The sequence below is a fragment of the Panicum hallii genome, chromosome 2 (genome assembly GCF_002211085.1).
Source record: "Panicum hallii strain FIL2 chromosome 2, PHallii_v3.1, whole genome shotgun sequence".
NCBI classification, from domain to species: domain Eukaryota; kingdom Viridiplantae; phylum Streptophyta; class Magnoliopsida; order Poales; family Poaceae; genus Panicum; species Panicum hallii.
In genome coordinates, this window is record NC_038043.1 from 35,304,467 (window position 1) to 35,376,555 (window position 72,089).

The window sequence follows — 72,089 nt, forward strand, 5'->3', positions numbered from 1 at the left end:
AATTTTCTTCTATACTTGGTACGGTCCAATGTACCTAAAATCTTCGAGTCCCTCGAATAGGTGAAACCTTGAGATAGATGAAGTCTCCTGGATTGAAGCTTACTTCTCGTCTCTTCTTGTCTGAGTAACTCTTCTGTCAAGATTGGGCGGCCTTCAGTTTTTCTCTAATTTCAGCCACTCTTTCTTCCGCTTACTTTATGAGTGCGGGTCCAACTAGGGCATGCTCTCCAACTTCTGACCACATCAGGGGGGTTCTGCACTTTCTCCCATAGAGAGCTTCAAATGGTGACATGCCCAGGCTTGCTTGATAACCGTTGTTGTACGAAAACTCAGCATAGGGTAAACTTTATTCCCAATCCTTGCCATAAGTAAGGACACATTGTCGGTGTTTAACCGGCTGCCCACCGAGGGATAGACCCAAGGTGGTAAGTTTTGGGTGAGGGAACGCCGAGATCAGGAACTCGAAGGTGCAAGGAACACAAGACTTAGACAGGTTCGGGCCGCACGGAGCGTAACACCCTACGTCCTGTATGATGGTTTGTATTCCTTTTGGTATAGAATGATCTAATGATCTCCTGTTTTGAAGGGGTCCCTGACCTCCCTTATATACCCGAGAGGTCAGAGTTACAAAGATGCTAACCAACCCCCACCGAGGGATCACACCAGAACTGATCTCGAGTAGATCCTCTCCGTGTTGGTTAGCCCTATCTCCTATTTAAACGGGATAAACAAGAGATAAACAAAATGAATAAGAGATAAGACGGACTTAATCTCTTAAACCTTCGTAGACTACGCTACATGCCCAAACCGGTAGCCCCGGGTCTGACAAGCCCCCGAGCTCTTCGTAGCTGAGTACTGCAGGCTTATCGAGTACTTTCGAAGCAGTCTTCGACTTCTTCTGAAGCTTCGTCTTAAAACCCTGCTTCGAGTACTTCCTTGGCCGCATCGAAGCTATGAGGTGCTCATGCCCCGAATTTTAGTTCTGTTATGGCGTGCGATTGAAAAATCGCACTCCATATGGAGTAGCCCCCGAGCCTCGGGTTGAATCGGAGAATCAGGCTGAGGGTCCCATTAATTTGTAATCCTCCTTATCCTTCAAAGAAACTTGAAAAATAAGTAGTCGATGCCGCGTACCCCGCAGCCCCCGAGCCTTGAATCCAAATCCCACGAAATTGGAGATAAGGGTCCAAAGAATCGTGGCATACAGGCTAAACAATGACACTGTAAGGAGAGACCAAAATGATGGTACAAATGATGCAATTAGACCAAAGATTCGAAAAACCCCTTCTTTCGGGCTAATTAGCCCTGAAAAAATGATTAATCAAATATTCAATCTAATCAGACCACCAAGTGACCCCTCACCTTGGAATATTCCACAAAACGACTCTTGGTCTTCTGAACAGTAACTTTTCCCCGTCCCGCAGGTTACTTAACCCCGCGGCCATAGGAGGGAAAATTGTGCTTTCAGTCCGCATTCCGCCAAAAACCACCAAAACCCCAATCTGAGCCGAACGCCGCCGCCACTGCCCAAGGAGATCCTCCTACTCCAACTTCCCCGCCCCTCTCCCTGCAGCCCCCGAACATCTCATGGCGTAACGCATTGGAGATGGCGCCTAAGAAGTCGGAGATCGAGGGGAAGAAGAAAGCGGCAGAACCATCGACCGAGGAATGGTCACACAGTAAGTGCTCCCTTAACAATCTGAACAAACTGGTTTCCGAGGGGTTGCTCCAAGAGAAAAACCTTGTTAACTGGCGCCCCTCTTTCCGTGAACCTTTCCCCATGGAGAATGTCGACGAAATCGTCACATTCTTCCATTTTGCCGAACGGGGATTGGCCCTCCCCACTTGTTCTTTCTTTTGCGGCCTTCTTTACTACTACAGGCTTGAGCTCCATCACCTCAACCCGAATTCCATCTGCCACATCTCCATTTTCATCCACTTTTGCGAAGCATTTCTCGGAATTGAGCCCCACTGGGATCTATTCCGCTTCCTCTTCCGCGTGAAACCCCAGCCAACCACGAAAAAACTCGCCGTGGTAGGGGGCGCCGGCATCCAACTGTGACAGCAGGCCGGCGAGAGATACCTTGCATATAAATTCCCCTCCAACCTTCCTGGATGGAAAAACCTCTGGTTTTACATCGAAAACCATGCTCCCCCCCTGCCGACGAAGTCGAGCAAACCGCCCGTGGTGAGGGGGGAGTGGAACCTTGAACCCTCCGGCATGGAAATGATTCAAGTCAAGGAGCTGCTAGAGGCCATCGATGCACTGAAGAAGGAAGGGGTGACCGGCGCCTCCGTCATGTTCTCCTTTTACAAGCGCCGCGTCCAACCCATCCAGCAGCGCTGCAATCTGGGCTTCGAGTACACCAGCCCCGCTGACTCTTCTCGTATGTGCACAGAAGAGGTACCCGACGAAGTCGCGCTCCAGCGAGTTCAGCGGGTGCTGGTGGACGTGAACGCCGTGCCATACGTGCCCACTCTGTTCTCCGTGCAAAATCCGCCCCCGCCGGTGAGTGTTCGACTTCTTTTACTGGAGAAATCTGTTACTGCGCCGATGGTGTACTGAAAAACTTTTCTACAGGGGCACTCGGAGTTGTACTGCAGCTACCCGCCACAACCGGACCTCCCCCGAGCGTATCACCTCCTCCCCTCTGCGGCCGCAGCCACCAAGAAGGCTCGCCTTGCTGCGGCTCAAAGCCGCAACGAGTCCGCCGAGAGCGCGGGCCCGCGGGCAGGGGAAGACGCCGGAGAAGGACCGCGCCCGGCTGCCGCCGTTGCCACCAAGGCAACTCGCCCTGCTACGGTTCGAGGCATCGGCGAGTCCTCCGAGTGCGTGGACTCGCCGGTGAGTGAAGGAACCGAGGGGGGAGCGCGCCGGGAGAGCTCCTCCGACCAGAGCTTGGAGTTGGCCGGCGTTCTGCCACCGGTGCCGAAAGGTCAGCGGCAGATGCGCAAACGCAAGGCCGAAGAAGTCGAGTCCTCCAGGTACGGAGTTGTTGTTTGGGCCGGTTACCAAATTCCAATGATGCCGAACACTAAGAGCACCCCCTTGCAGTCTTCCTGCTCCACCACCCGGATCTGAACCCAAAAGGGTGGGGACAGGCCCCTCCGACGTCGCGGCGGTGACAATTGCCGTGGCGGGAACCCCTCCATCGGCCGGCCAAGCCTCGCCATCAGCGACGAGCGTTCCTCGGCGGGCCTGGCGGGTGAAGAAGGCTGCCAAGAAGAAGTCGACACTGTAAGTTTTGCTTCGATCGCTTGAAAAGCTTGACCGCGCCTGCGTGGATAACCATGTTGTCAATGTCGCCAGGGCTGCGAGTGCGGTGCAACTCCAGCTGGAACCGGGTAGGGCTGCGGCGCCTGCCTCGGCTGCAGCAGCCCCCGAGCCCTCGGCGCCTGGGGAGCCTGTACCCGTGGAGGTGGGCCCTGAGGCAGATGCGGGGCTCCCCGACTTGCCGCCTCCCGAGTCCCAACAAGAAGGAGCCGGACCCGGTGGCGATGAACAAGTCGTGGCCCCGGCAGCGGGTGCGGGGCTCCCCGACTTGCCGCCACCCGGGTCCGGGCAAGAGGAAGCCGGGCCCAGTGGCGGGGAACAAGTCGTGGCCCCTGGTGCCGCTCCTACCAGTGGTACAGGTACGCGCTTACCCGCCCGCGGCTTGATGCCAGGGTCCGAGGACAATATGGTGACTACTTCGTATGCTTGCAGGTGTCCAGCCGCCGCCGTCCGGGGATGCCGCCGGGCCCTCGGAGAGTCCCCGTGAGGTGCTGAGGACCGGGCCAGGGTACCAGAACATCATCACCACCGACCTGGTGGATGATCTTCTGCTAACGGCCGAGAACCTGGAGACCTTCAAGAGCACCTTCAAGGAGTTATACAACTTCTCCATGGTAGTACTCGCGTAAAGTTCCGGGTGTGTGCGTTGGTGAGTTGTTTAGTACTCATTTTCCTCCTTTGGCGCAGCATGTGATTACCAAATCCTAGAAGAAGTCGGAGAAACTCCGCGCGGTTGTGAGTGACGCGCGGGAGTTGGGTGCCCTGCACAAGCGCATTTCCGAGGAGAAGACGAAGAACTGCTATCTGCAGCGCGAGCTTGATATGCTGAAGCAGGAAAGGACTCGAGAGACCTGGCTGCTCAAGAATGACCTGAAGAACCTTGAAGAGGCCAACTCCGAGCTCCAACGACAGGTCAAGGAGCGACAAGCGGAGTACCAGGAGCAGCTCAAGGCCGGAAAGAAGGCGCACCAAGGTAGGCCCCCGTTTCCCTCGAGTACTTTTGCTTAGTGATTTCACTTGCTTGCTGAAACATCTTCACCACAGAGCTTAGGAAAGTAATAAAACACAAAGAGGAGCTGCTTACTGACGTGAAGAATGTGCTGTATCGTCGTACAGATGAAGTCGAAAGGTTGCGGAAGGTGATCGACGACACTGAACGTCAGTTCGTCGACTGCCTTCAGCAAGTCAAAGCGCTGGGCGAGAAGGACGAGCAGCGGCGCAAGGAGCTGGAGGACCTTCAGGGAGCCGCCCAGGAACTGGTCGACATAGTGGACCCACCAGAAGAAGGCGAGGCAGGCCCGCGACCCCTGCTGGGACGGCTCCGTGAAGCCCCGAAGAAAATGCTCAAGTTTTTATCCGAAGCTCCAGTCGCTTGCGTGAGCAACGCCCTTGCATATGTAAAGTCCTTCGTGCCCAATGCGCAGTTAGACATTTTTGCGCAGGGGATGGCGGCAGACTGCTCGGACGAGCGTTTTGAAGAGTACCTGCGTGAAGCCCAACCTGTAGCAGAACAAATTGTACACAGTGTACTGCAGGATTAGGGTATGAGGAACAAGTACTCGTTCTCTTGTATACATGTTTATGTCGTTGTCTCTACTTGTGTGAGTGTGTGCCTATGCTGAGCGAATGTCCAGGCTTACAAGGCGCAAGTAGCAGACGCTACCCCGGGGTGCAACGACCCTGAAGGTAGCCGTAGTTCCGTGTAGGAACTCGTCTAACAAGTGGCCCACAACCTGAAATTGTAGGCCTAGACTCGTTAGGGAGGAACGCGAGCATCGTCGCGGTTTTGCCGTGCGTAGGGCAAAAAATTAGGACTAGCTCGAGTGCGGCGACTCTGAGTGTAGTCGAAAATCGCTCCTGCTTATGAGCGTGCTCCGTAAGCTGTGTGAGACCCGGGCGGACGGATCGGGCTTATTAGGAGCAGGTGCAGTCGTTGCCGCGTTTTGGCCATTCTTTTGGCAAAAACATGACTGTTCTGAGTGCCGCCACTCAGGATGTAGTCGAGGTAGCTCTTCATGCGAGCCTGTCCAACGTGCTGTTTTTGAGCCAGTCGAGCGGATCAACTGAGTTGGACAAGGTGCGACTTCGGTCACGTGCGACCACCCAAGGTCGTGGCGGAACTCGATATATCGAGGAGTTGTAGCCGGAGCAGATGGTTCGACAAAAAGTAAAGTCGATAAGTTGTGAATGTAGTCGCAACTTTATTCACGACGAGCGGCCAGTTTACACGAGTGTTGGTTCGTGGCCGTGGCCGTCGTGCGCCGGAGAATGAATGTTCAATCCGAATATTGTGGCTCATAGCCTTCAATATGCATCGAAAAAAGGAGATCGTCCAAGCCCCTGAGGAATTCGGATATCACCAGGTATTTGCTTATGGGTAGAACTTGCGCAGGTGTTGGACGTTCCAGGAGTTTGGGATGTCCTGGCCCTCGGGGCATTGTAGTCGATACGATCCTGGCCGTGTGACCTGCTTGACGACGAACGGGCCCTCCCACCTTGGATTGAGTTTGTGTAGGCCAGATTCGTCCTGGATACGACGTAAAACCAGGTCGCCAACGCTGAATGACCGCTCCTTGACGTTGTGATCATGGTATCGGCGGATCCCCTGTAGGTACCTGGCTGACTGGACAAGGGCGGTGCAACGAGCTTCTTCCACAGAATCGAGCTCTAACTGCCTCGCCTCGTCCGCCTCGCCTTCATTGTACATTTCAACCCTTGGGGACTTCCACATGATATCGGCTGGTAAAATGGCTTCAGATCCATATACGAGGAAAAAAGGTGTTTGGCCTGTGGCTTTGGACGGCTGAGTCCGAAGCCCCCAGACTACATGCGGCAGCTCGCGTACCCATTTGCCTCCCTTCTTGCTGTTTTCATCGTATAGTCGCTTCTTGAGACCGTCGATTATCAAGCCGTTCGCCCGTTCGACTTGTCCATTGGCCCGCGGGTGTGCAACTGAGACATATTTGACTTCGATGCAAGTGTTCTCGCAGAATTCCCAGAAATGGTTGGCCGTGAAGTTTGACCCCAAGTCCGTGATGATAGTGTTGGGGAAGCCGAATCGGTGCAGAATATCTGAGATAAAGTCAACGACTCGGTCTGGCGTGAGCTTGGCGATTGGCTTGTACTCGATCCACTTTGTAAACTTGTCGATAGCCACCAGAACATGGGTCTGTTTGCCGAAGAATTGGCAGTTTTGACACCTGCGCACGAGATCCTCCGCGTCGGTTACTGCAGTGGGCCACCAGAAGCCGGCCCTATATGCTTTCCCAACCAGCGTTCTTGACGCCGCATGGTTGCCGCAAACGCCTTCGTGGATCTCTCGTAGTATGTCGTACCCATCTTCCTTCGTGACGCACTTCATAAGAACTCCTGACCGAGCGCCACGCCTGTAGAGCTTGCCGTTGACCAGGACGAAGCCCTTGCTTCTTCTTAAGACGCGCGCCGCTTCCGCACTCTTAGCGTCAATTCCCGCTGGTAGCCGCTGGTCTTGAATGAAGTCGATGAAAGCCGCTCGCCAGTCCTCCCCCAGCGTCAGAACCTCTCGATCGGGTTGTTGGGAACCCGAGTCGATGGTTACTTGCGGAGAAGGCTTGATAGATGGCTGATCAAGCTCCTGGACGAAGACTCCCGGCGGGACTTAAGCGCGCGTTGACCCTAACTTGGACAGGATGTCCGCGCCAACGTTGTGCTCCCGTAGCACATGGTGAACCTCCAAGCCAGAAAACTTGCCTTCCAGCTTGCGCACTTCCTGAACGTATGCATCCATTGTTTCCTTGTTGCAGTCCCACTCCTTATTGACCTGCTGAACGACAAGAAGAGAATCGCCATACACAAGTAATCGCTTGATCCCTAGTGATATCGCCAAACGAAGCCCGTGAAGCAAGGCTTCATACTCGGCTTCGTTATTAGATACCTTCCATAAGATCTGAAGGACGTACTTCAATTGTTCGCCTCGTGGGGAGATGAGCAAGACACCAGCGCCTCCGCCGTCGAGCTTGAGGGACCCATCAAAATACATGGTCCAGTGCTCTGGCTTGTCCACTGGGGTTGGGACTTGATTCTCCCTCCATTCAGCCATGAAGTCGACTAGAGCTTGTGACTTGATGGCAGTGCGTGGCTTGAAGTCAATTGACAAAGCCCCCAGGTCCACTGCCCACTTAGATATGCGTCCCGTGGCATCTTGATTATGGAGAATATCCGCCAGCGGGAAGTCCGTAATCACAGTGATCTTGTACTCGTCGAAGTAATGGCGCAACTTTCTTGATGTGATCAAAATTGCATATAAGAGCTTTTGAACAGCTGGGTACCGTACTTTTGACTCGGAGAGGACTTCGCTGACGAAATAGACGGGCCTCTGCACTCCGAACGCATGGCCTTCTTCGCCTCGCTCGACTACAATAGCGCTGCTGACAACATGGGTTGTTGCCGCAATGTAGAGTAGTAGATCCTCTTCCGGTAGCGGAGCGGTAAGGATTGGAGGCGACTGGAGGTGAGTTTTCAAGTCTTGTAGAGCTCGCTCGGCCTCCTCCGTCCATTGAAACTTGTCTTGGCGTTTTAGGAGCTTGAAGAAAGGTAGTCCTCTCTCCCCGAGTCGGGAGATGAACCTGTTCAGGGCCGCCATACAACCTGTCAGCTTCTGCACATCCTTGATTGTGGCCGGAGCCTCCATATCAGTGATGGCCGTGATCTTGACAGGGTTGGCCTCGATGCCCCGGTTGCTGACGATGAACCCAAGCAATTTCTCAGAAGGTACTCCAAAGACGCACTTGGTGGGATTGAGTTTCCACCGATATCTGCGTAGACTACTAAATGTTTCTTCCAAATCTTCGATCAGGCTATCGGAGTCCCTGGTCTTGATGACCATGTCGTCCACATAAGCCTCAACATTCCGGTGCAGCTGATCCGCGAAACACATCTGGATCGCGCGTTGGTATGTTGCTCCTGCATTCTTCAACCCAAAAGACATTGTTTTGTACGCATAAGTCCCGTATGGGGTGATAAATGCAGTCTTGATTTGGTCGTCCTCCTTAAGCGCAATCTGATGATACCCTGAGTAGCAATCAAGAAAACAAAGAAGGACACACCCAGCCGTCGAATCGACGACTTGGTCAATGCGCGGCAGCCCAAAATGATCTTTTGGGCAATGCTTGTTGAGATCGGTGTAGTCGACACACATTCTCCATTCATTGTTCTTTTTCTTTACAAGCACGGGATTCGCTACCCACTCTGGATGAATTACTTCTTTAATGAATCCAGCCGCGAGGAGTTTAGCGATCTCTCGTTTAATGGCCTCACGCTTGTCTTGAGCAAACCTCCGGAGGCGTTGCTTTTTGGGCATGGCCTTCGGGTCTACATTCAGAGCATGCTCGATCAACTCCCTGGGCACCCCTGGCATGTTCGCAGGTTTCCATGCGAATATGTCTCGGTTAGCCCGAAGAAAGCTGACGAGCGCGAGTTCCTATTTGTCGCCTAAGCCCGCGCCAATGACGGCGGTCTTAGATGGATTTCCCTCCTGGAGCTGGATCGTCTTGAGGGCCGCGCCATCAGTCGACTGGATGCTCGACTTGCTGGCCTTCTTGGAGGGAATTTCCAGCCCAGACTGGGAAAGCTGCTACGCGGCCGCGAGTACTTCTCCCGAAGCATCTGGCACACGAGTAGTCGAAGCATATTGGATCGCCTCCTGGTTGCAGTCGTATGACTTCTTCAAGTCGCCACGGAGGGTGAGCACTCCACCGAGTCCTGGCATCTTAAGAAGCAGATAAACATAGTGCGGCACTGCCATGAACTTAGCTAGTGCCGGACGACCCAATATTGCATGGTAAGAGGAATCAAAAGTAGCCACCTCAAACTTGATAAACTCGGTACGATAGTTCTCCCGCGTACCAAAGGTGACTGGGAGGACCACCGTGCCAAGCGGATGCGCCGCATTACCTGGGACGATCCCGTAAAAGGGAGACTTGCTGGGCATCAGCATATCCTTGAAATCCAGGCCCATCTTCTTCAAAGTACTGACGAAGATGAGATTGAGCCCGCTTCCGCCATCGATGAGGACCTTGGTAAGCTTGACCTCTGCCACCACAGGATCCAGGACCAATGGGAACTTACCGGGCTCTGAGAAGCTCGTCCACTGATCGTCGCGAGAGAACGAGATGGGGACCTCCGACCAACGGAGCGGCCGTGGTACTGCCGGCTCGACGGACAAGATCTCCCGAAGAAGCAGCTTCTGGTCCCTCCTGGAACCGAAATCCTCATCACCGCCGAAGATAACGTTGACGACCTTCGAGGCATCCTGAAACTTCGGGTTACGCCCCTGGTCATCGTGATCGTCATCCTCGGGTTCTTTGTCAGCAGGCTTCTTATTCTTCTTTCCACCACCGGTGTTGCTGAACGTCCTCCGGAGGTGGTAGCAGTCAATGGCGGCATGGCTAGCGCCTGGATGCCATGGGCACTTCTTCTGCAGGAGTTTCTCAAATTCCTCCTGCGTCGTCGACTTCTTGCCCCGCGAAGGACGATCGATAGCCGCGATGACATCATCTGGCTTTCGTTTCCGGGGTGGCCCGGAAAAGTCCCGCTGGCCTTTGTCGCTGCGGTTGTCGTTTGGGTGCCGCAGATTGCTATCATGACGCCGCAGGAACCGCTCCCGCATCTTCTCCTCCTGCTCGGACCAATCGTGCATCATATCACGAAGGCCCGCAACGGTCTTCGGCCTGTTCCGCCCGAAATCTCTGTATATGCTCGGGTCGGTGATGCCGTTGTAAAAGCAGTCGATGATGTCCTCCTCCGAGATGTTCGCGATGGTGGCACGGACGTCGAAGAAGCGACGCGTGTAGGACCGTAGAAGCTCGTTACGTTCCTGCTTGCACTGGGCAAGATCGTGTCGAGTACCTGCACGGGTAATTGCTCCCTGGAAATTATCGATGAAGACCTTCTTAAGTCGTTCCCAGGAGTCGATTGTGTTGCTGCCAAGGCTCTCCAGCCAAGTGAGCGGCGCAGGGTCCAAAGCCATCGGGAAGTAGACGACTTTGGTGATATTTGAGCCCCCCGCGACGTCAATGGCCGTGGAGTAGCAACGAAGCCACTGCTGGGGAGCCTGCTTGCCGTCGTACTTGGTGATGCCGATCGGTTTGAAGCCCTCCGGGTACTTGTAGCTGCTGAAACGAGCAGAAAAAGCAGGAAATCGATCACTGCAGTCAGTACCTTCATTCTCGACTTCTTCACGGGTCTTGCGCCTGGAAGAAATCACGGTGCGCGCATCGCGGCCTTCATTGATGTGTTGGCGCAGATCCTCCGGAAGGAATCGATGATGGGCTTGTCGTGGCTGACCCCCTTGCGGTGGCTGCTGCCTCCCGCCAGGGGTCTAGCTCCCGCAAGCGTTGTCGTTGCTGGGTTGACGTCGAGGACGGCCGCCAGCCGTTCGGCTGTGGGCCTGACTTCGACTCTCTCCCACACGCTCCTCCCTGATGGTAGGCGCCGGGTTGTGTTGATCCAACTGGATCCAAGCCCTCTGCGCGTACAAGAGTGCTTGACGTACCTCCGGGTCATGGCTGCGCTCGAGGATGGCCGTAACCCTAGCGATGTTGGCCACCGGAGTCCGAAACCCCCGTTCGCTGATGGCGGCGAACTCAGGATCAAGCTTGCGATGCATAGATCGCCTACGCTCGTTGGCCCTCCTCCGCCGGATTGTGCGGGCCCTGTTTCTGGCCCTCCGCGCTTCTCGATCGGCGTCGTTCTCGTCACCAACATTGGCCGTGATCTCATCCTCGGAGATCGCTTCAAAATTGTCGATGAGAAAATCCCTACCGTCCTCGCCTTCTTCGGCCATCAGCACCTGGCGGGAGGAAAGCTCGTGAGAACCTTCATCGACTAGTTCAGTCGTCCCCTCCGTCGCGGTGGCCAACGGCCTGCCTTCCTGAAAAGGCAAGGGCTCGAGGTGAGCCACGAGTTGATCCTCTGCTTTCAGTGGTTTGGGGAGCGTTACGCCCCTCCAGTGCACCACGTGCCCCCCCGGAAAGGAGGTGACCACCAGATCACCGGAACCGGAACAACCCGAAGCCCCCCGACACGCGGTGGCTTCGAGTTTTCCGATCTGGAGTAACAAGTTCAGGTCCTTCTCAAACATGGAAAGGGACCCAAAGGCGTCGGCCTCCTGAAGACCAGTGGCCGATTCGCACGAACCGAGCTGAGATCGGCTAAGCGAATCCCTAGGTTGGAACAAGTCCAAACCATGGAGAGTTGCCACAACACCAGAAGAAGTCGAGGCTGAAGCGAACTCCACCTTGTCCTGTGCTGCGGGAGCGTGGAGCGGCAAGTTGTCGAGGTCGTCGACAAACTTGTCGAGGTCGCTGCGGAAATCCGTAGCGGAGGTCCTTGGCTTCATGTCGACAAGGAATCGCCGGAAGCTGCCCGCACCATCTGCGATGCAGACCCATGAACCAAAAACAAACGTCGTTCCCTGAGAGGGAACCGACCTGACGAATCTGAACGAAGCCATCGAGCTCGCCGGTGGATCTTCGACGCGTTCCCCTACCTGGCGCGCCAGCTGTCGGTGTTTAACCGGCTGCCCACCGAGGGATAGACCCAAGGTGGTAAGTTTTGGGTGAGGGAACGCCGAGATCAGGAACTCGAAGGTGCAAGGAACACAAGACTTAGACAGGTTCGGGCCGCACGGAGCGTAACACCCTACGTCCTGTATGATGGTTTGTATTCCTTTTGGTGTAGAATGACCTAATGATCTCCTGTTTTGAAGGGGTCCCTGACCTCCCTTATATACCCGAGAGGTCAGAGTTACAAAGATGCTAACCAACCCCCACCGAGGGATCACACCAGAACTGATCTCGAGTAGATCCTCTCCGTGTTGGTTAGCCCTATCTCCTATTTAAACGGGATAAACAAGAGATAAACAAAATGAATAAGAGATAAGACGGACTTAATCTCTTAAACCTCCGTAGACTACGCTACATGCCCAGCCCGGTAGCCCCGGGTCTGACACACATGCTCTTAGCATATCTTCCATAATCTGGTTCACCCTTTCTGTTTGACCATTGGTCTGCGGGTGATAAGCCGAACTGAAATCCAACTTGTTGCCCATGGCCTTATGCAAACTTTTCTAAAACCTAGAGGTGAATTGGGTTCCTCTATCCGAAACAATTCTGCTAGGCACACCATGCAGCTTCACTATGTTGTCCACATAGAGCCGGGCTAGCTTTTCTCCACCATAATTGGTCCCTACGGGTAGGAAGTGAGCGATTTTTGTGAGCCGGTCCACTATCACCCATATGGAGTCATGTTGTCACACCCGATTTATAAGAACATAAATCGAGCAATCATATATGCGCCAGGATCAAGTCACGCATATATACAACAGAATCATCAAGATATCACAACACGTATCCCGAAATAAATGCGTATAAATTATAAATGAATATCTTTATTACAACTGAATAAAGAATCAGTTCAAGGAATGCGGAAGCGTAAAATAAATACATGAAGAGCAGGGCGCCACAGGGACGTCAACTGGAAGACAACGCCTATAAATCGTCGAGTCCGCTGATGTAGTTCTCCACGTCGCCTGATACTGAGCAGCAGTCGAAGATATCCCAAAGAGAACAGAAGAGTAGAGGAGGCAAGTGTGAGTACACGACTTGTACTCAACAAGTATAACACGAATTATGAGGCTCTAAGTTTAGCTGACTCAACTGCAGTAGCTTTTAGTCTTGGCAAAGTTTTATTAAAGCTAATTACTACAAGTGGATGAATTACCATAGACCCAAGTTACATAATAAATTAATCAAAGTTAATTAAGAACTACTGAGAACCAAACCAAACCACCCCAAGATAGATTCCCACTAATCAGACGGAGGATCTGGGCCGCTCATGACCGTGAGCACGGCTAGTATACCAGTTTTACACTCTCGAGAGGTTGCACAACTTTACCCACAAGTCGTGAGCCATGCTAGTTGTTCATCACACTTCCTTAGGTGAGATGGCTAGCAAGCACACTACGAGACCGTTACAAAGGATCACGATAGTAAGGTGTAACCGCTAAGGTTTCTGGATCAACAACGATGGGGCCCACCTCCGAGGGTACAAGACACACAGCACAGACCAAGCTGGAGGAGCAGGGACCATTGAAGCTTACCACCCCTCTTGCCCACGCAGGTAAGTTACTCCCGAACCAAAATGACCTAATTAGTAAGTCAAGACCGTCCCATTCCAGTCTTGTGGTTGCGCGGTTGTCCCAGGTTGTCGCTCTATGAACCAGTCCTTATGGAGAGTGGCCAACCAAGCACTAAGCACCGTGCTGGCCCCCTAAACCAAGTTTCTAACAAAACATCTTTTACGGAGACGTGAGCCACTCAAGCACACAGCACAGAGGGCCACTCTCAGGATTAAATTGCATAGATCCATTAATCAAATTTAATTAAAAAGGACCAACATAGGTGAGAGCGCAGCACCTAGCAAAACTAACTACAATGCAACCCAAGGATATATATGCAGGGATAAAGGTGGCTAGGAAATCCTTATAGGCATACAGAATTAAAATGCAATATGAAATTGTATTTAAAAGTGATAGGATATTCATGTTATACTTGCCTTCCTCAAAGTTCTCCTACTGCTGCTCAAACTGCTCTGCAGAAAGGGGCTCCTGGTACTCGTCCAAAGGCTCAGCGTCTACTCACGATCGCAACGACAAACATGGTCCAGCACATACACATACATGCAAACAAGGACAAAAGATAAGAAAAAGTACAACATTACATGAAAACAGCACATAAAACTATGATAGAACTGTTCTACGCACTACAACGATCGCGTGAGCGCAAAAACCACCTAAAATGGAGCTAAGACGCGGAATCTAGAGCTAAAACAAGGTCCAGGGGCTTTTCTGCGAGAAAACAGAACTTCCAGGATGTTTCTGGGCAGAAACTAGGGACCTAGACGTAATTAAACTATAGACATAGGGTCTAACATGTAGAACTGCGCTCTAGGGATAGCGGACCCTATTTCTGGAAAGCTCAGGGGCTTCGATGCAAAAACAGGTGCTTAATTGGAATTATCTTTGAACGGAGGTGGACTGCGGGTTGATTCCAAGGAAGCTCAGGGGCTCTTTAACAAAACTGCCACGGCTGAAGGGGTATCTTCTAATCTGGGCCGTCGGATCTGGATCGAACGGTTCGGACCCGATCTAGTTCGGACAATCCGGTCTGCACTGCAGGGGTCCGGACTGGTCCAATCTGGTTGGGCTCGCGGGGACGGCGGGTCTGCACGGCGGCGCACGCCGGCATTAGCGTTCCGACTTCGGGTGCGGCCTACTGTCACACCCGGTTTAGGAAAGGTAACCGAATGCATCCCATATGTGCGCCAGGATCAAGTTCCGCACATATAGTAGACATCACAAGCGAATATCCGAAGCAATACATTAACGATAAAGAGTGTAGTAGTACTTTATTACATGACCGACAGTCTTAACCTTAAACGAATAAACAAACGTCGATAAATAGCAGCGGACTTCAACTTCACAGGCAGTTGACTGGGAGACATACGCCTAGAAATCTCCAACATCTTCAGGAAACTCCGGATAATTATCTTGTTCTGAGCAGCATTAGTTTTAATAAAGCAAGCGTGAGTACACTTATGGTTGGTACTCAGCAAGTGGAGTAAATTATATGACATGCAAGGCCAAATCAAGGATAAGCTGACATGGTTTGACTGCGATAAGCATTTTAGTTGGTCAAGTTTTATTTAGCAAGCATTAACAAGGTTTAAGTTTATACCAACCCTTATATAAAAGACTGATTAAAATAAACAACAACATCAAATAAAGAACGACAGCTTAAATCATCTTCAAGTTCAACTATCATGTGAGGGTCCAAGCCGCTCTTAACCGTGAGCATGGCTGATATATCAGTTTTCACTCTGCAGAGGTTGTACACTTTACCCACAACTCGTGTTTCCCTTGATGCCCGGGTTTGCAAGGCCCTTAAACACTTCCGAGATGAGTGGCAGGGATTCACTACGAGGCCTTTACAAAGATTCCCTAACTTATGACGATCCGCTAAGGTTTCAAGTCAGAGCGGTCATAACTCTCCCTAGTGAGGAAATACCTTAGCCAAGGTTCACATAGCTATGTGCCTCAAGAGGACCGAGCTATACCCGGTCAATGCAACCCCTCTTGCCCTTTCGGTAAGATCATCACAAGCTAAGGTTTCTAATTAATTAGCCAAGACCAGAGCCATATAGTAATTGTGGTTGTACTATTTTCCTGTGTGGTTCTCCATGTACCAATTCATTCAATAATCTTATTTATCGCCAAAACCATATTCCGAGGACATGATGGATACAGGAGGTAGCAAGATTTCCAACCATCCAAAATCTACTAAAGAGCAACTAGCGTAGCTATAACATAAAATAAAACAACCCAGGTTTAAACAAGGAAGTTAAATAGAAGCTAGTCCTATCCTTACTTGGGTTCCATCATATTCTAGTCACGTGCATGCATAAAAAGTAAAGGTGTAATTGTGATATTAATAGGACCGAAACATGATCAAGGACCACTTGCCTTCATTAGCAAACTGCTGCTGCTCAGAAAATTCTTCAAAGTCTTGACCCTGCGGATCCTCGAACTGCGCACCGTCTATCGCGACACACGAGCACATACAAACAAACAAACACAATAAAATAAGAACAGTACACCAATCAATAAAAATAGAACAAAATAATATTTTATAAATATTGCATAAGTCGTAAGGATCGCGTGAGCGCAAGAATCGATGAAAACGGAGTTAAAACGGAGAAGTTAGGGCTAAAACAGGGTTTTAGGGGCTTATCTGCAAAAGATTTGGATCTAAAAGGACCTAAAACGAAGAAACCAGGGGCTAGATCGCAATTAAACCCTAGACAGAGGGGTTAGAACGCAAAACCGAGAGATAAAGGATGGCGGGTTCTATTTTGGAAAACTACAGGGGTCTAAACAGAAAAGAAAGGACGTAAACATGAATACTTTTGAACTGAGATGGAGTGCGGGTTAAATCCGGGGAAACTTAAGGGCTATAGCGCAAAAACGGCACGATTAACCGGTACTGGGTCTGATTGACCCGCGGGCTAAACGGATCTGAGCCGTTGGATCTAGATCCAACGGCCAGAGGGAGGCGAGCGGGCGAGGTGGGGACGGCGGCGCTTCGCCGGAGACGCGCGATCGTGTGCTCCCAGCCTCGGTTTCGTGCGCGGGTTGGACGGGGAGCTGGCTCGTGACGCGGGGGTTCCAATTGGGGCACTTGGAAGGGGCGAGGACAGCCGTGGACGGCGGCCAGCGGCGAGGGGCGGCGCGGCCCGTCGGGAACCGTCGCCCGGGCACGGGAGAGCGGGAGGGAGAGGGAAAAATGGCCGGGAAGCTTCCTCACCACCACGTGGTGCTCCGGGGACGGTCGATTGACGGCGAGCGGCAGCGGGGCGGCGGTGCGGCGGCGGCCCGAGGTGCGAGGGCAGAGGCGGCGGCGGCGGGCGCGGCTGCTAGGGTTAGGCCGCGAGGGGGCGGCTGCGGCTAGGGTTTAGGGCGCGGGGGTCGAGCGGTGCTTAAATAGGGGCGGCTGCGCTCCTGGGCGTGCGGGCCCGAGGCGAAGACGGCGAAGGCGGCGCGGGGGTCGAGCCGGACTCGAGCTCGAGTACGGTGCGGTGGGGGAGAAGGGCCTGACAGGTGGGCCCCGCCTGTCAGCGCGATAGGGAGAGGAGGGGGAAAGCGGGGCACAGGCGGCGCTCCGATGGGCCGGGGGAGAGGCCGATGGGCCGTGTGTGCGCGGGGGAGAAAGGAGAGAGGAAAAGAAAGGGGGAGGCCGTGGGCCGGGGGCGAGCGGGCCTCGCACGGAAGGAAGAAAGAAGGGAGGAGGGGAAGAGCTGCTGGCTGGGCTGCAAACAGAGTAAGAGGAGAGGGGAGAGGGGCCGGCTGGGCTGGGCCCAAAGGAGACAAAAGAGAGGGAGGGAAAACGAAAGAAGAAGAGCAATTACTCTTGAATTTGAACATGAAAATTGAATCCAAACTTAAATCCAAATAAACTACAACCAAAGAAACAATGCAAAGAGCATGAATGCACATATCATATATTTTCCCTTATATTTATTTTTATAATTTTAAGAAAATTGTTTATCAAAATCTTGTAACCCTTTAACCTACCATGTTATTCAATTTATTTTTGTACTTGCAAAATTTAGGGTGTTACAAACCTAACCCCCTTAAAAGGAATCTCGTCCTCGAGATTCGGCTGGGCTAGCAAAGAGCTGGGGAAAATCTGCCTGTAACTCATCCTCTCGTTCCCAGGTAGCCTCATCCTCTGAATGGTGACTCCACTGAACCCTGCACATCCGAATTCTCTTACTCCGGGTAATTCTCTCTGCTGTGTCCAGTATTTTGATCGGGTGCTCCTCATAAGTCAAGTCCTCCTGCATATCCAGTTCCTCCAGTGGTAACTGCTCCTCGGGTACCCTCAAGCATTTCTTCAACTGAGAGATATGAAATACATTGTGTACGTCTGACAACCGTGCGGGTAACTCTAGTTGGTAGGCCACCTCGCCTTTCCGTTCTAGAATCTTGAACGGACCAATGTAACGAGGCGACAATTTCCCTTTGACCTTGAATCTCCGCAAACCTCTGATAGGTGACACTTTCAGATATACAAAATCCCCTTCTTCAAAGGTCAACTCCCGTCGTCGAGTATCTGCATAGCTTTTCTGCCTTGACTGAGCCACCTTCAGGTTCTCACGAACAACCTGTACCTGCCTTTCAGCCTCTTTAATGATCTCAGGCCCAAACAACTGACTTTCACCTGTCTCACTCCAATACAGCGGAGTCCTGCACTTCCTGCCATACAGCGCCTCGAACGGTGCCATCTTTAGACTGGCCTGAAAACTGTTGTTATAAGAGAATTCTGCAAACGGCAAACTCTTATCCCAACTGTCTCCATGTTTCAATGCACAAGCTCTGAGCATATCCACTAACACCTGGTTCGTCCGTTCTGTCTGCCCATCAGTCTGCGGATGGTAAGCGGAGCTGAAATTTAACTTCGTATCCATTGACTCATGCAACTTTTGCCAGAATCGAGACGTGAACTGAGTTCCTCTGTCTGATACTATTTTCTTAGGTACCCCTTGCAATCACACAATTCGTGAGATGTACAACTCTGCCAATCGTGCACCTGTATATGTAGTCTTCACCGGTATAAAGTGAGCCACCTTGGTCAGTCGGTCCACTATAACCCATATAGAATCGTAACCATCTCGTGTACGTGGCAACCCCACAATGAAATCCATACTGATTTCTTCCCATTTCCACTCCGGCACCTTCAATGGCTGTAACAATCCGGCTTGTCTCTGATGTTCTGCCTTAACTCTCTGACACACATCACACAATGCCACATGAGCTGCAACGTCACGTTTCATGCCATACCACCAATACCTTTCCTTCAAATCCTGATACATCTTAGTATTGCCAGGATGTATAGAATAAGCCGAGTCATGGGCTTCCTGCAAAATTTTCTCTCGGAGATGATCCACATCGGGCACACATATCCTCTTTCTGAACCATACTGTTCCGTGTTCATCTTCGGTAAAGTCTGGTGCCTTGCCTGCTTCTATCATATCCCTTATCTCCTGAATCTTAGGATCCCCAAGCTGACCCTTCCGTATGTCTTGGTCGAGGGTCGGCTCCACTTCTATAGTGATTCCTTCCGTATGAGCGATGAACCCCAGATTGAGATGTTCAAACTCTTTGCACAATTCCTAAGGCATTTGACTAACCATGACCGCATTCACATAACTCTTACGACTCAAGGCATCAGCAACCACATTTGCCTTCCCCGGGTGATAGTGTATCTCCAGGTCATAATCCTTGATGAGTTCTAACCATCTTCACTGTCTCAAGTTGAGGTCATTCTGAGTGAAAATATACTTCAGACTCTTATGATCAGTGTATATTTGGCATGTGTGACCCAGCAAATAATGCCTCCATATCTTCAGAGCATGCACCACTGCTGCTAGCTCCGAGTCGTGTGTAGGATAGTTCTGCTTATGCTTCCTTAACTGACGGTACGCATATGCAATCACATGTCCCTCTTGCATCAACACACAGCCTAGACCTTGCTTAGAAGCATCACAATAGATATCGAAACTCTTGTGAATATCGGGCATAGCCAACACCGGTGCGGTCGTCAGCCTTTTTCTCAATTCATCAAAACTGTCTTGGCATGCCTCTGACCATTCAAACTTCTTGTCTTTCTCTAGTAACGAAGTAAGATGTTTCACTATCTTAGAAAAGCCTTCTATAAACCTTCGATAATATCCCGCGAGTCCCAAGAAACTTCGGACCTCCGACACGGTCGTAGGCGGCTTCCATTTCAACACGTCTCTGACTTTCCCTGGGTCGACTGCAATACCCCCTTGGTGATAACATGGCCAAGGAACGAGACCTCCTCCAACCCAAATTCACACTTGCTGAGCTTCGCATACAACTGATTGTCCCTGAGTTTCTGCAGAACAAGTCTCAAATGCTCCTCATGTGCCTCCTCATTCTTGGAGTACACCAGAATATCATCAATGAATACCACCACAAACTTATCGAGATACTCCATGAACACTTTATTCATCAGGTACATAAAGTAAGCTGGAGCATTAGTCAACCCGAACGACATCACCATATATTCATATAACCCATATCTGGTAGTGAATGCTGTCTTGGCAATATCTGAAGGTCGTATCCTCAGCTGATGATAACCTGACCTCAAATCAATCTTCGAGAATACCTTAGCTCCCTTCAACTGATCAAACAAGTCTTCTATACGCGGAAATGGATACTTATTCTTGATAGTTACCTCATTCAAGGCCCTGTAGTCAACACACATCCGTTGTGTACCATCTTTCTTTTCAACGAATATTACGGGTGCTCCCCAAGGTGAAGAGCTAGGACGAATGTACCCCTTACCTAGCAGTTCTTTCAGTTGTTTCTTAAGTTCCTCTAACTCACCAACTGATATTCTATATGGCCTCTTGGCAATAGGTGCAGTACCAGGTAAAAGATCTATGATAAATTCAATGTCACGTTCAGGTGGCATACCTGGCAAATCATCAGGGAAGACATCCGGGTACTCGCTGACAACTCTGATATCCTCCATCGAACTTGCCTTCAACTAATTTACTGCACAATCTGCTGCCGACGGGAGTGCTGCAACAAACTCGAATCTTTCACCTTCTGGACTAGTGAGAAGTACTGATCTTTTGGCACACTGAATTACTGCATCAACTTTGCTCAGCCATCCCATTCCGAGTATAACATCAATTCCCTTGGAATCCAGCACCACAAAGTTTGCACGGAACTCCCTGCCCACAATCTTGAAACTGACTCCAAAACACTGATACATGGCCCTCATATTTCCCCCAGGTGAACTAACTAGCATGTGGTTTGACATAGAATGCACGGGAATGCCATGTTTTGCAACTAACTGAGCGGAAATAAAAGAATGCGATGTGCCGAAATCAAACAAAACCGATGCAGGGGCAGAGTTGACTAGGAACATACCGAACACAACGTCCTGAGCTTCCTGAGCGGTCTCTGCAGCGACATGATTCACACACCCGCGGACGTAGTTTTGCTGACCCTTGTTGCTCTGGGGTGTCTGCATGTTGTTTCCGGGCTGTTGCTGCTGCTGCGGTGTCTGCCTCTGTCCGCTGTTGTTAAACTGGCCTGGAGTGTGCTGAGTATTTTTCTTAGGACACGCATTGGCATAATGTCCCGCTTCACCACATCTGAAGCAAGTATTACCACTGGCAGGGGCGGTGGCATTGTTTCTCATTGGTGTGCCCGTAGGAGTGCCTTGACGATTCTGCAGAAAGTTTGAACGCTGCACTGACTGACCTGCATGTTGAGCTTGCTGTTGCTGTTGACCCTGTTGGTTGAAGCGCGGGTACTGATTCTGCCCGAAGCTGACATTCTGTCCTCCTGAGCGGAAAGATGTTCCTTGCGTTGGTGACTCGTACTTCCTCTTCTGCTCACCCATCTCCTTGCGAGCATGCTCCACCATGATGGCTTTGTCCACCATCTTCTGGAAACTGTCAAAAGTGTGCACCATTAGTTGATATTTGATAGGACCAATCAGGCCCTCCCTGAAGTGATCCTGCTTCTCCTCATCATACTGCAACATCTACAGGGGCGTAACGAGACAGTTGGATGAACTTGTCACGATACTCGCTCACGGACATTGCCCCTTGTTTCAATGCAAGGAACTCCTGCTTCTTGAGTTTCATCAGGCCCTTGGGTATGTGCTGCTCCCTGAACTTGCTTCTGAACTCCTGCCAAGTGATGGTGTCAGGGTTGTCATGAGCTGCTGTATAAGCATCCCACCAATCCGCGGCGGTCCCTTCCAGTCTTCCTGAGGCATACAAGACCTTCTCCCAGTCGGTGCACTGGGCGAGGTTGAGCATCTTCTCCACAGTTTTGATCCAGTCATCAGTTTGAAGTGGATCCGGTGAGTGAGAGAATGTGGGAGGCTTGTGACTCATGAACTCCCTGTGTCTGTCCCTTGTGGGTGGTGGTGGAGGTGGTGGAGCTTGGTTCATCTGAGCCTGCATGTTGGCGATAGTGTTCGCCATGTTGGTCAGCAGCTGAGTCTGGGCGGCGAGAAACTGCTCCATCCCTGCGGTTGGCGTCGGGTGTGGTTGGCTTGGTTGCGGATCGGGGTTGGTGTTGTGGCGCGCCCTTCGTCGCGGCGTCGCAGGCTGATCAACTCCTGACCCGGACCTGGTGTTCACCATCTGATTGGGTTAGAAAGAGGAGACTCATGAATTCCATCATGGAAAAAGGACAGGAACAAGGGCAAGGTAAAGATAGTAAAGAAATAGACATTCCCAAAATTTTACTAAACTATATATTTATATTAATATCTTGATATGATTGTGGTCATCACTCCACAACCTATCGCAATCATTACAAAGATCCAAATCACACCATTATCACAAAACCAAGCACACCTTCACATTAATCTAATTTAGCACACTATTAAGATCGTTCGTACTAGCGATTACAAAAGACTCTTAGAAACTCCTACCTAGTAAACGATACCCTAGATCCATCCTCTAACGATAGCTAGTGCGGTAGCCGGGCTCTCCGTAGTGAACACGCTTGCGAGGGGGTGACTCAGGCAGGTACTCCCTCGGCTCGTCACTGTCATACTCCGGGGGTAACACGGGATCTCCTCTCAGTCGAGCCTCTAGAATTGCCTTCTCCCTGATAGTCTTCAGCAGCTTTTCCTTGACCTCCAGGATCTCTATCCCGGCTGCGTCTAGATCTGTGCTGAGAGCGGCGACCAGCTCCTGCGTAGTGTCCATGAGCAGGCTCCCTTCCCCAGAGGGTGGGGCAGGAATCTGCACACAAGTAGCTCCCCTCTTGCGTCGTGGGAATGCTGAAACTCCATGCCCTGAAGGTCATTCTTGTAAGTGTGACAGAGATAGTAGAGTGCCCTCCTGGCGGCTTCACTAGTCCCTGCCTCCAAGGTCCTCCTGGGCACCTCGTCAAAGTGCTTGGAGTACTCTACCCAGCAGCCAGGTCTCTCATCTGGGACACAGATCAACACTGACACCAACCACTCTTCCTCCTGCCGGGCATTCCTGAACAAGTGAGCCTCATAATGCGGCTTCCGTGGAAAACCAATCCTCTGCATAGCCCTCCAGAGAAGCGTGGGGAGTGGTCCCTCCGCGGAGTCCAAGTGAATTATCTGCTTCTCATAGCGGGGCTCAGGTGGTGGCGGGTTTGTGGCGAGAGCTGGCTCTGGATTATCATCTGGATCGTCGTCGTCATCTCCTGGTGCATTGGAGTCATCATCACCACCCTCATCCTTGTCTCCACCTGCGGCACCTGAATCACCACCATTTCCTCCTGCAGGGCCCTCATTGCTGCCACTTGATACCTCTGGATGGTCGTCTGGCAACTCCATGGGCTCCTCCTCAGTGTCGGTGTCCACCCATCCCCCGTTGGTATGATCGTGGTAGTCGTGGTTGTCCTCTGGGTCAGACACCTCCTGTGAGTGATGAATCGGATGCGGTGGTCCACGGGTGCTCTTACGGGCAGTCTACCTAGTCCTGACCATCTGCAACAGAAGTGAGGGCAGCGCAAGATAGAGGACATTTAGAAGAATGCTATGAGTGACCTTAAAGCAGGATTGCATTTTTGTGAACATCAACACACTTGAGAGACAAGCATGAGTTCAAGGAGAAAGAGACAAAATTAGTGATATAATCAAGAAATAAGCAGTTTTCAAAAGCGAGCAGGCAGAAGCTTGGCTACTAAGCAAGATAAGACTTAAAATTTGACCATTACTCGCTAGCCTAATGTCCTATAGTCAACACTACTCTGATACCACTTCTGTCACACCCGGTTTAGGAAAGGTAACCGAATGCATCCCATATGTGCGCCAGGATCAAGTTCCGCACATATAGTAGACGTCACAAGCGAATATCCGAAGCAATGCATTAACGATAAAGAGTGTAGTAGTACTTTATTACATGACTGACAGTCTTAAGCTTAAACGAATAAACAAACATCGATAAATAGCAGCGGACTTCAACTTCACAGGCAGTTGACTGGAAGACATACGCCTAGAAATCTCCAACATCTTCAGGAAACTCCGGATAATTATCTTGTTCTGAGCAGCATTAGTTTTAATAAAGCATGCGTGAGTACACTTATGGTTGGTACTCAGCAAGTGGAGTAACTTATATGACATGCAAGGCCAAATCAAGGACAAGCTGACATGGTTTGACTGCGATAAGCATTTTAGTTGGTCAAGTTTTATTTAGCAAGCATTAACTAGGTTTAAGTTTATACCAACCCTTATATAAAAGACTGATTAAAATAAACAACAACATCAAATAAAGAACGACAGCTTAAATCATCTTCAAGTTCAATTATCATGTGAGGGTCCAAGCCGCTCTTAACAGTGAGCACGGCTGATATATCAGTTTTCACTCTGCAGAGGTTGTACACTTTACCCACAACTCGTGTTTCCCTTGATGCCCGGGTTTGCAAGGCCCTTAAACACTTCCGAGGTGAGTGGCAGGGATTCACTACGAGGCCTTTACAAAGATTCCCTAACTTATAACGATCCGCTAAGGTTTCAAGTCAGAGCGGTCATAACTCTCCCTAGTGAGGAAATACCTTAGCCAAGGTTCACATAGCTATGTGCCGCAAGAGGACCGAGCTATACCCCGTCAATGCAACCCCTCTTGCCCTTTCGGTAAGATCATCACAAGCTAAGGTTTCTAATTAATTAGCCAAGACCAGAGCCATATAGTAATTGTGGTTGTACTGTTTTTCTGGGTGGTTCTCCATGTTCCAATTCATTCAATAATCTTATTTATTGCCAAAACCATATTCCGAGGACATGATGGATACAGGAGGTAGCAAGATTTCCAACCATCCAAAATCTACTAAAGAGCAACTAGCGTAGCTATAACATAAAATAAAACAACCCAGGTTTAAACAAGGAAGTTAAATAGAAGCTAGTCCTATCCTTACTTGGATTCCATCATATTCTAGTCACATGCATGCATAAAAAGTAAAGGTGTAATTGTGATATTAATAGGACGGAAACATGATCAAGGACCACTTGCCTTCGTTAGCAAACTGCTGCTGCTCAGAAAATTCTTCAAAGTCTTGACCCTGCGGATCCTCGAACTGCGCACCGTCTATCGCGACACACGAGCACATACAAACAAACAAACACAATAAAATAAGAACAGTACACCAATCAATAAAAATAGAACAAAATAATATTTTAGAAACATTGCATAAGTCGTAAGGATCGCGTGAGTGCAAGAATCGATGAAAACGGAGTTTAAACGGAGAAGTTAGGGCTAAAATAGGGTTTCAGGGGCTTATCTGCGAAAGATTTGGATCTAAAAGGACCTAAAACGAAGAAACCAGGGGCTAGATCGCAATTAAACCCTAGACAGAGGGGTTAGAACGCAAAACCGAGAGATAAAGGACGGCGGGTTCTATTTTGGAAAACTACAGGGGTCTAAACAGAAAAGAAAGGACCTAAACGCGAATACTTTTGAACTGAGATGGAGTGCGGGTTAAATCCGGGGAAACTTAAGGGCTATAGCGCAAAAACGGCACGGTTGACCGGTACTGGATCTGATTGACCCGCGGGCTAAACGGATCTGAGCCGTTGGATCTAGATCCAACGGCCAGAGGGAGGCGAGCGGGCTCGGGCGGCGGCGGGAGGTGCCGACGGCGAGGTGGGGACGGCGGCGCTTCGCTGGAGATGCACGATCGTGTGCTCCTGGCCTCGGTTTCGTGCGCGGGTTGGACGGGGAGCTGGCTCGCGACGCGGGGGTTCCAATTGGGGCACTTGGAAGGGGCGAGGACAGCCGTGGACAGCGGCCGGCGGCGAGGGGCGGCGTGGCCCGTCGGGAACCGTCGCGCGGGCACGGGAGAGCGGGAGGGAGAGGGAAAAACGGCCGGGAAGCTTCCTCACCACCACGTGGTGCTCTGGGGACGGTCGATTGACGGCGAGCGGCAGTGGCGGCGGCGGCGGGCGCGGCTGCTAGGGTTAGGGCGCGAGGGGGCGGCTGCGGCTAGGGCTTAGGGCGCGGGGGTCGAGCGGCGCTTAAATAGGGGCGGCTGCGCTCCTGGGCGTGCGGGCCCAAGACGAAGACGGCGAAGGCGGCGCGGGGGTCAAGCCGGACTTGAGCTCGAGTCCGGTGCGGTGGGGGAGAAGGGCCTGACAGGCGGGCCCCGCCTGTCAGCGTGATAGGGAGAGGAGGGGGAAAGCGGGGCACAGGCGGCGCTCCGATGGGCCGGCGGAGATGCCGATGGGCCGTGTGTGCCCGGGGGAGAAAGGAGAGAGGAAAAGAAAGGGAAAGGCCGTGGGCCGGGGGCGAGCGGGCCTCGCACGGAAGGAAGAAAGAAGGGAGGAGGGGAAGAGCTGCTGGCTGGGCTGCAAACAGAGTAAGAGGAGAGGGGAGAGGGGCTGGCTGGGCTGGGCCCAAAGGAGAGAAAAGAGAGGGAGGGAAAAAGAAAGAAGAAGAGCAATTACTACAACCAAAGAAACAATGCAAAGAGCATGAATGCACATATCATATATTTTCCCTTATATTTATGTTTATACTTTTAAGAAAATTGTTTATCAAAATCTTGTAACCCTTTAACTTACCATGTTATTCAATTTATTTTTGTACTTGCAAAATTTAGGGTGTTACACCTACGGTCCATGATATCTGGCGTAAGATGACCAGGAGGATGATGTGGTGCTCACCGAGGGCTTGAACTGGCCGGAGAAACAGCGAAGGGTGGTCGGCGGCGAGGGCCGAGCTGCAGGGACGGGCGGCGCTCGCGGAGGAAGATGATGCAGGGGCCTCCGTGCTTCTGGTCACCGTGGATCGACTCTTGGAGATCCTACGAAGGTCCTACGGGGGTTAGGGAGGTCCGGGGATCACCGGCGGCGAGGAATCGCAAGGCGGTGCAAGATACCGGCGGCGGTCCTCGGGCTCGATTCCGGCGCGGGCAGGGCTCGGGGTGGAGGGTGGAAGCCTCGGGAAGCTTCCTGGCGGGACGGCAAAGCTGCTGCGAGCCTTGGCCAGAGCTGGGATGCACTGGAGCGGCCGGCCCACGATGGAGCAGAGGTGCTGCACGGTGGAGCAAGATGCCGGTGGTGCTAGGGATTCGAGGCGGCTGCAGTGCGGCGGTAGGGCACAAGGAGGGTTTAAGGGATGGGTTACAGGGGCCAATTAAGGAAGAGGCCGGTGGTTTGGACGTGCGTGCCCCGGTGGGGATTGCGGTTGGGATCCGCGTGGGAGAAGCGGATCGCGCAACGGATTTGCGAACTCCCGGGCTTTGGGGCTCGGCTTCTAGAAGGTGAGGGCGCCAGCGAGCCTGGTCAGCGGGCCTCGAGCGTGCGCACTGGAGGCGGAGCGGGGCCACGGGCAGCGAGGGAGTGGCCGGGACGGCGGAGCGGAATAGAGGGAGCCGGCGCGGGGAAGAAGAAGGAAATAGAAGGAGATGGTCACCGACAGGTGGGGTCGAGCTGGGGGAATGGCTGAGAAAGAAAGAATGACTGAGAATAGAAGGAATGACTGAGAATAGAAGGAATGACTGTGAATAGAAGGAATGACTGAGAATAGAAGGAATGACTGAGAATAGAAGAAATGACTGACCTACTTTCCTGATTCCTTCCCTTTCTTTTCAAAGCAACTCGATTCTATTGGAATTCAACTCAAATTTGAATTCAAATCCTATGCACTCAACCAAATAAAACTTATGCACCAGCATGAATGCACAAACATGTTGAACTTAAAATAAATTTTAATTCTTTGTGAATTAAATTATAAATAAATGCAAGCTAGGCAAAATAAATCCTTAGAAAATTTTTGGAGCCCAATTAAATTCATTATAAATCTTGAAATTTTACCTTAGGGTGTTACAAACCTACCCCCCTTACAGGAATCTCGTCCCGAGATTCAGATAGGCTAGCTAGCAAAGAGATTGGGGTATGTCTTCCTCAACTCATCCTCTCGCTCCCAGGTAGCCTCCTCCTTGGTGTGATGACTCCACTGAACACGGCACATCTTGATCTTCTTGTTCCCAGTAACTCTCTCAGACGTCTCCAGAATCTTCACTGGATGCTCGGTGTAGGTCAGATCCTCTTGTACTTCCAACCCTTCCAATGGTGCTTGCTCTTCCGGCACTCTCAGGCACTTCTTCAGCTGGGATACATGAAACACATCGTGCACTTCTGAGAGGTTGGGAGGCAACTCCAAGCGGTATGCCACCTCACCTTTCCGTTCCAACAGCTTGAACGGACCAATGTATCGAGGGGCTAGCTTCCCTCTCACATTAAACCTGCGAATTCCCCTCATCGGCGAGACCTTCAGATACGCATGATCACCCACTGCAAAGGTCAGATCTCGGCGACGAACATCCGCATAGCTCTTCTGACGAGTCTGTGCGACCCTCAGATTCTCTCGCACCTGCTGTACCAGCTGTTCTGCTTCCTCTACAATATCCGGACCAAATACCTGCCTCTCGCCAATCTGATCCCAATACAGCGGAGTCCTGCACTTCCGACCATACAGGGCCTCAAAAGGAGATTTCTTCAGACTGGCCTGATAGCTGTTGTTGTAGGAAAACTCTGCATACAGCAGACATTTATCCCAGCTGGTACCGTACTGAATAGCGCAGGCTCGAAGCATATCCTCCAACACTTGGTTGGTTCTCTCTGTCTGCCCATCTGTCTGAGGATGATAAGCGGTACTGAAGCGTAGCTTCGTATCCAGCGAATCATGCAACTGCTCCCAGAACCGTGAAGTGAACTGAGATCCTCGATCAGATATGATCTTCTTCGGAACACCATGTAGACAGACAATCCTGGAGATGTACAACTCTACGAGTCTAGCGCCGGAGTAAGTAGTGTTCACCGGAATGAAGTGAGCAACCTTCGTCAACCGATCCACTACTACCCATATGGAGTTGTACCCTTTCTGAGTACGAGGCAATCCCACAATGAAATCCATAGTGATTTCTTCCCATTTCCACTCTGGAATCTTCAACTGTTGCAACAGACCTGCTGGTCTCTGATGCTCTGCCTTGACACGCTGACAAGTGTCACAGAAAGCCACGTACTCCGCAACGGAACGCTTCATTCCATACCACCAGAATCGTTCCTTGAGATCATAATACATCTTTGTGCTGCCTGGATGAATGGAATATGCTGTATCATGAGCCTCACTCAAGATCAGCTTCCTGAGATCCTTCACATCCGGCACACATATTCGACCCTTGTACCACAAGGTACCCTGATCATCCTCTCTGAAATGAGGTGCTTTGCCAATCTTGAGCAATTCGCGGATTTCCTGCAGCTTCTTATCATCTTTCTGATGCTGCCGGATCTCTGCCTCTAGAGTGGGTTCTGCCTCAAATGAGGCACTCGAGGTGTGATTCAAGAAACCCAGACTCAACTGCTCAAACTCCTCACATAACTCCTGAGGCATCTGAAAAGCCACGGCCATGTTAACATAGCTGTTCCTGCTCAGAGCATCTGCTACAACATTGGCCTTGCCCGGATGATAGTGAATCTCCAGGTCATAATCCTTGACTAACTCTAGCCATCTTCTCTGCCGCATGTTCAACTCACTCTGCGTGAAAATATACTTGAGGCTCTTATGATCGGTGTAAATATCACACCTTTGCCCAAACAAGTAATGCCTCCATATCTTCAGAGCATGCACAACCGCGGCTAACTCCAGATCATGAGTGGGATAATTCAGCTCGTGCCGGCGCAACTGCCGCGAAGCATAAGCGATCACTCTGCCTTCCTGCATCAGAATGCAACCAAGACCATCCCTCGAAGCATCACAATACACTGTGAACCTCTTGCTCTGGTCTGGCAGAGTAAGGACTGGCGCTGTAGTCAACCTCTTCTTCAGCTCCTCGAAGGCCTTACGCTCATCAGTCCAAGAGAAATCCACACCCTTCTCCAGCAAGGAAGTCAAAGGCTTCGCAATCTTGGAGAAATTCTCAATGAACCTCCGATAATATCCTGCTAAGCCCAGAAAAGAGCGGACTTCCTTCACTGTCTGTGGTACCACCCAGTCAAGCACATCCTTCACCTTTCCGGGGTCCACAGCAATACCTCCCTTGGAGATGACTTGACCGAGGAATGGAACCTCGTCAATCTAGAAGTCGCACTTGCTGAGCTTGGCATACAGCTTGTGCTCTCTGAGTCTCTCCAACACAAGCCTCAGATGCTTCTCATGCTCTGCTTCTGACTTGGAATATATCAGGATATCATCAATGAATATCACCACAAAGGTGTCCAGATAATCCATGAAAACCTTGTTCATCAGATGCATGAAGAAAGCCGGAGCATTGTTCAAGCCAAAGGACATGACCGTATACTCGTATAGCCCATACTTGCAGGTGAATGCCATCTTCTGGATATCCTCAGGACGAATCTTCAGCTGGTGATTACCCGAACGCAGATCAATCTTCGAGAATACACAAGCACCCTGAAGCTGATCAAAGAGATCCTCAATACGAGGCAATGGGTGCTTGTTCTTGATGGTGACTGCATTCAGATCCCGATAATCGACACACATTCTCTTCGCACCATCCTTCATCTCTACGAGCAAAACAGGAAAAGCCCAAGGAGAGAAACTAGGATGGATATAGCCCTTGGCTAGCAACTCGTCGACAGTCTTCTTAACTTCCTCATGCTCAACGGATGCCATATGATAGGGCCGCTTAGCAATAGGAGCTGTGCCAGGCAAGAGATCAATAGAAAACTCAATGTCGCGATCAGGCGGCATACCTGGCAAATCATCCGGAAAGACATCCAGGAATTCAGACACCACGCGAATACCATCCGTGGGTCTAGCCTCCATCTGACAAAGAATTCCAGAAGGCTCCGAAGCACTGACTATGACCTCCTGTCCATCCGGCGCTGACAAGTGGACAGTCCTCTGAGCACAGTCAATCTTGACACCCCATCTAACAAGCGTCTCCATTCCCAAGATCACAACGATACCCTTGGTGTCTAGCACCATCAGATTAGCACTGAACTCTACCCCCCTTATGACAACACTGACTCTGGGACAGAAGATATGAGACCTCAACTGCCCTCCCGGTGAAGATACTAGCATGCCCCTTTTTAATGTGCTAGTATGAATGCCATGATGCTCAACAAAAGACCGAGTAATGAAAGAATGTGTAGCACCAGTATCGAAAAGCACTGTAGCAGGGTGAGTATTGACCATGAACGTACCAATAACCACATTGGGAGCATCGGCCGCTGACTCGGCCGTCACGTGGTTCACCCTGCCCTGGGATGGCGCCTTGGGCTGAGCTGGGCGTCCCTGCTGTCCCGACTGCGCCTTACGGGGACAGACGTTGGCGTAGTGTCCCGGCTCGCCACAGTGGAAGCACACCCGTGGGAGTGCTGGAGCCTGCTGCCCGGCAGAAAGAGCAGGCACTCCCTGCCGCGGAGCTGGTGGAGCTGGTGGAGCAGAGCGTGCCGGAGGTGCTGGAAGCCTCTGGCCCTGTCCCGCCTGCTGCTACGGCTGAGGACGAGGCGGGTACTGCTGCTGTCGCTACTGGTACTGCTTGATCTGCCTCTGGTGCTGCTGCTGCTCCTGCTGCGGGTACTGATACCGAGGCCGGGTGTTGTTACTCGACGCAGCAGGAGCCATCTTCCTCTTCTTGTCCTCAATCTCCCGGCGTTTGCGCTCGGTGTTGAGGGCAGCGTCAACCAGCTGGTTGAAGTTGTCGAAGCGGTGGTTCATGAGCGCGTACTCCAGGTGGTCATCGAGTCCCTCCCTGAAGCGTTCCTGCTTATCACCATCATGGGCGACCTCAGTGGGGGCGTAGCGAGCAAGCTGGAGGAAACGATCACGGTACTCTATCACCGTCATAGATCCCTGAAATGATAATCACCGGGAAAAGAGGATGGAATTTTGTTCAGCCTTCCAATTTCACGAAGATAAGCAAGGGTGGGCTTGAGCTCAAAAAGAATTTGCGGAAAGATTTTACTCAGATTTACCTGCTTAAGCGCAAGGAACTCCTTGTGCTTCATTTTCATCACTCCAGCAGGGATGTGGTGGTTCCTGAAACGCTCCCGGAACTGGACCCAGGTGAAAGCGTCATGGTTCAGAGGTGGATAGGACTCCCACCAGTCAAGAGCCGAGCCTCGCAGCTGCCCTGCCGTGAATATGACTCGCTCCCTGTCGTCGCACTGAGCGACATCCAACTGACGCTCCACTGAATGAAGCCAGTCGTCAGCCTGGAGTGGGTCAGTTGTATGAGAGAACATCGGCGGGTGTCCCCTCAGAAAATCCGCACGCCTGTCGCGAGGCTGCGGCGGTGGAGGAGGTGGTGGCTGAGCGTGAATCTGCTGCAGAGCCTGAACAGTGTTGTTCAGAGTGGCCACCATCTGCATCTGGAGCTGGAAGAACTGCTCTGGAGTCAGAGGTGGAGGCATCGGCAGCGGCTGGTGTGGCAGAACCAACCTGAATTATACCGGCTCAAGTACGCGAGTCCACTCCAGAGGGCTCCAACGTGCTTCAAACGGTATAATCCCTTGGCCTGTCGGGTAACGTCCCGATAAACCACCGATACACAGGATCCAATAAGGTTACCTCACACGAAGGTGAGTCCAGAGATACAGTCACCATCATATTTTACATCACAGGAAATTACATTACAAGAGTTTCTAAAAGTAGTACGAAGTTTCAAATTTGGAGAAAACATTACAAACTGATAAAGTTTATTGTTTTTAGCAGCGGAAAACATACGTGTCAACGCACAGCACGTCGTCAGGACGGATGTCATGCTAAGCCCGGGCACGACATCACTCGATATCACCAGTGCTGGCCGGGGACGAATCCCATTCCACGGACCAATCATCTGGAAGAGCACAGGGCCATGACAGGGAAAGAGTAGGGTCTTCAAAGGCTTTACCTGAAAAACATAAAACTAGCAAGGCTGAGTATACTAATACTCAGCAAGGCTTACCCGGGATTGGGTATACTTTAGCCCATAACTAGACTTATGAAAGCTTGTAATGGTTCCGGGTTTGGTTTTAGCTGAAAAGCAACTAGAAATATAACCTATTTTCAAGTTTTAGCTTTCAGATTCTAGTTTGATTAGCCATTCTAGGTAAGCACCTATACTAAACAAGCAATGTAGATTTTATCATCCATCAAGATTATTTCTTCAACAATTACACTTTTTACTCGATGTGGTAAAAGGGATAAGCAGTCTCAATCTTCGTGAGAGGCGGACGATTCGAATCGAATTTAACCTTGCAAGGTAAACCTAACACACACGCTTGGAATACCAACAGGGCGTTCCAAAGCAACCGTTTACCTTTCTTTCCGACTCGTGGACAGGCCACCACAAGCGACTTGCAGGACCGTACGCACACCCAATGTGTACAGGACATACGTCTGTAGCGCGACTACAAAACCCGTATTCCTGTCTGCCTTGCAGAACGTACTCCCACAGGTCGGTGCATGAAAAGAACCAAATTAATCGAGTGGTGGGAGGTATGTCCACTTACCGGGCCGATTGGTTACTAGGCTTACCGCTTACCATATTTCGCGGCATGTGGCTAGTACTTTCAAAAACTTAGCCACCACTACCACACATTCCGACCTTAAGACTTTTATCAAAACAGACAGGGTAAAACCTCAGGTCATGATACAACACATGACCCTGTCCGTCATCCTTATAGTGGTTGCAGAATAGTAAACATGCAACTCCTATATCGCGCGAGTGACAGGAAATCACTCGACTTCTACCGGTCCTATTAGCGGAGCAACTATCCGATAAGGACTCGGGAGCATTACATTGGATTCCTAGGATTCATGCATCTAGGGTTTCACTTCAACTCCTAGACTTAATGCAATATATAATGTAGATAGATATAGATTGCAGTGTAAATAAAGTAGTGGGACATGTCCGGGGCTTGCCTTTACTGGTGGGTCTGAAGTCAGTAAGTCAACATCTTCCGAACTTTGGTTCGGGGCTTCAGTTACTCCTTTGGTGACGTTCATTTGGTCTTCAGGAACATCCTCCGTAGACTCCGGGAAGATCTCGTAGGTACCGTTGCCGAAGTAATCGTATCTACATGCAATGCGACATTACATTCAAAGCGTGCACATAACACTACCTTACTTCACAATACAATTGCAACCTAGCATTCATATAACACACTATTCACATATCAACCGAAAGATCTGAAACTAAACTTAGATAGAGTTTTAAGAGGACATCTAATTATGATCGGCTATTTGTTGAAGATTGCAACAGAGCCGATTGGAAATAACGAGGGTTTAGCCGATGGATGAGTGCATCGGGTTCCTAGATGATCGATGAAATCATCGATTACCTTGGCAGAATGATGATTCCTAAAGTAGTTGTCTTAACTGAGAGGTGCTTAAGGGTTATTCTAGGTAACTAAGTGTGGTTGTATCGACTCGATTACGTCAGCACAACAATTGAGTGACGTATAGCCGAAAGGAGTGTGATTGAGGGTATATGGCCGATAGATGTAGATAGCTGATCTTTCAGTCGATAAATCGACTGATAGAAGGGTGTGGATAAGGATGAGAGAACTAAAGATTGATCGGCCATAACTGATATGGAGAGTAACTAAAATCGGTATGGATAGGTTGATGGCAAGAACCTTAAGATTGTGGGTGCATCTTCGATGTATCGACTATGTGCAGACGATGTAAGACAAAACAAAAGAGTGGTATCGGCGGTAGCCGATACTAGAAAGGTAACAACGGTATCAGTTAACGAACCGATGGTAGGAACATATTAAAAGAAAAGCATCGGTTGACAGTTGTTACACAGAAATATCATAGACTTAAAGAAAACAGATGCTAAGTGGCTGGGTTGATAACCTGCCACTGAGTATAGCTGTTGAGACGTATTAGCTAAGCAGTAGATGCACACGGATTAACAAGGATCTTTGTACGAAGAGAACCTTAAGGAAATGACAATCAAAACAAAGACAGAGTCTGAATGGCAGGAATCTGAGTACTCGTGTGAAAAGATTAACTAGAGATCACACATCTGTACTTGAGACATACATCTGATGATCTATATTCGGCGACAACACATGCATACAACACAAGGTATAATAAAGCACTCATTTCCTAAGATTTAACCTAGACCACAATTCAAAGACTTTCAATTCAAAATCACAACATATAACTTGTAGATTTTAACTTAGGATTTCAAACAAAACTGATTTTACATTTTTATGAATTTCCTACGAAAATCTATGAAATGTAAAAGTTCACGGATTTGAAATAAAGAAAGTTTTGGAAATTTTACAAAGAACACCCTAGAAGTTTCTAAAACATAGCAATCAAGTCGCTGGTCGGGGAAAACAGATAACAGGAAGATAATGACGATATTCCGGCAAAGGAATCGCCGGTATTAAGGAGATTCAAAGAACACGACAAACCTTGGTTATAGAAAAGAACGGACGGAAAGTGAAGTTCCGTGGCGATAGGATCGGCGAAAAGAAAAACTCGACGATGACGAGACTCCATGGATGCCGACGAAGTTTGCCGGGGATCGCAGTGGGTAGAGAATGGCCGAAAAGGTAATCCCCGCGGTGATTTGTGGTCTTGCTCGGCGATTGACGAGGAATAGGAATGCTGGATGTCATGGACTCCTGGGACGAGACGATGGAGCCGAATGGGTTCGCTAGGTCAACTCCTTCGCAGACCTCCAGGGTCCATCCGCTCACGAGCTAAACTTTCTTTTGCTCCCGCATCACTGGCTTTCAACCTGTTCGCGCGTAGCCTGTTGCTTTGCATACGCACGTGCCTGCGGGAACGAACGAAGCCGGCCGTCAGTCCTGCGTCGCGCGTCGGACTCGCGTCGCGTTGCTCCTACTTCGACCTCCGCACGGATAAAGGGAGCTCGCCGTGCGTGCCTCCTCCGAGCTCGTCACGCCTGATTGCCGCCTTCGCTCCGCAACTTCTTCTTCTGACTTGCCGCACTATAAGCACTTCTCCGCCTCCACAAGGATCAAGGGAGCTCACCGCATCCGGTCGCCACCTCCACACATCATTGCTCTGCACGTCGTTGCCCTGCATGGTTATTCTTCTTCCTCTTGTTGTCGGGCCGCACTCGCCTCAGCCTTGCCGCGTCGCAGATCCCTCCGCGACCGTCCTTGCCAAGGTACTGCCGTGCGCGACCTTGTCGCCCTTCGTGCGAGTCGGTCCCGAGCCGCCACGCCTCCCCTCCGCCGCGCACGTCCGAACCGCGCGCGTCCGTGGCCCGTATCGCGCTGCTGCTCTCGCGTCTGAAACCGCCCTGCACTTCACTGCTCGCTCCAGGCCGTTCACCTCCGCTCGAATCCTGCTTCTGCACTCACACGCCCACGCCGCCTGCATCTGTGCCGTGCTTGCTCCGGTCTTGCCGAATCATTCCCGCACACGCCCGAACTGTGTGCGTTTCAGCTCCACGTCTGCCGCGCTACCACACACTTGCGCCACTCACTCCAGTGCCTGCCGCGCGCGTCAAGCTCGCACGCCCACGCTTCTACTTCGGCCACCCAGCGTTCGCACGCTCCTGCTGCCGACTGAGCCAGCGCCTCCTGGGCTTACACGCCCGCGCCGCGAGCCACTCGCGTGCCTGCCTGCTCGGCCTCCGCTCCACCTGCGCACGCTCGCCCGCGCCACTGCTACACCCTCGCTGGCTCCCTGTGTCCACGCCCCAGCCGAGCCGCCGCACACAGTACTTGCTCACGTATTTCCTCCGCGTCGCGCACGCCTACAGCCGCGCGCGCTTCGCACACCAATCCGCACCGTGCCCGCAACCAGAGCTGCCTGCCACTTGCCCAGCTCAGCACCGCACCATTGCTTGTGCTCTAGCTCCCGCTCACGCGTCGTCCGCGCGTCTGGTCGCCAGCCCGCCTGCCTCTGCGCTGCGCCAGCGCTCCTCCTGCGCGCCGCGCGCTGCTCCCGCGCCAACGCGCCGCCTGGGAGCCGCTCGCCCAGAGCCGAGCTGCGCCGCTCGCCGCTCAGGCCACCAGCTACCCGAGCCCTCGCGCCGCTCGCCCCCGCTCCCGCCCAGCACCTGCGCCGGGCCCGCACGCCTATCTCCTGTGCGCCGGCCTCCGCACCCGAACCAAGCCGCATCACCTCCGCACGCCCAGCGCCCACAGCATCCGCTCCTGCACTGCACGCCTGCGCCTGGCCACCACTCGCCCCGCCTGGGCCGCCAGCCGCTCTGCTCCGAGCGCCTGGGTCCGCTGCGCGTCCGCCTGCCGCCGCTCGGGCCGCGGCCTCCCTGAGCCGCTGCGCTGCGCGCCGGCCTGGCCCCAGCACCGCCTGCCGCTTGGGCCGCTTGCTCTGGCCCCGCCGTGTGCCGCTGGCCCGCCAGCACCCCGCGCACAGACGCCCAAGCTCCTGGATCCCGAGCTGCACCGCGTGGAGGAGAAAGGAGGGATGGAACCGGGTGTGGATAGGAATGGAAGCAAGAGCATGTGCCGCCGGTGAGAAATAAAGAAACAGGGAAGCATCAGGATAAGGAGGAGAAGAGAAGAAGAACAGATGGACTTTCCCAAGGGCCTATGCGTAAATACAGAAAACTGCAAGGGCCTGTCTGTAAAACAAAATTTCCCGCTGATTTAAAATCCTAACGAAGAAATGCCCAAAATGAAAGTTGGAGAGTTTTTCAAGCTCTACAACATTGCTTTAGGGTCCAAGTTCAAAAACTCAAAAGTTATATTTTTTACACGCGAATCTTTGAACAAAAGTCGAATTTGAATTGCTTTTGTCCTAAAGAACGTAATTTTATAAAATTCAGGACTTAAATGCAAGCATTTATGACACGTCATATAGACTCGTCATAATGGTTGGATAGACATGTCATGATAACTTGCACTTTTTACACTTTAGTCCTGAGTAACTTTGGAAATTACTTTTGTAAATCAAATATTTGCGTAAAAGGACTTGTACTTTTATAAAATTACATAAACACCCTTATTTTCACCACTTTACCCAAAATTCTTACACACCTCAACGCACACATTTCAAATGCAACTTTCGGATAAATATATATATATATTTATAAAGAATAAGAAAAACATGTTTGCAAAATCACCCTTTACTTATTTTTAAATTACCCTCATTCAATACATTTTACAAAAACAACCCTAGATTTTTCTGTAATTACAAAAGTTACCCTTTTTATTTGCACTTTTAAATTTTCAAAAGTTTCACATAAACATACACAAGCTTTATACAAACAAACACATATTTCACACTAACAAAATATTTGCCTAGCATTACAAACACACGAACTGTCACAGCTGGTCAGTGCTCTGGTTGTTCTGCCCCTGCTGGCCAGAACCGGTGCCGGTGCTCCTGGTGTTCACCATCTGTTTGCAGCATAGCGAAATTTATAAGAAGAAGATATTGTGCAGCTGCGGAAATGAAACTTTGACAGGATATGGCAGAGAGAAAAGAGTATAGGTTTTACCCCCAATGATCTAACTCAATTTTATTATTTTGTTCAAGTCTGTGTTAGGGTCGATTTGCATGAACAAGTGTAACTACTAGACTATGCAATCAACCAAAAATCCAAATCAACCATTTGCACAACAACAAACATTCAATATTCACAACTTAGTCGAGTTTATCACTCCACTCGACTAAACAAACAGGCGTTCTAGCGTATTTTTGCAAAGGCATCCTAGACTTATGAGGACAGTCAGAAAATCGCAGGCCACGTCTACTGAAATTATCAGACTAATTCTCGGAAAATGCAGAGAGGATTAGCAAAATCGAGGTTTAGAACTCAAGGAATCAAAGCAGAATCGAATGTTTGGGTTTTGCGGAAATAAGGCAGTGAAAGGAAGTCCGTAAACTCGACCATTTCTATCTAGGCTTCGTCCTACAGTCGACACAGCTCTGATACCAATCCTGTCACACCTGATTTATAAGAACATAAATCGAGCAATCATATATGCGCCAGGATCAAGTCACGCATATATACAACAGAATCATCAAGATATCACAACACGTATCCCAAAATAAAAGCGTATAAATTATAAATGAATATCTTTATTACAACTGAATCAAGAATTAGTTCAAGGAATGCGGAAGCGTAAAATAAATACATGAAGAGCAGGGCGCCACAGGGACATCAACTGGAAGACAACGCCTAGAAATCGTCGAGTCCGCTGATGTAGTTCTCCACGTCGCCTGATACTGAGCAGCAGTCGAAGATATCCCAAAGAGAACAGAAGAGTAGAGGAGGCAAGTGTGAGTACACGACTTGTACTCAACAAGTATAACACGAATTATGAGGCTCTAAGGTTAGCTGACTCAACTGCAGTAGCTTTTAGTCTTGGCAAAGTTTTATTAAAGCTAATTACTACAAGTGGATGAATTACCATAGACCCAAGTTACATAATAAATTAATCAAAGTTAATTAAGAACTACTGAGAACCAAACCAAACCACCCCAAGATAGATTCCCACTAATCAGACGGAGGATCTGGGCCGCTCATGACCGTGAGCACGGCTAGTATACCAGTTTTACACTCTCGAGAGGTTGCACAACTTTACCCACAAGTCGTGAGCCACGCTAGTTGTTCATCACACTTCCTTAGGTGAGATGGCTAGCAAGCACACTACGAGACCGTTACAAAGAATCATGTTAGTAAGGTGTAACCACTAAGGTTTCTGGATCAGCAACGATGTAGCCCACCTCCGGGGGTACAAGATACACAGCACAGACCAAGCCGGAGGAGCAGGGACCATTGAAGCTTACCACCCCTCTTGCCCACGCAGGTAAGTTACTCCCGAACCAAAATGACCTAATTAGTAAGTCAAGACCGTCCCATTCCAGTCTTGTGGTTGCGCGGTTGTCCCAGGTTATCGCTCTATGAACCGGTCCTTATGGAGAGTGGCCAACCAAGCACTAAGCACCGTGCTGGCCCCCTAAACCAAGTTTCTAACAAAACATCTTTTATGGAGACGTGAGCCACTCAAGCACACAGCACAGAGGGCCACTCTCAGGATTAAATTGCATAGATCCATTAATCAAATTTAATTAAAAAGGACCAACATAGGTGAGAGCGCAGCACCTAGCAAAACTAACCACAATGCAACCCAAGGATATATATGCAGGGATAAAGGTGGCTAGGAAATCCTTATAGGCATACAGAATTAAAATGCAATATAAAATTGTATTTAAAAGTGATAGGATATTCATGTTATACTTTCCTTCCTCAAAGTTCTCCTGCTGCTGCTCAAACTGCTCTGCAGAAAGGGGCTCCTGGTACTTGTCCAAAGGCTCAGCGTCTACTCACGATGGCAACGCCAAAACATGGTCCAGCACATACACATACATGCAAACAAGGACAAAAGATAAGAAACAGTATAATATTACATGAAAACAGCACATAAAACTATGATAGAACTATTCTACGCACTATAACGATCGCGTGAGCGCAAAAACCACCTAAAACGGAGCTAAGACGCGGAATCTAGAGCTAAAATAAGGTCCAGGGGCTTTTCTGCGAGAAAACAGAACTTCCAGGGTGTTTCTGGGCAGAAACTAGGGACCTAGACGTAATTAAACTATAGACACAGGGTCTAACATGTAGATTTGCGCTCCAGGGATAGCGGACCCTATTTCTGGAAAGCTCAGGGGCTTTGGTGCAAAAACAGGTGCTTAACTGGAATTATCTTTGAACGGAGGTGGACTGCGGGTTGATTCCAAGGAAGCTCAGGGGCTCTTTAACAAAACTGCCACGGCTGAAGGGGTATCTTCTAATCTGGGCCGTCGGATCTGGATCGAACGGTTCGGACCCGATCTAGTTCGGACAGTCCGGTCTGCACTGCGGGGTTCCGGACGGTCCGATCTGGATCGGACTGGTCCGATCTGGTTGGGCTCGCGGGGACGGCGGGTCTGCACTGCGACGCACGCCGGCGTTGGCATTCCGACTTCGGGTGTGGCCTACGGTCCATGATATCTGGCGCAAGATGACCAGGAGGATGATGTGGTGCTCACCGAGGGCTTGAACTGGCCGGAGAAACAGCGTCGGGTGGTCGGCGGCGAGGGCCGAGCGGCGGGGACGGGCGGCGCTCGCGGAGGAAGATGATGCAGGGGCCTCCGTGCTTCTGGTCACCATGGATTGACTCGTGGAGATCCTGCAAAGGTCCTACGGGGGTTAGGGAGGTCCGGGGATCACCGGCGGCGAGGAATCGCAAGGCGGAGCAGGATATCGGCGGCGGTCCTCGGGCTCGATTCCGGCGCGGGCAGGGCTTGGGGTAGAGGGTGGAAGCCTCGGGAAGCTTCCTGGCCGGACGGCGAAGCTGCTGCAAGCCTTGGCCAGAGCTGGGATGCACCGGAGCGGCCGGCCCACGATGGAGCAGAGGTGCTGCACGGCGGAGCAAGATGCCGGTGGTGCTAGGGATTCGGGGCAGCTGCAGTGCGGCGGTAGGGCACAAGGAGGGTTTAAGGGAAGGGTTACAGGGGCCAATTAAGGAAGAGGCCGGTGGTTTGGACGTGCGTGCCCCGGTGGGGATTGCGGTTGTGATCCGCGCGAGAGAAGCGGATCGCGCAACGGATTTGCGAACTCCCGGGCTTTGGGGCTCGGCTTCTAGAAGGTGAGGGCGCCAGCGAGCCTGGTCAGCGGGCCTCGAGCGTGCGCACTGGAGGCGGAGCGGGGCCACGGGCAGCGAGGGAGCGGCCGGGACGGCGGAGCGGAACAGAGGAAGCCGGCGCGGGGAAGAAGAAGGAAAAAGAAGGAGATGGTCACCGACAGGTGGGTCGAGCTGGGGGAATGACTGAGAAAGAAAGAATGACTGAGAATAGAAGGAATGACTGAGAATAGAAGGAATGACTGAGAATAGAAGGAATGACTGTGAATAGAAGGAATGACTAAGAATAGAAGGAATGACTGACCTACTTTCCTGATTCCTTCCCTTTCTTTTCAAAGCAACTCGATTCTATTCGAATTCAACTCAAATTTGAATTCAAATCCTATGCACTCAACCAAATAAAACTTATGCACCAGCATGAATGCACAAACATGTTGAACTTAAAATAAATTTTAATTCTTTGTGAATTAAATTATAAATAAATGCAAGCTAGGCAAAATAAATCCTTAGAAAATTTTTGGAGCCCAATTAAATTCATTATAAATCTTGAAATTTTACCTTAGGGTGTTACACATGTCCTTTCTGTGTCTTGGGTAAACCCACTACAAAATCCATCCCTACCTCATCCCATTTCCAAATCGGGATGGGTAAAGGTTACGGCAATACTGTTGGCTTCTGATGTTCGGCTTTGATTCTTTGACAAGTATCACAATGGGCGACGAACTGTGCAATGTCCGCTTTCATTCCACTCCACCAATACTTTTGTCTTATATCCACATACATCTTGGTGGATCCTGGGTGGATGGAATACTCCGAGTTGTGGGCCTCATCCATAATAGTCTGCCAGAAGTCTCCTTCCTTGTGTACGCAAATTCTATCTTTGTACCATAAGGTTCCTTTGTCATCCACTCTAAAATTCGGTGCCTTGTTTTCTCTAGTATGCATGCGGATTTTCATCAAGTCCTTGTCTGAATCTTGGGGCTTTCTGATCTTATCCTCCAGAGTGGGTTGAACACTCAACTTGCGACTGGAACCATGGGGGGCGATATGCACATTTAATCGTGCCATTTCTTCTTGTAGGTGGGCATCCTTAGGTCCATAAGATTTCTGGCTTAAGGCATCTGCTACCACGTTTGCATTACCAGGGTGGTAATGAATTTCCACATTATAATCCTTAACTAGTTCTAACCACCTTCTTTGCCTTAAGTTCAAATCCGGCTAGGTGAAGATGTACTTCAAGCTCTTATGGTCTGTGTAGATCTCACACTTATTCCCAATCAGATAGTGTCTCCAAATCTTGAGGGCATGCACTATGGCTGCAAACTCCAAATCATGGGTTGGGTAATTCTGCTCATGAGGCTTGAGTTGTCGGGAAGCATATGCCACTACTTTCCCATCTTGCATAAGGACACATCCTAATCCTTGACGGGATGCATCACAATAAATGACAAAGTCCCGTTGAATATCCGGCAAGGTCAATACTGGGGCGGTTGTCATTCTTCTTTTTAACTCTTGGAAGCTTCTCTCACATGACTCGGTCCAGGTGAACTTCTTCTCTTTCTTGAGTAGTTCTATCATGGGTTGGGCTATCCTGGAGAATCCTTCAATAAATCTCCGGTAATATCCGGCTAAACTGAGAAAGCTCCTGATTTCACTGACATTGGTTGGTTGCTGCTAGTTGGAGACTGCTTCAACTTTTTAAGGGTCCACTGCTACTCCTTCTGCGGTCAAGATATGATCAAGGAATGCTACTTTCTCAAACCAAAATTCACATTTGCTGAACTTGGCATAGAGCTTGTGTGCTCTCAACTTTTCCAAAACCACTCGTAGGTACTGCTCATGTTCTTCGACACTCTTAGAGTAAATAAGTATGTCATCGATGAAAACTATGACAAACTTATCTAACTCTTCCATAAACACCTTATTCATGAGGTTCATGAAATAAGCAGGTGCATTGGTGAGTCCAAAGGACATCACCGTAAACTCATATTGCCCATAGCGGGTGAAGGCCATATTCGGAATGTCACTTTCCTTAATCTTGAGCTAATGATATCCTGACCTTAAGTCTATCTTGGAGAAGTACTTGGCTCCCTTCAGCTGATCAAAGAGGTCATCAATTCTGGGAAGAGGGTATTTATTCTTGATGGTGACTTCATTTAGTGCACGGTAATCCACGCACATCCTCATGCTTCTGTCCTTCTTCTTGACGAACAAGACTGGAGCTCCCCATGGTGATGAGCTCGGTCTAATGAAACCACTTTGTTGTAACTCTTCCAGTTGTTTCTTTAGTTCTGCCAATTCAGAGGCTGCCATCCTATAGGGTCTCTTAGCTATAGGGGAGGTTCCAGGGACAAGGTCAATGATAAACTCTATATCCCTATCTAGCGGCATTCCCGGGAGTTCTTCAGGGAAAACCTCTAGGTATTCATTTACTACTGGAACTTCTTCCAAGGATTTAGCTTCCATAGTAAAAACCATTGGGTCCGGTCCACTTCCCTGAGTATGGCAGGTTACTTGTACTCCTTCTGGGTTGGTTAGGTGTACCACCTTGTCAGCACAACATATAAGGCCATTGTGCAGGCTTAACTAATCCATTCCAAGGATCACGTCTATACCTTTAGACTTAAGTACTACTAGGTCTATTAGGAACTCTACCCCACTTAAAATGATCCTTACCCGAGAACAACCCAGTTGACACTTAATGTCACCTCCAGGCGTTTGGGTTAATAGGGGTGTTTTTAGTAGTACTGTGGGTATATTGTGCTTTTCCACAAAACTTGAGGATACAAATGAATGTGATGCTCCAGAATCAAATAATATTGTTGCCAAAACTGAGTTGACTAGAAACTCACTGAGCCCTAGAATGATATCACTCGGTAGGATTAGTGTTGGCCTGGGACGGGTCCCACTCCACGGACCAACCATCGGGCAGAGCATAAGGCCATGGCATAGGCAGAGCAGAGTCCTCAGGGGGATTACCTGATAAAAAGACACAATGCAAGGCTGAGTATTCTAATACTCAGCAAGGCTTATCCGTTTCATGGTATACTTAGCCATGTAACTAGACTTATGTAAGCTTTAATAGTTCTGGGTAGAGTTTTCAGTTGAAAAGCAACAAAGAGTAGATCCTTAATTTCAAATTTTAGCTTCCAAGTTCTACGTGATTATCCATTCTAGATAAGCCCCTATAACTATTCAAGCATGGTAGAATCTTTAGCCAAACATCATATTTGATAACCATAAAGTTGCTCTTGTTACTCTATGTGGCAAAGGAATCAAGCAGTCTCAATCTCCGCGAGAAACGGACGATTCCTGAATCGAATTTCAGCCTTGCAAGGGTAAACCTAACTCACACGCTTGGAACATTCAGAGATCGTTCCAAAGCAACCGTTTGCCTTTCATTCCGACTCGTGGATTAGATCCACCACAAGCGACTGCAGGACCATACGCACAACCAATGTGCAGGACGTACGTCTACAGTGCTACTATACGACCGTACTCTTGGTTGCCCGGCAACACGTATTCCCACACGTCGAAGTGAGTAACTGGAAAAACCAAATACGAGTGGTGGGAGGTATGTCCACTCCTCGGGCTGATTGGTTACTAGGCTTACCGCTTTCCATATTTCACGGCATGTGGCTAGTACTTTCAAACGCTTAACCACCGCTACCACACACACTGCGACCTTATCAATTTCATCAACACAGACGGGGTATCATCTCAACCATGATACCTCACAAGAATCCCGTCCGTCATCCTTAATGATTACAGAAATGTAAACATTACAACTCCTATAAAGCTCGCGAGTGACAGGCAATCACTCGACTTCTACCGATCCTATTAGTATAGCAGCTATTCGGACTCAAGTTCTAGTATTTAGTACATCGGTTACTAGGAATAAGCAACTAGGGTTCCCAAAAAATTTCTAAGAACCTAATGCAAAAGTATATATAAATAAATATAGATTGCAGTATAAATAAAGTAATGGATTATGTTCGGGGCTTGCCTTCTTGCGCGGGGTTGGGGGCAGAAGTGTCAAATTTTTCCGAACTTTGGTTCGGAGCTTCAGTTAGATTTCCAACGGCGTTCCCGGGGTCTCCAGAAATTTCCACTTCTGATTCCAGGATCAGCTCGTAGTCTCCGTCGGCGAGAGTAGTTCAGTCTATATGATATCCAAAGATATAGTTTAATGGATGCATATACTTTAATTTTATTTCACGATAAAGTTGCAATCCAATGAAAACACAGTTCACTCATCATACGTATCATTTATTCTTTTACTGGCAATCATTTATCGGGTATAAACTAACTTAGTTAGCTACATTAGACAAGATGTACAAAATAAACTACCATAGCACTGGGGTTGAAATTTTTATTAGTTATAGATTAAGCTACGTCTAAGTCATTGTAAATTTATCAAGATTTTATTTCTATAGAGATTGAGCCACAAGCATAATTAACAATAGTGCTAACTTATTAGGTATTATTTATATCTATACATACATGCAAAATTTTGTTCTAGATTTTTGTGCACAGGTTACACTACTCATGTCCAACATCTCAAAATATTTTCATGATTTTTAAACATCTAAAACTGTATATATTAAATACACAAGATCAAATAAGCCTTATTCATGATTAAACTCATACATTATAAAAATATTAAATAAACAGTAAGTTAATTATTTTTCCTAAGTACTACATGTCGAAATAAAACTAGCTCAATTGGTTTTACATTTTTACCATTTTTCTGCTATTTACTAAGCATTTTTATAGATCCCAACTACTTAAAATTAACATTTAAATTAGAGTACAAACTACGTAGAAATTGAAAGTTAACCAGTAAGGAAAGTTGTAGATCATAGAATAAGGAATGCAACAAATTTTAGTTTGTATCTTTCTGATTTTTCCTTGAATTGTTATGGAATTTCAAAATCTGCAGCAAAAATAACAAAGGGGTCCCTATATGGCACTATTCATATGAGTCTTAAGCTTTGCAGACAGGCTTTTGTATCTTTCAACCCGAGGCCCTTGGCCGTGGTCAGAGAGGGAGGCGGGAGTTTGACCGGCCAAATCCAGCAACGGCGATCGCCGGCGGCGACGGTGGAGGGGCGTGGGAGTATCACCAAGTCTGTGCGCACCTGTAGACGCTCGGGATAGGGGTGGAACGGCCGGTAGCGGCGGCGCAATGAGAGCAGGCGGCCGGCGGCGGAGGGGAACGGTGGGGGCGGCGCTCCGGTGGTCGTCAGCGGCGAGGAAGGGGTCGGAAAGCTTCAGGGTGGTGTGGGGAAGCTCGAGGTAGAGTCAATTGGGGTCGAGGAGGGTCGGGAAGGGGTGCTCCACGGCGAGCAGGGGGGCGGTGGCGGGCGACGATCGTCGGCAGTGGCGCTCCGGCCGAAATTCGACGGCGTTTAGAGGCTGGTGAGCACGAGCAGGGTTGGGGAAGCTTGCTAGGGGGTCGGTGGTGTAACACCCTAATGTAAAATTCCAAGATTTATAATGAATTTAATTTGGCTCCAGTAATTTTCTAAGGATTTATTTTGCCTAGCTTGCATTTAATTAAATTAAATTATACAAGTAATTAAAAATTTATTTAGGTTCAACAAGTTTGTGCATTCATGCTTGTGCATATGTTTTATTTGGTTGAGTGCATAGGAGTTGAGTTCAAATTTGAGTTGAATTCAAAAAGATTGGAGTTGGTTTGAAAAGAGAAAAGGAAAGGAAACAGGAAAGTAGGTCAGTCATTCCTGCGGCCTTCCTTCTTTTCTCAGTCATTCCCACAGCCCTCTCTCTCTGGTAGTCCGGCCCCACCTGTCGGCCCCTTCTTCCTCCTCCCTCCACCGGCTGCGCAACGCCCACCGCGATCTTCGCCGGCCTTTCCCCGAGCGCACCCCCCCGAGATCCCTGGCATTCCCCTTTAAACGCGCCCGCAAACCCCCCTGCGCCCTTATCCCCACCGTAGCCGCCGCCCCAAAGCCCTAGCACCACCGCCGCCTTGCTCCGCCGCACCAGGCCTCCTGCCCCACCGTGGACCGGCCGCCTCGCTGCACCCCAGCCCCGGCCAAGGCCCGCATCAGTTCCACCTCGGCGCTAGGAAGCTTCCCGAGGTCTCTACCATCAACCTCTACGCCAGCAGTGGCTGGAATTTGACTGAGACCCGCCGCCAGTGAGACATCCCGCCCTTGCGATTTCTCGCCGCCGGTGACCCCCGGACCCCCCTGACCCTCGTGGAACCTCTGCAGGAACATCCCGAGCAGACCAGTGGGGATCAGAAGCCCGGAGGACCCCTGCAGCAGCCCTCCCCACGAGCGCCGCCCGCTCCCGCCGCTCGAACCTCGCCGCTGGTCACCCTGCGTTGCTGCTACGGTCAATCCAAGCCCTTGGTGAGCATCAGCATGTCCCCCTAACTCTTTTGGTGCTATATGTCGTAGACCTTGGTCCTGGCTTAGATCAGAACGCCGCACGCCGGTGTGCGCCGCCGTGCAGGACCACCTCTGCCGCCGCGCGCGCAATCCAGAGCACCCCCGAGCCCCGCTTTAGCCCCAGGTGGATCATGCGTGTCGCGCTGATCACGGCAGACCCAAGCCCTGCTCGATTTGAACACCGGCGCGCCGGAATAGGCGAAGTCCAACGAGCCCAAGCCGTGCACCGCCGTGGGAAACCACTCCGGCGACCCAGCGCCGCCTCCCCTCGCTCGTGTTAAGTGTAGGCCGTCCGATCTAGAGCTGCGGTCAAGACTAGATCCCGCGTACCCCTTCGACCGAGCCGTTAGATCTAGATCCAGCGGACCAGATTCCATCATTCAGATCGGACCGTCCGATCCAGATCGGACCGTCCGTTTCCCCCGTGCAGATCGGACCGTCCGAACCCCGCTGTTCAGATCGGACCGTCCGAACCGAAACGCGTCCAAACATCCGATCCAGATCCGATGGCCCAGATTAGAAGATACCCCTTCAGCCGTGGCAGTTTTGTTAAAGAGCCCCTGAGCTTCCTTGGAATCAACCCGCGGTCCAACCCAGTTCAAAAGTAATTCCAGTTGAGCCCCTGTCTTTTCACCAAAGCCCCTGAGCTTTCTAGATTTTGGGTCCGCAGTCCAACCCTTGAGTTTTAGCGTGTTAGACCCTGCGTCTATAGCTTAATTAGGTTTAGGCCCTCGGTTTTTGCACAGAAGCCCCTGGAAACTCCTGTTTTCTTACAAAAAAGTCCCTAGACCCTGTTTTAACCCTAGTTTTCGCGTCTTAGCTCCGTTTTAAGTGGTTTTCGCGCTCACGCGATTGTTGTAAGGCGTAGAATAGCTCTAACTCAGTTTTGTGTGCTATTTTATTATATTGTTGTACTGTTTCTTATCTTTTGCCATTAATTGCATGTATGTGCATGTGTGGACCATGTTTTGGCGTCACGATCGTGAGTAGACGTTGAGCCATCGGAGGAGTACCAGGAGCCACCTTCTTCAGAGCCCTTTGAGCAGCAGCAGGAGAACTTTGAGGAAGGCAAGTATAACATGAACATCCTATCACTTTTAAATACAATTTCATACTGCATTTTAATACTGTGTGCCTATAAGGATTTCCTAGCCACTTTTATCCTTTATATAAATACCTTGGGTTGCATTTTGGTTAAGTTGTGCTAGGTGCTGCGCTCTCACACATTATGGTCCTTTTTAATTAATTTGATCAATGGTTATATGCAACTTGATTCTGAGAGTGGCCCTCTGTGCTGTGTGCTCGAGCGGCTCACGTCTCGTTAAAAGATGTTCTTATAGAAACATGGTTTAGGGGGCTAGCACGGTGCTTAGTGCTTGGTTGGCCACTCTCCATAAGGACCGGTTCATAGAGCGACAACTTGGGACAACCGCACAACCACAAGACTGGAATGGGACGGACTTGGCTTATTAATTAGGTCATTTTGGTTTGGGAGTAACTTACTTGCGGGGCAAGAGGGGTGGTAAGCTTCTATGGCCCTCGCGCTATGGGGCTTGGTCTGTGCTGTGTGCTTGTACCCCCTCGAGGCTTGCTCCATAGTTGCTGATCCAGAATCCTTAGCGGTTACACCTTACCAACATGTTCTTTGTAACAGCCTCGTAGTGTGCTTACTCGTCATCTCACCTAAGGAAGTGTGATGAACAACTAGTGTAGCTCACGACTTGTGGGTAAAGATGTGCAACCTCTTGAGAGTGTAAAACTGGTATACTAGCCGTGCTCATGGTCATGAGCGGCCCAGATCCTCCGTCTGATTAGTGGGCTTTATCTTTGATGGTTTGGCTTGGATTTCAGTAGACTCATGAGTAATTTTACTTAATTATTATGTAACTGGGGTTATGGTAATTCATTCACTTCTAGTAAATAGCTTTAATAAAATTTGTCAAGATTAAAAGCTAATGCAGTCGAGTCAGCTAACCGTAGAGCCTCATAATTCGTGTTATACTTGTTGAGTACAAGTTGTGTACTTACACTTGCTTTCTCCGCTCTTCTGTTCTCTTTGGGATATCTTTGACTGCTGCTCAGTACCAGGCGACGTGGAGGACTACATCAGCGAACTTGACGATTTCTAGGCGTTTGTCTCCCAGCCAACGTCCCTGTGGCGCCATGTTCTTCATGTATTCATTTTACGCTTCCGCACTTCTTGAACCGATTCTTGATTCAGTTGTAATAAAGAATTCGTTTACAATTTATAAGCTTTTATTTTGTGATATGTATTATGATATCTTGATAATTCTGTCGTATATATGCGTGACTTGATCCTGGCGTATATATGATTGCTCGGTTTATGTTCTTATAAATCGGGTGTGACAGGATTGGTATCAGAGTCATGTCGACTGTAGGATGAAGCCTAGATAGAAATGGTCGAGTCTAAGGACTTCTTTTCTCTTGCCTTGCCTCCACAAAACTCAAAAATTCATTTCTGCTTCTATTCCTTGAGTCCTAAAATTCGATTTGCTAGTTCTTTCCGAGAATTAGTCTGATCCCTTCTGTAGACGTTGGCCTGCAATTTTGTCTGTCCTCATAAGTCTAGGATTGTCGGTGTTTAACCGGCTGCCCACCGAGGGATATACCCAAGGTGGTAAGTTTTGGGTGAGGAGACGCCGAGATCAGGAACTCGAAGGTGCAAGGAACACAAGACTTAGACAGGTTCGGGCCGCACGGAGCGTAACACCCTACGTCCTGTATAGTTTGTATTGCCTTTGGTGTAGAATGATCTAATGATGTTCTATTTTGAGGGGGGTCCCTGACCTCCCTTATATATCCGAGAGGTCAGAGTTACAAAGATGCTAACCAACCTCCGCCAAGGGATCATGCCAGAGCACATCTCGAGTAGATCCTCTCCGTGTTGGTTAGCTCTATCTCCTATTTAAACGGGATAAACAAGAGATAAAGAAAATGAATAAGAGATAAGACGGGCTTAACCTCTTAAACTACATAATGTGTCCAGCCCAGTAGCCCCGGGTCTGACAAGGATGCCTTTGCAAAAAATACGCTAGAGCGTCTCTTTGTTATAGTCGAGTGGTGTGATAAACTCGGCTAATGTTTGAATATTGAGTGTTTGTGATTGTGCAAAATGTTTGATTTGGATTTTCTGTTGATTGCATAGTTTAGAAGTTAAACTTACTCATGCAAAACGACTCTAATGCAAACTATAATTAAGTAATAAAATAGAGATAGACCGTTGTGGGGTAAAACCGTACACTCTTTACTCTCTACCTTATCCTGCCAGAGTTTCCTTTCCAGAATCGTACAATATCTGTCTCTTATAAATTTCGCTCTGCTGCAAACAGATGGTGAACACCAGGAGCACCGGCGCCGGTTCTGGCCAGCAGGGGCAGAACAACTAGGATACCGGCCAACCGATGCCGATGCCGATGCCGATGCCTCCACCTCTGACTCCAGAGCAGTTTTTCCAGCTCCCGATGCAGATGATGGCCACTCTGAACAACACTGTTCAAGCTCTGCAGTTGATCCACACTCAGCCGCCGCCTCCTCCACCGCAGCAGCCCCGCGACAGGCGTGCGGACTTTCTGAGGGGCCACCCACCGATGTTCTCCCATGCGGCTGATCCACTCCAGGCGGACGACTGGCTTCGTTCGGTGGAGCGCCAGTTGGATGTCGCCCAGTGTGATGATCGGGAGCGAGTCCTATACGCAGCAGGGCAGCTGCAAGGCTCAGCCCTTGACTGGTGGGAGTCCTACCTAGCTCGGGACCGCGACGCCCTCACTTTGGTCCAGTTTCGGGAACGCTTCAGGAACCACCACATCCCCGCTATAGTGATGAAGATGAAGCCCAAGGAGTTCCTTGCGCTTAAGCAGGGAGCTATGACGGTGACCGAGTACCGTGACTGTTTCCTCCAGCTCGCTCGCTATGCCCCCGCTGAGGTTGCCAATGATGGCGATAAGCAGGAGCGCTTCAGGGAGGGACTGGACGATCATATTGAGTACGCGCTCCTGAACCTCCGCTTTGACAACTTCAACCATCTAGTTGACTCCACCCTCAACACCGAGCGCAAGTGCCGGGAGATCGAAGACAAGAAGAGGAAGATGGCTCCTGCTGCGTCTGGCAGCAAGACTCGGCCTCGGTACCAGCACCCGTAGTAGCAGAGGCAGGTCCAGCCGTACTAGTCGCGATAACAGCAGTACCTGCCTTGTCCCCAGCAGCAGCAGCAGGCGGGATAGGGCCAGAGGCCTCCAGCACCTCCGGCACGCTCAGCTCCACCGGCTCCACCAGCTCCGCGGCAGGGAGTACCTACTCCTCCTGCCGGACAGCAGGCTCCAGCATTCCCACAGGTGTGCTATCACTGTGGCAAGCCGGGACACTATGCCAACGCTTGTCCCTGGAAGGCGTAGTCTAGACCGCAGGGGTGCCCAGCTCAGCCCAAGGCGCCATCACAGGGCAGGGTGAACCACGTGACGGCCGAGTCGGCGGCCGAGGCTCCAAACGTGGTTATTGGTACGTTCATGGTTAAATTTCGATAGAAAGTAGTGCTACAACTTAGAACTAGCTATACATATATAGATGCTAATAGCCACCTGATATTTTCCATATAAGTCCCTAGGGCTTTACGTTCTAGGCATCAACCTTAACGGATCCAACGTACTTTGTAAACTCATTTGTTGGCAAATTTTATCCCGAAAACACTTTTTAAGAGCTTTTCCAGATGTAAAAGTAAACCTGCAAGCTCTGATACTAGCTGTGGCAGAACCGCCTGAATTATTCCGGCTCAAGTGTGCTAATGCTCACTATGCATCTGTTGTCAGCTCAACGCACTTCAAACGGAATAATCCATTGGTCTGTCGGGTCTCCGCCCGATACAACCACGGTTCAACAGGATCGAAGCAGGCTCACCTCGCACGAAGGCGAGTTTACAATCATAGAACAGCTCATCAACTTTTAATTTACAGATATTCAAACATTATTACAAACCAGGTTTAAACTTAAGTAAACTTATACAAACAGTGTTCAAACTGACAAGCAGAACAGCTTGTCCAAACTCACAGCGGAAAGAAAAGGTTACGCGACTACACATGTCACGAAAGTGGACACCATGCTCAGCCCAAGGCCTGGTGTCACTCAGGAGGGTCACTGCCAGCCAGGGACGGGTCCCACTCCACGGACCAGCCAAAAGGTACAGAGGTTGGCCATGTAGGGTTGTCCATGGAATTCTCGAAAGTTATACCTGAAACAGATACTAGCAAGGCTGAGCATTCTAATACTCAGCAAGGCTTACCCGAGTTTGGGTATACTTTAGCCCGTAACTAGACTCATGAAGGCATGAAAGGGTTCTGGGTTATTTTTAGTTGAAAAGCAATTGAGAGTATAACCTACTTTCAAGTTTTAGCTTTCAGATTCTAGCTTGATTAGCCATCTAGGTAAGCTCCTATACTAAACAAGCAAGATAGATATTGTCATTCATCAAGATTATTCCATCAACAATTACACTTTTTACTCTATGTGGCAGAAGGAATAAACAGTCTCAATCTTCGTGAGAAGCGGACGATTCTGAATCGAATTTCAACCTTGCAAGGTAAACCTAACTCACACCCTTGGAACATTCAATGATTGTTCTGAAGCAACCGTTTGCCTTTCATTCCGCGTCGTGGAGCAGGCCACCACAAGCGACTTGCAGGACCGTACGCACACCAATTGTGCAGGACATACGTCTGTAGCGCGACTACAAAACCCGTATTCCCGTCTGCCATGCAGAACGTACTCCCACACGTCGGTGCGTGAGAAAAACGAAATTAATCGAGTGGTGGGAGGTATGCCCACTTGCCGGGCTGATTGGTTACTAGGCTTACCGCTTACCATATTTTGCGGTATGTGGTTAGTACTTTCAAACGCTTAGCCACCAGTACCACATGCTGCGACCTTAACCACTTTTAACAAAACAGACAGGGTAAACCTTCAGGTCATGATATAACACACGACCCTGTCCATCATCCTTATAGTGGTTGCAGAATTTTAAACAAGCAACTCCTATATCGCGCGAGTGATAGGAAATCCCTCGACTTTTACCGGTCCTATTTAGCAGAGCATCTAAACGATAAGGACTCAGGTACAATACATTGGATTCCTAAGATCTTATGCAACTAGGGTTTCATTTCAACTCCTAGACATAATGCAAGATATATAATATAATAATGGAATTGTAATACATTGAATTACTGGGGTATGTATCGGGGCTTGCCTTCTTGAGTGGGGTCGGGGGCAGGAGTGTCAGAGGCTTCCGAACTTTGGTTCGGGGCTTCAGTTAGTTCCTCGACGGCCTGTGTTGGGTCTTCAGAAAACCCTTGGTCTTGTCCTAAGACCAACTCGTAATCTCCATCGTCAAGCGTTGTTGGTTCTATATGATATGCAACAAAATAAATGAGACGATATTTATATTCAAGATCTTATGTTACTACAAAGTTGCAAACCAATCAAGTCAATACACAAGAGTTCATGGAATAAAAGGGGTTTAGGTTGGAATGACTCTTCATAATTGAGTCACAACTTAGTACTGAAATCATTGCAAACAGAAACTGGAACATTTGAATTTGAATTTAAATTCCAATTTAAATTCAAAACTTAAGTAAATAGATGCATAAAGTTTTGGAAATTTAATTACACACTAGTCATCAACACATTAGAGGATGATACAAAGATCTTAACTAATTAGGTTTAAAGAACATGCTTAGCTAATTTAAAGCTTTTCAAATTTGAATTGCCTAAATTCAAAAGAAGTTAAGTTACAAAACAAAGCTAGGTTTGAAATTTTAACACAAGGTTATACATAGCTTATAGAATTTACATGCTAAAAGTCATGAGAAGCAAAATTAAAATGTAGAAGTTATGTACCAAACACCTTTTAACCTTAGATTTATAATAGGTGCAAAAATATTTAGTTTCATATAAACTTCATAAACAAAAGTAGTAGGGTTTGAAATCTAGTTTCCAACAAAACTAATTTTGCAATTTTTAGATTTTTCTATGATTTTCTAAGAATTTTACAAGATAGCAACATCTATCACATAAAATAACAACACATAAAGGAGGGGTCTCGGTATATTTTGCGCTTGGGCCCCTGGAATAAGATTTCTATTTGCACAAAAGCCCCTGCCAGGCCCCGACGACGGCCGGCCAATCGGCCCCGACGCGTTCTCGCCGGCGGCGAGGTCCCCGGCGGGGAAGGGCTAGTCTGGCATGATCTACGGAACCCAAGGGACAGTTTGGGCGGGATGATGCTCGACGGGCAACAGTGGAACATGGCCGGCGACGGAGAGGTGCGGCGGCCGTGGTGGCGCATCGCCGTTCCCGGTGAAGGGCCGGCGAACATGGGGGTCTAACACGCGCATGAGCACCAGTGGGAGGTGGGAGTCGTGCTGAGCACCTGGGTGAGCCAGAGATCAAGTGGAGGGAGCTGCTGACAGTGAGGTCGAGCTCGGGTGGCTCCGGCGAGAGGCGGCTCAGGGTGGGCGCGATTCCGGCGAGGGGGTGGCCGGGACAGGACCGGATCAGGCTGGGGAGCTAGGGGAGGAGGCGAGGAAGCAAAAGGCTAAGGGGATTTGGTCGGGGTGGAGGGATTGCGGTGGATGCCGGCGAGGAGTGCGGGCGGACTCCGGTGGTGCAAGGAAGAAGAGAGGAGGGAACGGGCCGAGGAGAGGGGTTTAAGGTGGCCTTATGGAAGTGCATTACTTCAAGGAAGGAAGGAAGAGGAGAATTGGCCACGGGTTTGGATGCAAGACGGTGAGCGGCGCCAGCGACCCCCTCGGTCTCGTGGCGGATGCTCGGCTCCGGTGGCCCTACGTGGCAAAGGGAGGGGAAGACAGCAAGGGTAGCACGGGCGGTGGGGAAAGGGGTGGAGCGACGCGTGGAGCGGGGCGTAGAGCTGCAGGTGCTCGGGGGCGGCCGGCGGCAGAGTCACGCACGCGCGGCAGAGAAATAGGGGAGCTCGGGGACTCGAGGAGGAAGACAGCGGATCCAGTTGTAAAAAGTAGTAAACTCAGGGTCCTTACTGTAAAGCATAGACAACTTTCACACGAAAGCTCAAATGGAGATGGACCCAAAAGCAAAAGTGTGTAGTTTTTCAAAATGCACAACTTTGCTTTAAGGTTCACCCACAGAAGAGCTAAGGTTTTGCAATCACATTGAAATTTAACAAGATCTCTAAACTTTGCATAAATCCTATTTTAAAATTACACCACATTTATATCCAAAAGGTAGTTTCACCTATTTTTGTGTTTTAAACATAAGTTTTTAACTTTTACAAAACAACCCTCATACTTTCAAAATCTACCCTCCATGCTCACCCATTTAGCATAAAAGGACCCTGATTTAAATACAATTATACAAACAATCACCTTTGCTTATCATTAACATTTTTAAACACACTTTTGCTACATTTTGTACATAACCACACACTAAAGATCTAGGGTGTGACCATACTATTTACCTGAGTGCAACAGCCTTCCCCCCTAAAAAGAATCTCGTCCCGAGATTCCGGATCAGAAGAAATTGAATGATCAATTTCGGAGGTTGGCTTGGAAGAAATCTGGGAAATTATGCTGAAGATAAGACTCAGTTTCCCATGTTGCTTCTTCTTCGGTGTGATGGTTCCACTGAATCTTGTACATCCTAATGGTTTCCCTTCTAGTACTCCTTTCTTTGGTATCTAGCACTCTGATGGGATGTTCTGTATAAGTTAGGTCGGCTTCGATTTCAATAGTCTGAGGATCGATAATTTTAGTAGGAACTTTGGCACACTTCCGAAGTTGAGATACATGAAAGATGTTATGGATGGCCGCTAGTTGAGGAGGAAGTTGAAGACGATAAGCTACGGGTCCACAGATTTCAAAGGGTCCGATGTATCGAGGAGCAAGTTTCCCTTTTACTCCGAACCTTTGAATGCCTCGGGTAGGAGATACTCGAAGATATACGAAGTCTCCGACTTGAAATCATAAGGGTCTTCTTCGTATATCCGCGTAGCTTTTCTGTCGAGATTGGGCTGCCTTCAGATTCGTATGTATTATCCTTACTTTCTCTTCTGCCTCATTGACAAGGTCTGGTCTGAAGATTTTACATTCGCCGGTTTGTGACCAACTCAAAGGAGTTCTGCAACGGCGACCGTACAATGCTTCAAATGGGGCCATCTTGAAACTGGCCTGATAGCTGTTATTGTATGAGAATTCTGCCAGTGGTAGGCATTTGTCCCAATGCTTATCATATTGGAGGACACAGGCTCTAAGCATATCCTCCAAGATCTGATTTACTCTTTCCATCTGTCCATCTGTCTAAGGATGATACGCCGAGCTTCGAATTAACTTAGTTCCAAGAGCATCTTGAAGTTGCTCCCAGAACCGAGCGACGAATTGTGCTCCACGATCAGAAATGATTGTTTTGGGGATGCCGTGAAGATGAACAATTTGATCCAAGTAAATCTCGGCATACCTCTTGGTGTTACATGTAGTGTGTACAGGACGGAAATGTGCAGATTTGGTTAATCGATCAACGATTACCCAAATAGAGTAACTCAGAGAAGTATGAGGTAGACCAACAATAAAATCCATACTGATATCCTCCCATTTCCAAGAGGGAATGGTCAGAGGTTGAAGGATACCAGCAGTCTTTAGAAGACTAGCTTTGACCCTTTGGCAGATATCGCAATCTGAGACATACTTGGCAATTTCTCGCCTCATATGAGTCCACCAAAAGTTTTGTTTCAGATCTTGGTACATCTTCGTACTGCCAGGGTGTATAGAAAATTTAGATAGGTGGGCTTTGTCCATTATCTGTTTACGGAGTTTATGGTCCTTAGGTACCACAAGACGTTCGTTGAACCACAAAACTCCTTCAGGATCCACTTGGAAACATTTATACTTTTTCTCCCCTTGTGTTATCTTTTGCTTAATGATTCCAACTCCCTTACTGCACTGCTGCGCTAGAACAATGTCATCCCTAAGCGTGGCTTCAACCGAGAGATGGTTTAAGTCACCTTGGGAAATGATTTCTAGATTAAGCTTTCTCATTTCCAATCAAAGAGTCTCATTGAAAGCTTTAACAGATAAGCAAGAACAATGTGCTTTGCGACTAAGCGCATCTGTGACGACATTGGCCTTTCCTGGATGATAATGTACCTCTAGATCATAATCCTTGATCAGTTCTAGCTAGCATCTTTGCCTCATATTCAAGTCTGCTTGTGTAAAGATATATGAGACTTTTGTGGTCGGTGTATATATGACACTTTGCTCCCATTAGATGATGTCTCCAAATTTTTAGGGCATGAATGATAGCTGCTAGTTCAAGGTCATGAGTAGGATTGTTTTGTTCATGAACTCTGAGTGCCCGTGATGCATATGCAATCACTCGGTGGTCTTGCATAAGTACACAACCAAGCCCAGTTCCTGATGCATCACAATAGATGTCAAAAGGTTTTGACACATCTGGTTGCGCCAAGACTGGAGCAATAGTGAGATGATCTCTGAGAACGTGGAATGCATCATCGCATTTTCGATCCCAAGAGAATTTAACACCTTTCTTCAGTAGTTCGGTCATAGGTTTGGCTATTCTGGAGAAATCCGGGATAAACCGACGATAATAGCCTGCTAGACCAAGAAAACTACGGATCTGATGGACTGAGGTTGGGGGTTTCCAATCCATCACTTCTTGTACCTTGCTGGGGTCAATGGATATACCATCACCAGAGATGGTATGACCCAGAAATTTTACCGTATCCAGCCAAAACTCGCACTTGGAGAATTTGGCGTACAGGTGGTGGTTTTTTAATCGCTGAAGGATGACATGGAGATGCTGGGCATGATCTTTTGGGTTTTTGGAGTAGATCAAGATGTCGTCAATAAAGACGACAACAAATTTGTCGAGTTCTCGCATGAAGACAGAATTCATGAGGTACATGAAATAGGCTGGAGCATTAGTGAGACCAAAAGACATGACTAGATATTCGTATAGACCATATCGAGTGGAGAAAGCTGTTTTTGGAATATCACTGGGTCGGATCTTAATTTGATGATAGCCGAAACGAAGATCAATCTTAGAGAATACCTTAGCTCCGGCTAGTTGATCAAAAAGAATGTCAATGCGGGGTAGGGGATATTTGTTTTTGATAGTTACCACATTGAGAGGACGATAGTCCACACACAGCCTTAGGCTATTGTCTTTCTTTTTCACAAACAAGGCTGGACAACCCCATGGTGATGCACTTAGACGAATAAAACCTTTGTCTAAGAGGTCCTGGAGTTGGATTTTCAATTCAGCCAACTCGTTAGGAGGCATGCGATAGGATTTCTTAGAGATAGGGGCTGTGCCAGGTTGGAGTTCTATGACGAACTCGATATCCCTATCTGGGGGCATTCCAGGTAAATCGTCCGGAAAGACATCTGGATATTCACAGACGATTGGGATATCCTTTAGCTTGATCCCAGATGCCGCATAGGTGCAAGAGTTGAAGTACTTTGGTTGTGGAAGATAAAGAATGGTAGGCTCGTTTTCTGGTGAACCTATCTCCACAGTTCAAGAAGGGATATCTATAGATACATGGTACTGGGTCATCCAATTCATTCCTAAAAGAACATCCATTCCCTTTAGATCCATCACCAACAGATCTGTTTTGATTAGGTGACTACCCAGCTGAATGGGTACCATTCTACAGATTTGATTGGATAAAATCTTACCACCAGGAGTTACAATTCTATAAGCTTCATTTATAGAATAGATATCCAAGCCTACTTTAGTCCCACAATCCTTACTGATAAAACTATGGGTGGCACCAAAATAAAAAAGAACAACAACGGGGTGATAGTTGATAGAAAATGTACCCGTCATTATCGGTGTCCCCTCGGGAAGTTCGGAGAGTGTGGTGAGGTTCACCCTCCCTTGACAGACCTGCACCACTTGCCTCTTGCCCTTACCCTTGTTGATCGGGTTAGATGCCTGCCCTTGGAAAGATTTCCTAGGTTGAGGGCAGTCCTTGATGAAGTGGGATGGGCTCCCGCAATTGAAACAACGATAGTTGCTGTTTCCTAGAGTGGCTGGCTGAAAGTTCGGCCGCGGACCTTGTCGTGGTTGCTGTTGAATTTATGGCGGCGGTGGTCGGTTGAATTGTGCCTGTTGGGGAGGTCGGGCTACCCATCTGCCAGGCAAATTGCCTCGAGGCGGGGCTCGAGGGGTGTTACTCGGGACCAACCGATACCTTGATGATTGTGGAGTTGCAGGCCCTGCAGGTGCTTTCCGTTTCTTTTCTGCTTTGTGGGCTGAAATGCAGTCTTCCTGAGTAATGGCCATGTTGACTAGTTCATTGAAGTTATCGGCCTTCGCCAAATTCAGCCATTCTTTAAGTTTGGTGTTCAGGCCTCGGCGAAAGCGATCACGTTTGCGGGCATCAGTGTCCGCATGAGATCCCGCATACTGGCACAAGTGATTGAAGACTTGTGCATATTGCGTAACGGTGCGGGTACCTTGGGTCAAATTCAAAAATTCATTGAGCTTTCGCTCAATGAGTTCTTCCGGTATGTGATGTGCTCGAAACGCAGTCCGAAACTCATCCCAGGTGATGACATGATCAGCAGGTTGCATAGCATGAAACTGATCCCACCATAAACGGGCAGTGCCTCGGAGTTGTTGGGCTGCAAAGAGCGCCTTATTCTCATCTGAACATGGAGCTGATAATAAGGCGAACTTGGACTCGATGGTGTGAAGCCAGGCGTCAGCGTCGACAGGTTCATCCGCCTTATGGAACAATGGAGGCTGAGTACTGAGGAAATCTTGATAACTGGCTGATGGAGGTTCGTCTCGGCCTCGGTGTTGTTGATGAAAGTGGCCCATCTGAGCTTGTACCAGTTCATTAAGAAGCTCTGTTTGCCGGGCCATAACCTCGGCCAGATTTGGAGGTGGCGGTGGCGGTTGCTGGGAGCCACTGGGCTGATCTGCCCGGAATCCTTCCGGGGTTCCTCGAGTAGCTCCAACCATCTGAAATAAAGGAGATATCCATTATCAACCATAGTCTTACTCCAATTTCAGATAATATGCAATTACCAGATGGAAATGTAATTCATATGCTCCATTCAATCCATTCAGAATAGATGCCAGGATATTGAGCAGAGTAACAAAACACAAGATTTAGATTGCTATATAAACACTGATAATCCTTACATCTTATATCAACACACTCAAACCACTACAAACCTTTGCCTAAAAGCACATGCCACATATACAACAAGTCGCTCTGCATCTAGATAGACTACATACTGCCTATGTCACATTTTTTTTACACTAGTTACAACTAAACTATCACCCACTGAACCACAACTACAAGTCATCAAAGTTGCCTACTGATGGCTGACTACCCGAGGAGGAATGATGGGGGCTGATGACAGGGTCTCCGTGCTCAGAGTCAATCTCGGAGACTCCCTCAATTTCCTCAGGATCTTCCTCTTCTTCTGCAGGGGCTGGTACTGCAGGAGGCACAGGCTGCTGTTGTAGCTCATTTATGTGTGCATTGGCATCATCAACTTCGAGGATGAGGTCATGAATCTGCTCTTGAAGAAATTCAATGATTGTGTTGCGTTGGGTGATCTTCGCATCACTTTCATTGATTTGATCTTCCCTGTGATGAATAGTCTCATTTTGGGCAGCTATGATTCCATCTTTCTCAATCACCAAAGCTCGAAGTTGATCCACTTGGGTGATATGTCTATTAGCTTCCCTATAGAGACTTCGCGCAGTATTAACCAATTGGCCCATCTCACGACGCAGTAATGATTGGTAATGATACTGCACATTCATGAAACGCATCATCCCTCGAAGTGCTTCTTCCGGTGAACCTTCCAATCTGTGACTCTCAGGAATTACCCTGAGATTCCATTCTGACTCATTAGGATCCGTTGTAGCAAATAAACCGATGGGTTGTCCTGCGACTTCCCCAGGATGTTGATTACAGAAGACATAGATAGCTTCTAGTGCTGCCCCTTCAATGGTATCCACAATCTGATAACCCATCACTTCAATTTCAATGGGTTGCCATTGAGAACGATGAGGGTGTTGAGGAATGGTCATTCTAACTCGGGCTCGATAAACACTCTCTTCCTGATACTCCATTGCATCATACTGTGGAGGGTCGGTATAGCCAAATGACCTTAGGGATTCCCAAAGCAAACGAGGAAAACCCTCCCAGTGCAGGGCATTTGTATGAAGATGCCCTGCCGGATCCCAAAAGATGTTAGGAGGGGCTGCCATCTGCAACAGAAATGCAAATGGTGAGACTTTTTACCTTGCTGAGAAAGTACAAGATAAATAGAACGGGATAATCAATTCTGATAACAGCAGGGACTGAAAATCAGATGGAAGCCTAAGATACTTTAAGATACCCCACTTAAAACTACCATTAGAACTCTATCAGCCCATTCCCAAAGACAAACAACATACCATTCATCCTTAGCAGTATTAAACTTACATTACACTCTTTTAGTTACTAACAAATTATGCATGCACGTACTATTCGTCCTCACAACCAAAACAACTGCCGAATAGGTTCGGACTTACGTAGTTAATTCTGGTGGCGTACCCATACGTCTCTCACTATATAACTAATCGAGAAATCCTACTCGTCCTAACCTCTTAATCGTGGTTAGTGTACCTGCAGAAGAACACACACACACACACACACACATATATATATATATATCATGAACCTTTCATGGCAGCACGACATGAAAGCGTCCCCAAACACTACTGTTCACTATAGAAACAGCATCCGTACAATTACCGCCGTACAGACAACGTTGGCATACGTTATCGAAACAACGTATTCAAGGGGGTACCGCAAAATGCGGGGGTATGAACAGCGATCACCATACCCTGCGCTGAACCATATACTCCCAATATGATCAACCTAAGTTGGTATATTGGCAGCATCTCAAGTAAGCCACTGCTTGAGAAACAGTGTTCGGTTCGCATCACCGACAGGAAGGCTAACTCCCCAGTTAGCTGAGGATCCTTACCTCCATACCTCACGATCGTAGGTGTCGTTACGAAAAGTAAGGTTGAATTGTGCAGAAATTTAAATTTTGACAGAAAGTAGTGCTGCAAGTCAGAACTAGCTATACATATATAGATGCTAATAGCCACCTGATATTTCCCATATAAGTCCCTAGGGCTTTACGTTCTAGGCATCAACCTTAACGGATCCAACGTACTTTGTAAACTCATTTGTTGGCAAATTTTATCCCAAAAACACTTTTTAAGAGCTTTTCCAGATGTAAAACTAAACCCGCAAGCTCTGATATCAGCTGTGGCAGAACCGTCTGAATTATTCTGGCTCAAGTGCGCTAATGCTCACTATGCATCTGTTGTCATCTCAACGCACTTCAAACGGAATAATCCATTGGTTTGTCGGGTCTCCGCCCGATACAACCATGGTTCAACAGGATCGAAGCAGGCTCACCTCGCACGAAGGCGAGTTTACAATCACAGAACAGCTCATCAACTTTTAATTTACAGATATTCAAACATTATTACAAACCAAGTTTAAACTTAAGTAAACTTATACAAACAGCGTTCAAACTGACAAGCAGAACAGCTTGTCCAAACTCACAGTGGAAAGAAAAGGTTACGCGACTACACACGTCGTGAAAGTGGACACCATGCTCAGCCCAAGGCCTGGTGTCACTCAGGAGGGTCACTGCCAGCCGGGGACGGGTTCCACTCCACGGACCAGCCAAAAGGTACAGAGGTTGGCCATGCAGGGTTGTCCATGGAATTCTCGAAAGTTATACCTGAAACAGATACTAGCAAGGCTGAGCATTCTAATACTCAGCAAGGCTTACCCGAGTTTGGGTATACTTTAGCCCGTAACTAGACTCATGTAGGCATTGCAAGGGTTCTGGGTTATTTTTAGCTGAAAAGCAACTAAGAGTATAACCTACTTTCAAGTTTTAGCTTTCAGATTCTAGCTTGATTAGCCATCTAGGTAAGCTCCTATACTAAACAAGCAAGATAGATATTGTCATTCATCAAGATTATTCCATCAACAATTACACTTTTTACTCTATGTGGCAGAAGGAATAAGCAGTCTCAATCTTCGTGAGAAGCGGACGATTCTGAATCGAATTTCAACCTTGCAAGGTAAACCTAACTCACACGCTTGGAACATTCAATGATTGTTCCGAAACAACCGTTTGCCTTTCATTCCGGGTCGTGGAGCAGGCCACCACAAGCGACTTGCAGGACCGTACGCACACCAATTGTGCAGGACATACGTCTGTAGCGTGACTACAAAACCCGTATTCCTGTCTGCCATGCAGAACGTACTCCCACACGTCGGTGCGTGAGAAAAACCAAATTAATCGAGTGGTGGGAGGTATGCCCACTTGCCGGGCCGATTGGTTACTAGGCTTACCGCTTACCATATTTCGCGGTATGTGGCTAGTACTTTCAAACGCTTAGCCACCACTACCACATGCTGCAACCTTAACCACTTTTAACAAAACAGACAGGGTAAACCTTCAGGTCATGATATAACACACGACCCTGTCCATCATCCTTATAGTGGTTGCAGAATTTTAAACAAACAACTCCTATATCGCGCGAGTGATAGGAAATCACTCGACTTTTACCGGTCCTATTTAGTAGAGCATCTAAACGATAAGGACTCAGGTACAATACATTGGATTCCTAAGATCTTATGCAACTAGGGTTTCATTTCAACTCCTAGACGTAATGCAAGATATATAATATAATAATGGAATTGTAATACATTGAATTACTGGGGTATGTATCGGGACTTGCCTTCTTGAGTGGGGTCGGGGGCAGGAGTGTCAGAGGCTTCCGAACTTTGGTTCGGGGCTTCAGTTAGTTCCTCGACGGCCTGTGTTGGGTCTTTAGAAAACCCTTGGTCTTGTCCTAAGACCAACTCGTAATCTCCGTCGTCAAGCGTTGTTGGTTCTATATGATATGCAACAAAATAAATGAGACGATATTTATATTCAAGATCTTATGTTACTACAAAGTTGCAAACCAATCAAGTCAATACACAAGAGTTCATGGAATAAAAGGGGTTTAGGTTGGAATGACTCTTCATAATTGAGTCACAACTTAGTACTGAAATCATTGCAAACAGAAACTGGAACATTTGAATTTGAATTTAAATTCCAATTTAAATTCAAAACTTAAGTAAATAGATGCATAAAGTTTTGGAAATTTAATTACACACTAGTCATCAACACATTAGAGGATGATACAAAGATCTTAACTAATTAGGTTTAAAGAACATGCTTAGCTAACTTTAAAGCTTTTCAAATTTGAATTGCCTAAATTCAAAAGAAGTTAAGTTACAAAACAAAGCTAGGTTTGAAATTTTAACACAAGGTTATACATAGCTTATAGAACTTACATGCTAAAAATCATGAGAAGCGAAGTTAAAATGTAGAAGTTATGTACCAAACACCTTTTAACCTTAGATTTAAAATAGGTGGAAAAATATTTAGTTTCATATCAAACTTCATAAACAAAAGTTGTAGGGTTTGAAATCTAGTTTCCAACAAAACTAATTTTGCAATTTTTGGATTTTTCTGTGATTTTCTAAGAATTTTACAAGACAGCAACATCAATCACATAAAATAACAACACGTAAAGGGGGGGGTCTCAGTATATTTTGCGCTGGGGCCCCTGGAATAAGATTTCTATTTGCACAAAAGCCCCTGCCAGGCCCCGACGGCGGCTGGCCAATCGGCCCCGACGCGTTCTCGCCGGCGGCGAGGTCGCCGACGGGGAAGGGCTAGTCTGGCATGATCTACGGAACCCAAGGGACAGTTTGGGCGGGATGATGCTCAACGGGCAACAGTGGAACCTGGCCGGCGACGGAGTGGTGCGGCGGCCATGGCGGCGCATCGCCGTTCCCGGTGAAGGGCTGGCGAACATGGGGGTCTAACACGCGCATGAGCACCAGTGGGAGGTGGGGAGTCGTGCTAAGCACCTGGATGAGCCGGAGATCAAGTGGAGGGAGCTGCCGACGGTGAGGTCGAGCTCGGGTGGCTCCGGCGAGAGGCGGCTCGGGGTGGTCGCGATTCCGGCGAGGGGGTGGCCGGGACTGGACCGGATCAGGCTGGGGAGCTAGGGGAGGAGGCGAGGAAGCAAAAGGCTAAGGGGATTTGGTCGGGGTGGAGGGATTGCGGTGGATGCCGGCGAGGAGTGCGGGTGGACTCCGGTGGCGCAAGGAAGAAGAGAGGAGGGAACGGGCCGAGGAGAGGGGTTTAAGGTGGCCTTATGGCAGTGCATTACTTCAAGGAAGGAAGGAAGAGGAGAATTGGCCATGGGTTTGGACGCAAGACGGTGAGCGGCGCCGGCGAAACCCTCGGTCTCGTGGCGGACGCTCGGTTCCGGTGGCCCTACGTGGCAAAGGGAGGGGAAGACAGCAAGGGTAGCACGGGCGGTGGGGAAAGGGGTGGAGCGACGCGTGGAGCGGGGCGCAGAGCTGCAAGTGCTTTGGGGCGGCCGGCGGCAGGGTCACGCGCGCGCGTCAGAGAAACAGGGGAGCTCGGGGACTCGAGTAGGAAGACAGAGGAACCAGTTGTAAAAAGCAGAAAACCCAGGGGCCTTACTGTAAAGCATAGACAACTTTCACACCAAAGCTCAAATGGAGATGGACCCAAAAGCAAAAGTGTGTAGTTTTTCAAAATGCACAACTTTACTTTAAGGTTCACCAACAGAAGAGCTAAGGTTTCGCAATCACATTGAAATTTAACAAGATCTCTAAACTTTGCATAAATCCTATTTTAAAATTACACCACATTTACATCCAAAAGGTAGTTTCACCTATTTTTGCGTTTTAAACATAAGTTTTTAAATTTTACAAAACAACCCTCATACTTTCAAAATCTACCCTCCATGCTCACCCATTTAGCACAAAAGGACCCTGATTTAAATACAATTATACAAACAATCACCTTTGCTTATCATTAACATTTTTTAAACACACTTTTGCTACATTTTGTACATAACCACACACTAAAGATCTAGGGTGTGACCATACTATTTACCTTAGTATCGCAGAAACATCGTATAAAGGTATCTGCATGAGGACTCCTATGGTAGTTACTACGCTTGGAGGCAAGATCCATACCTGCTCTATCTGTTCCAGGATTAGTTTGATCATAAGGGGGTAGAGTTCTGCACCGGGCTTATCGTCATTGACTCGGTGGGTATCAATGTGATCTTGGGAATGGAGACCCTTGCTAGATGGGGTGTCAGGTCTTTATCAGATGGAGGCTAGACCCACGGATGGTATTCGCGTGGTGTCTGAATTCCCGGATGTTTTTCCGGATGATTTGCCAGGTATGCCGACTGATCGCGACATTGAGTTTTCTATTGATCTCTTGCCTGGCACAGCTCCTATTGCTAAGCGGCCCTATCATATGGCACCCGTTGAGCATGAGGAAGTTAAGAAGACCATCGACGAGTTGTTAGCCAAGGGCTATATCCGTCGTAGCTTCTCTTCTTGGGCTTTTCCTGTATTGCTTGCAGAGAAGAAGGATGGTGCGAAGAGAATGTGCGTCGATTATCGGGATCTGAATGTAGTTACAATCAAGAACAAGCATGCATTACCCCGCATAGAGGATCTCTTTGATCAGCTTCAGGGTGCTTGTGTATTCTCGAAGATTGATCTGCGTTCGGGTTATCACCAGCTGAAGATTCATCCCGAGGATATCCCGAGGACGGCATTCACCTGCAAGTATGGGCTATACGAGTATACGGTCATGTCCTTCGGCTTGACCAATGCTCCGGCTTTCTTCATGCATCTGATGAACAAGGTTTTCATGGATTATCTGGACACCTTTGTGGTGACATTCATTGATGATATCCTGGTATATTCCAAGTCAGAGGAAGAGCATGAGAAGCATCTGAAGCTCGTGTTGCAGAGGTTGAGAGAGCACAAGCTGTATGCCAAGCTCAGCAAGTGCGAATTCTGGATTGACGAGGTTCCATTCCTCGGTCATGTCATCTCCAAGGGAGGTATTGCTATGGACCCCGGCAAGGTGAAGGATGTGCTTGATTGGGTGGTACCACAGACAGTGAAGGAAGTCCGCTCCTTTCTGGGCTTAGCAGGATATTATCGGAGGTTCATTGAGAATTTCTCCAAGATTGTGAAGCCTTTGACTTCCTTGCTAGAGAAGGGTGTGGATTTCTCCTAGACTGACGAGTGCCAGAAGGCCTTCGAGGAGCTGAAGAAGAGGTTAACTAGGGTGCCAGTCCTTACTCTACCAGACCAGAGCAAGAGGTTCACAGTGTATTGTGATGCTTCGAGGGATGGTCTTGGTTGCGTTCTGATGCAGGAAGGCAGAGTTATAGCTTATGCTTCGCGGCAGTTGCGCCGGCATGAGCTGAATTATCCCACTCATGATCTGGAGTTAGCCGCAGTTGTGCATGCTCTGAAGATATGGAGGCATTACTTGTTTGGGCTGAGGTGTGATATTTACACCGATCACAAGAGCCTCAAGTACATTTTCACTCAGAGTGAGCTGAACATGCGGCAGAGAAGATGGCTAGAGCTGGTCAAGGATTACGACCTGGCGATTCACTATCATCCGGGCAAGGCCAATGTTGTAGCATATGCTCTGAGCAGGAAAAGCTATGTCAACATGGCCGTGGCTTTTCAGATGCCTCAGGAGTTATGCGAGGAGTTTGAGCAGTTGAGTCTGGGTTTCTTGCATCACACCTCGAGTGCATCATTCGAGGCAGAGATCAGCCAGCATCAGAAAGATGATAAGAAGCTGCAGGAGATCCGTGAACTGCTCAAGATTGGCAAAGCACCTCATTTTAGAGAGGATGATCAGGGTACCTTGTGGTACAAGGGCCGGATATGTGTGCCAGATGTGAAGGATCTCAGGAAGCTCATTTTGAGTGAGGCTCATGATACAACATATTCCATTCATCCGGGCAGCACAAAGATGTATTATGACCTCAAGGAATGGTTCTGGTGGTATGGGATGAAGCGTTCCGTTGCGGAGTACGTAGCTATCTGTGACACTTGTCAGCATGTCAAGGCAGAGCATCAGAGGCTAGCGGGTCTATTGCAGCCGTTGAAGATTCCAGAGTGGAAATGGGAGGAGATCACTATGGACTTCATTGTTGGATTGCCTCGTACTCAGAAAGGGTACAACTCGATATGGGTAGTAGTAGATCGGTTGACGAAGGTTGCCCACTTCATTCCGGTGAACACTACTTACTCTGGTGCTAGACTCGCAGAGTTGTACATCTCCAGGATCGTCTGTTGGCATGGTGTTCCGAAGAAGATCATATCTGACCGAGGATCCCAGTTCACTTCACGGTTCTGGGAGCAGTTGCATGATTCGTTGGATATGAAGCTACGCTTCAGTACCGCCTATCATCCTCAAACAGATAGGCAGACAGAGAGAACCAACCAAGTGTTGGAGGAAATGCTTCGAGCCTGCGCTATTCAGTATGGCACCAGCTGGGATAAATGCCTACCGTTCGTAGAGTTTCATACAACAATAGCTATCAGGCCAGTCTGAAGAAATCTTCCTTCGAGGCCTTGTACGGGCAGAAGTGCAGAACTCGTCTGTATTGGGATCAGATTGGCGAGAGGCAGGTGTTCATTCCGGATCTTATTGAGGATGCAGAACAACTGGTACAGCAGGTACGAGAGAATCTGAGGGTTGCACAGACTCGTCAGAAGAGCTATGCGGATGTGCGTCATCGGGATCTGACCTTCGCGGTGGATGATCATGTGTATTTGAAGGTCTCATCGATGAGAGGAATCCGCAGGTTTAATGTGAAGGGGAAGTTAGCCCCTAGATACATCGGTCCGTTCAAGGTGTTGGAACGGAAAGGTGAGGTAGCATACCGTTTGGAGTTACCTCCCAATCTCTCAGGAGTGCATGATGTTTTCCATGTATCTCAGTTGAAGAAGTGCTTGAGAGTGCCGGAAGAGCAAGCACCGTTGGAAGGGTTGGAAGTACAGGAGGATCTGACCTACACCGAGCATCCGGTGAAGATTCTAGAGACGTCTGAGAGGGTTACCAGGAACAAGAAGATCAAGATGTGCCATGTTCAGTGGAGTCATCACACAGAGGATGAGGCTACCTGGGAGCGAGAAGATGAATTGAGGCAGACCTATCCCGATCTCTTTGCTAGCTAGTCTATCTGAATCTTGGAACGAGATCCCTGTAAGGGGGGTAGGTTTGTAACACCCTAATGTAAAATTCCAAGATTTATAATGAATTTAATTTTGCTCCAGTAATTTTCTAAGGATTTATTTTGCCTAGCTTGCATTTAATTTAATTAAATTATACAAGTAATTAAAAATTTATTTAGGTTCAACAAGTTTGTGCATTCATGCTGGTGCATAAGTTTTATTTGGTTGAGTGCATAGGAGTTGAATTCAAATTTGAGTTGAATTCAAAAAGATTGGAGTTGGTTTGAAAAGAGAAAAGGAAAGGAAACAGGAAAGTAGGTCAGTCATTCCCGCGGCCTTCAAACTGCTCCGGCAACCCAGCGCCGCCTCCCCTTGCTCGTGTTAAGTGTAGGCCGTCCGATCTAGAGCTGCGGTCAAGACTAGATCCCGCGTACCCCTTCGACCGAGCCGTTAGATCTAGATCCAGCAGACCAGATTCCATCTTTCAGATTGGACCATCCGTTTCCCCCGTGCAGATCGGACCGTCCGAACCCCGCTGTTCAGATCGGACCGTCCGAACCGAAACGCGTCCGAACCGTCCGATCCAGATCCAACGGCCCAGATTAGAAGATACCCCTTCAGCCGTGGTAGTTTTGTTAAAGAGCCCCTAAGCTTCCTTGGAATCAACCCGCGGTACAACCCAGTTCAAAAGTAATTCCAGTTGAGCCCCTGTCTTTGCACCGAAGCCCCTGAGCTTTCTAGATTTTGGGTCCACAGTCCAACCCTTGAGTTTTAGCGCGTTAAACCCTACGTCTATAGCTTAATTAGGTTTAGTCCCTCGATTTTTGCACAGAAGCCCCTGGAAACTCCTGTTTTCTTACAGAAAAGTCCCTAGACCCTGTTTTAACCCTAGTTTTCGCGTCCTAGCTCCATTTTAGGTGGTTTTCGCGCTCACGCGATTGTTGTAAGGCGTAGAATAGCTCTAACTCAGTTTTGTGTGCTGTTTTATTGTATTGTTGTACTATTTCTTATCTTTTGCCATTGATTGTATGTATGTGCATGTGTGGACCATGTTTTGGCGTCGCGATCGTGAGTAGACGTTGAGCCATCGGAGGAGTACCAGGAGCCACCTTCTTCAGAGCCCTTTGAGCAGCAGCAGGAGAACTTTCAGGAAGGCAAGTATAACATGAACATCCTATCACTTTCAAATACAATTTTATACTGCATTTTAATACTGTGTGCCTATAAGGATTTCCTAGCCACTTTTATTCTTTATTTAAATACCTTGGGTTGCATTTTGGTTAAGTTGTGCTAGGTGCTACGCTCTCACACATTATGGTCCTTTTTAATTAATTTGATCAATGGTTATATGCAACTTCATTCTGAGAGTGGCCCTCTGTGCTGTGTGCTCGAGCGGCTCACGTCTTGTTAAAAGATGTTCTTATAGAAACATGGTTTAAGGGGCTAGCACGGTGCTTAGTGCTTGGTTGGCCACTCTCCATAAGGACCGGTTCATAGAGCGACAACCTGGGACAACCGCACAACCACAAGACTGGAATGGGACGGTCTTGGCTTATTAATTAGGTTATTTTGGTTTGGGAGTAACTTACCTGCGGGGCAAGAGGGGTGGTAAGCTTCTATGGCCCTCGCGCTACGAGGCTTGGTCTGTGCTATGTGCTTGTACCCCCTCGAGGCTTGCTCCATAGTTGCTGATCCAGAATCCTTAGCGGTTACACCTTACCAACATGTTCTTTGTAACAGCCTCGTAGTGTGCTTACTCGTCATCTCACCTAAGGAAGTGTGATGAACAACTAGCGTAGCTCACGACTTGTGGGTAAAAATGTGCAACCTCTCGAGAGTGTAAAACTGGTATACTAGCCGTGCTCACGGTCATGAGCGGCCCAGATCCTCCATCTGATTAGTGGGGTTTATCTTTGGTGGTTTGGCTTGGATTTCAGTAGACTCATGAGTAATTTTACTTAATTATTATGTAACTGAGGTTATGGTAATTCATTCACTTCTAGTAAATAGCT